This window comes from Phycodurus eques, chromosome 12, assembly GCF_024500275.1.
Source record: "Phycodurus eques isolate BA_2022a chromosome 12, UOR_Pequ_1.1, whole genome shotgun sequence".
Classification (NCBI taxonomy): domain Eukaryota; kingdom Metazoa; phylum Chordata; class Actinopteri; order Syngnathiformes; family Syngnathidae; genus Phycodurus; species Phycodurus eques.
Window position 1 is genome coordinate 3,260,884 of NC_084536.1, and position 72,089 is coordinate 3,332,972.

At 44.3% G+C, this 72,089-nt stretch overlaps 2 protein-coding genes across 6 annotated transcripts; both read right to left on the reverse strand.

The window, feature by feature from the left end:
- Positions 1 to 2,154: 2,154 nt before the first annotated feature.
- Positions 2,155 to 38,891, reverse strand: LOC133411108 (phospholipid-transporting ATPase IH-like). Of its 5 annotated transcripts, XR_009769618.1 has the most exons (32): positions 38,532 to 38,891; positions 29,517 to 29,639; positions 28,406 to 28,495; positions 27,610 to 27,690; positions 27,075 to 27,182; positions 25,129 to 25,257; positions 22,523 to 22,626; positions 22,385 to 22,435; positions 21,891 to 21,955; positions 21,700 to 21,781; positions 21,468 to 21,618; positions 20,398 to 20,595; positions 20,147 to 20,320; positions 19,121 to 19,287; positions 18,243 to 18,314; positions 17,155 to 17,228; positions 16,608 to 16,711; positions 15,437 to 15,618; positions 14,794 to 15,027; positions 14,267 to 14,444; positions 14,083 to 14,185; positions 12,965 to 13,110; positions 12,730 to 12,789; positions 12,374 to 12,501; positions 11,859 to 11,994; positions 10,673 to 10,696; positions 9,725 to 9,790; positions 9,466 to 9,569; positions 9,205 to 9,370; positions 7,833 to 7,950; positions 6,731 to 6,961; positions 5,821 to 5,908 (listed from the first exon to the last, which is right to left on the reverse strand). XR_009769618.1 is itself a non-coding variant. In XM_061693030.1 (31 exons), exons 1-30 carry the CDS (start codon positions 38,568 to 38,570, stop codon positions 7,870 to 7,872), a joined length of 3,420 nt encoding a protein of 1,139 aa, XP_061549014.1. In that variant the 5' UTR covers positions 38,571 to 38,891; the 3' UTR covers positions 5,821 to 5,908; positions 7,833 to 7,869. The 5 variants fall into 5 exon arrangements, 4 of the variants coding, with proteins under 4 accessions (XP_061549013.1, XP_061549014.1, XP_061549015.1 ...); XM_061693030.1 differs by lacking the exon at positions 6,731 to 6,961; XM_061693029.1 differs by lacking the exons at positions 6,731 to 6,961; positions 7,833 to 7,950 and having other exon boundaries at positions 2,155 to 5,908.
- A 27,850-nt stretch (positions 38,892 to 66,741) lies between these two features.
- Positions 66,742 to 67,911, reverse strand: LOC133410456 (transcription factor Sox-1a-like). Its single transcript, XM_061691660.1, has one exon. It carries the CDS (start codon positions 67,897 to 67,899, stop codon positions 66,742 to 66,744), a length of 1,158 nt encoding a protein of 385 aa, XP_061547644.1. The 5' UTR covers positions 67,900 to 67,911.
- Between the last annotated feature and the right edge of the window lie 4,178 nt (positions 67,912 to 72,089).

The window sequence follows — 72,089 nt, forward strand, 5'->3', positions numbered from 1 at the left end:
GTATGTGTGTGTGTGTGTGTGTGTGTGGTTGTGGCCCACCTATACTCCTGCTAACCGTCCTCAGCCGCTCGAGCAGCTCCCCCACGTCCATCTCCTCGGTTTTCATCCACAGGATCATCCTCCAGAGGGGCAGTGGGAGACCAGCGGCCCAGCAGGGAGACACTTTCCTGGGGAGAAGAGACAGCTTGCCTGCTTTTACCGGCCGCTTCCTCTGAGAGAGTGGTGCAGTGGCGTTAACGGGCGTGGAGGACGGATGGCGGCGGTGGGAGGGAGAAGGGGACGCAGGCGAAGCAGAGGGTTCCAACCCGAGAGGTGTATTCCTGGTAGCGGTCTTGTAAGAAACACGGATGCTGAGGGCGTGTGAGTGTATGTGACGGGCGATGACGGATGCCCCCTCGGAGACTTGAGCGATGGGGACGCCGCCTCACACAGCCCGGGCTGCCGGGACACGTCCTCGGCCAGGGGGAGTCGGGAAAGGGAGGATGCTGGAGAAGATGGGGTGGAGCTGGAGCTGGAGCAGGATGATGATGATGGTGATGCAGCTTCTCTCATACACATCACCGACAGGCGTGATGCTGCAAACCAAACAATGGTGGGGCGGAGGAGAACCATATGCCGGCATTTGATACAATAGTGACACCTCGTGTGTAAAACATGCACGTGCATGGTGAGACCAAACCAAGAATGTAGCCTACAATGACAATAACGATAAGACCATAACATCATAGCTTAGTTGAAACGATGACGTTTTAACCATCATAAACTCGCAACAACTTGATAGGATTCATATTCACTCATTAAACACTGCAGAACTTAAAAAAAATAGAAGTAATCCGTCACATTTAATATTTTCACTTTTATTCAATGACTCATTCAAACATGTAGAGCATGTTTGATTGTTGGAACAAACATGGCCGGTTAGCTCAAAATGTTAGCTCTTGCTAACTTCCGGTTAGCCAAAATGTTAGCTCTTGCTAACTTTGTATCGAAACACGGCAGTGAGTTTCGGTGCTCATACACATGCAAACACTCACACAAGCTCCACACAAGGCACGGGCTTTTGCCATCGTTGTTTAACAACTTGAAGTCGTTTGATGTGAAAGAAATATTCACCTTTAAGCAGCAGCTCCTCCCGTCCCCAATAGGCTACAGTCTACCCACCCACCTGCCTGCAGCACATTCGAGAGCTGAATATTACGTCCAGTCAAGGACAGATACAAGTTTTAAAACTTAAAACACATACAAGTTTTTAAAACTTTAAACTACCCCTAACATTACCAATATGCAAAGTTTATTCATTTTTCTTACCAATGTCAACGCAGCTCCTTCCGTACAAGTCCGCAAAGCATGCGTAAATAACATTCAATTCATGAATATCCTTTGCTCAAAATGAAACATTTCTACCAAAAAACATTTACATCACTCGAAACGAGAAAAATAATATTTTTCAACAATTTAGATATTTGTGTATTTTATTCATAACAATTCGTCGTCGTCCCCCCCCCCCAGAGTACCTGATCCCACACACAACATGGCGGCTCTCCAGGAAGTGCTAAAGGCTAGCTTTTGCTAGCTGTAGTGTCAAATGACATTTACTTGGCGGAATACGTGACAACACTTTTTCTACACTTATATTTTTTTTTTTTTTTTTTTTACTTGTTAAGGATGTAATCGAATTCAAAAGGTTCATAAACCCTTGCCAGGTCATATAACAAAGACAGCACTTTAGAAGAAGGCAGTACTACATGTACTTCCACTTTGCCCAACATAAAATATACACTAAAATACTTTAATGCTACTACTAGCCTACATGGGTTACTGATAAAATAACTAAAGTTGTGCAATATACGTGCTTTTAAAAACACATAAACCGCCGCCCCGCACACAATGAAACTAATTTCAAAACACAAATCAAATATGCCCACATTAAGTTAAAAATCTTTTTTGGAATTGTTCTTCCTCTCCTTTGATGTTTTATAAATTAAAATTCCTTCACAAAATCCAGAGAATTCAACCGAAATTCACCAGAATATTAAATTTAAAAGTCTATGTTGTTTTCATCATTTCTTTATTCCAAGCAAAATGACAATAGTGCTTCTCACCCTCATTTGCTACAGGCAGGCTTGTAAATTAGGTAACAAAAGGGGAAAAAAGAACCTTTAATCTTCTTTATTTATTTTCAAGAAAAAAGTCTCAAAACCTGTTATTTATAATAGTGATACAAACGGTGCTGTACGGAAGGGAGCACACACACACTAAGACACACAAACACACACCCCTGGCACCTTTGTCACGCTCGGAGATGTCAGCATTTTCAACGAGCAAGCTGCGCTTGTGCTGATGGACTTCAGAGAAGCGGCGTCGACATTCGAGAAAAAGGCTGCTGAGAGACAACCATTGGAGACAGAGGCCAGTTTGTTCCACGTTCAAGTTATTTGGTCACTTCACCCACTACAGTCTCAGAAAAAAAAACCTGCGAGGAACAGTAGTATAACGGTATAAACCACCCTCAGCAGACCTTCGTTTTTGGGCGAGCACTGATCTCAACAACAAAGTGCACAATCTCTACTGACCCATTTGGTAAACTTTAACCCACATTCAAACCAAGTTAAAATAGAATCATTTCTCCAGGATATACAAAAGTAGCAAAGGAAACGTGCACAAAACATCCTAATGGAAAATACAACAACGCCATAGCGGTGAAAAATAAAGAAAGTAGAAATGTGAATTATTGGAGATGACCACAATGTATCTCACCGGGGATTTGGATTTTTTTTTAAGAATTCCAATGAGAGCACATGACAATTGTAGCTGCAAGTAAAAATGGAACTATTGGTCTTTGAATCAAAAGAAAATAGTAGAAATGCATTGTCGACAACCACAATGTATCCCCCTGGACATTTTTTTTTTCACGCTTTCCAATGGACAAGTGGATGAAATGACAGTTTCAGCTACCCTTTAACAACAAAATGTGATACAGCTGTCAAAATTGAAAAAAACAAAATAATTTTTTTTTGGCACATGTTGAGCTCTCAAAATGCAGTTTTAAACACAAATGACAACTAAAAGTGTGACCTGTGGTGTACGTGCAGTACAACTAAATCCTGCCGGGGTATACAACCATCATGACGAAATGAAGAATTGAAGCAGAGGAGCACGTCAAATTCGCCTCGGTACAATATGGCAACAGCACAGTGAGCGTCACTGAGGTCACGATGTTGAATGCCCAAATCAAAACAAACTTTGCGTGTCTGAGCTCGTATCTAATCTGTACAATAAAAACTGTTTTTTTTTTTGTTTAAAAAAAAAATAATATATATATATATATATATATATATATATATATATATATTATATCTATACCCGTTGGTAGATGGTGATGTGTATAAAAATAAACTGTGTTCTTGAGAGGAAAGAGAGGTTGATCTGGAATGAGCTACAATCGTCAGCTGGAGGACACGACGGACAAATTGGTTTGACATTCTGTTGATTGATTGTGACGTCGCCTATTCAAGTCTTCCTGCCGAGTGCAACGTACGTTACATCCACTCGTCGATAGTGACTGCCACCGAGACAGGGGAACAAGAGGAACACGTACTTGGCCTGATTTCAGACCCGACATTAGTTTTTTGCATAACATACAGAGAGCACAAAATCATCCGGAAGTCAAGCACAGTCCATTTTAGAGCATGTGAAACCATCACAGTGCTACGAAGAAGTATTAGGGCCACACCGGCAGGAAAAAAAGATCATGATAATGAAATTGTAATATTACAAAAATCTTTTTTTTTTTTTTTAAATGCAAACAACTTGTAATAGTGACAACAATAAAAACAGTGTTACAAGAAGGTTGGAAGGGGCAAAAAGTCAATGTTCAAAGAATAAGTATGAGACAAAAGATGGAATGTTACAAGGAACAAAGTCGATTATGTTACAAGAACGAAGCTTTTACATGGAAAAAAGACGTTAATGCATGTCACAAGAATAAAGCTGTAATCTTACGAGAAAAAGTCTGAATCTTTTTATGAGGATAAAGTCAGAATATTACAAGAAGAAAGTCATAATCTTATGTGATGTGTTAAGAAAGTCCTAACGTGAGAACAAAGACATATAACGTTAAACGGAAAAAGTCAAATTACAAGAAGTCGTAATGTCTGGAACAAATCTTAAGAGGAAAATGTCCTCATATCACGAAAATAAAGTTGTTTAATTTTTTGCTGTTATTTAAGAGGGAAGCTATTACGTGTTTATGCTCGTAATATTACTATTTTATGTTGTATAATTTTTTTGGTGACACGTCTTAATTACTACGTATTATTCTATTTACATAACGTTTTGTAAAAAAAATAAAATAATTATTGCCTATTACAAGTTCATTCTCATAAACATATAGATTGTTTTCCTTGTAAAATTGCTACTTAATTCTTGCAGGTTTTCAACCCTTCTGGCAATTTTATTCTTCTGAAATTGCAACTTTTGCTTATACAATTACCACAACATCACTGACAAGCCTTTTAAGATTCTTACAACTATTTATTAATGTTACCTTTCTTTCATAAATTATGTTTACTACTCTAAAGTGAGACCTTTGGATTGTGAAATTATGACCTTCCCGAAATGTTTTTTTGTTGTTGTAAAAGTAAGATTTTTTTTCGTGTAAATTTAAGATATTTTGTCCTTGTAATGTTAAATTTTGCTTGTAAAATTAAGGCTTTATTTCTGCAATATTTTGACTTTGAGCTTGTATTTCTTCATTTGCTTTTGCAATTTAATGACGTTATTCCCGTAACATGATTCTTGTTATTTATTTATTTTGGGGGGGGGGGCGTGGCCCTAATAATCCTCTCCTGCTACGTGGCCACACGGTACAAGAAAATATACATCAAATTCCAGTCCTGGCCACACATCACCATGCAAAGAGTTGAGCCATGCAAGGACACAGAGGTGAGATGGAATAGTGACAACAAGTGTCCCAAACTACTGTAAGCAGGCATGTATGAATTAAGGCAGGGTGGCGACAATACTGCACACCCCTTTCTCTTATTTCTCCCCATTCCAATAGGACGAGGTGGTGTCAGGTGGGGGAGTTGGTCAGTGTGTAAGGCTTTGTAATACACTTCCATTTAAAAAAAAACAAAAAAACCACCTTTGGCTCCTAGCCTGCTGCTGTGTGGTTTACCTGTAAGGCAAAGGTGTGTCAAATACATACAAAACATACAGTGCAGGCATCTTCATGCACGCACACGCACAACTAAAGGGCTGAGCTTGATGGCTGCCCTTACTTGGCCAGACCACATTGTGAACATTTACATATAGTATTTTTTTCTTTTTTTGTAACAAACGCTTGCAAAAGGACATAAACCAGGAGGAACAGGCAATATTTTGACTCAAAGTAATATGAAGATGTTATTGTACAAATAGGCTGTACTGTATCTTCTCAAAAGTTGGAGAGGACGACCGAAAAGCAAAAGAATGACCATGAGGAGTTTGGGCGATGCAACCTATAAAGGGGTGTTCACGAGCCCAGCTTGTGTGTTGGAGAATTTCTCACCCTTGAGACGAAGATGGGCCCGCGCACAGCCCATGATACTCCACTCCGCACACACTCGCACAAAAGTTTGCAGATTCAAGGCCGGGTCGGGCATCAGACTGATGTTTCTGGCCCCGGAGCGTAGTAGGCGATGCCTGCCCCGGAAAGCCGAAGCATGCACGGGCTGAGCGAGCGCAAGTCTTCCCTCCCCCCTTCCGCCAAGCGCGCCAAGAGTTTTTGGGGGAGGGGGTCGGAGGCGCGGAGCGACGACGTCTCCGCGCCGCCGAGCTGCAACTGAGAGGAGTCGGCGCTCGCTCCTTTGTAGGCGCGACGGGGGGACGGCTCGGCCACGTCGTCCCGTGCCAACTCGTCGCCATCCTGCAGAGACAAAACACAACGGCAGCATGAAAAAGATTTTCAGAAAAAAAAAGCACATTAGCTTCGCACTTGCAAAACAGAACTTCAAACAGAATCCCCCTGTGGTTATAAAATGCAGAAAGCAACCAAATAGTCACTAAGCATTATTGGTTTTACGATCGTGACACTTTGACCCTCGACAATTTGGAGTTCAACCAAAATGTCCAAACCATCACGATGCAAGACGTCTCAAAAAAAAAATTAAAAATCAACTCACTGAGCATCTGAAGAATTCAATCCACAAGGGGTTTTCTTTGAATTTTTTTGCGGCTTTGCTTGATGCCAAAATGTAACTCTCTGCAACAACAGCCGCTCTTATTGCTATAAATACAATACACAAATGAATTTCATTTTATCTCCCTTCCAGGTATGCTTATAAAACGCCACTGACAGTATCACAATCATCTTCCTCTTCCCTTTTTATCACATCTGTCAGACCTTCTCAAGTGCTGAGTCGTTTGACTTTATTTCAGATGTATTATACAGTGGTTAACTCTTTCTGCTTGTAAGACAGTTATGAATGTTAAACGGTGGCTTCAAACATTGCCTGTACAGTTAATAAGGGTTTTATGATGGCCACGCTTCAAAATTAAAACAAATGAACTAATTGGTATTATGTTCAATGGGAAAAAATGGCAACAACTGGATTATGTTTATCCGTAGAGGCTTCACTGCGTATGTCGGAAAGCGGGGTAATATCCATAAAGTTCACTTTATGTATAGTTCTCTCACTGAGAAAGTAATGTTACAAATAACAATACAAGGACAAACATATAAAACTACCAAGTTGTCAGGCAGTAGTCATTGTCGACCATCCTCATTTCCCATGCTCATGAAAAGTGGAGTCACACTTGCAATTCCATCTTTCAACACCAGATGACATCACTGTTCCATCCATCCATTTTCCCATCCATCCATCCATCCATTTTCTGTACAGCTTCTCCTCACGCGGGTCGCGGGCGTGCTGGAGCCGTTCCCAGCTGTCATCGGGCAGAAGGCGGGGTACACCCTGAACTGGTCGCCAGCCAATCGCAGGGCACACAGAAACAAACAACCAGTGACACTCACATTCACACCTACGGGCAATTTAGAGACCTCAATCAACCTAGCACGCATGTTTTTGGGAAGTGGGAGGAAACCGGAGTGCCCGGAGGAAACCCCACCCAGGCACGGGGAGAACACGCAAACTCCACACAGGCGGGGCCGGGGATTTGAACCCCGGTCTCCAGAAGTGTGAGGCAGATGCGCTAACCGGTCGGCCCACCGTGCCGGCATCACTGTTCCTTACATTTAAAAAGATTACTTGATTTAGTCTGGCAAATACTTGCTTTATTGTCTTTAAATTAAAACATCATTGTCATATTTCCAACTAATTCATGTCTACAACTTTATTCTTCTCTCTTGTTTTTAGTGCGAACACTTTGATCGTCTCAACATCGGACATATATCATTTTAATATCATGTATCAGCCATTATTAACAACATTGTGTATCCATCTGTTGCCATTCTGACAGTAGGAGAAGTCATGTTTTCCTGCGAGTTTATTAGTTTTGTGTTCAATTAAACAGGCCAATATTTCACACTGAGTAAGCGCATTTGTGTAAATTGAGACGAGAGTATTTTTGTTTGTTTCTTGGCAAAAGGCTTTTCCGGTCACGTCTCTCGTGTTTTTCAACAGTATGTTGATGTTACGGTGATGTATTTCGGGCCTTCAACCCAAAAATGTTTGGGAAACTGCATTAAAAAAAATGACAGGCAGGAAAGGACGAGGAATGAGTTGCATCTATGGCATTGCGGTTAGGTGAAGCGATGCTAGGAGACCGTGTTCAATTGTGTGTGTCTTTTTCTTTCCTTTTTAACATGCATACAGGAGTTGAAGTGTCACCTGCTCTTCCTGCTCCGCCGTCGTCCGTTTGGCTCAATCAGAAACTCATTCTGCTGGACGACTGAGAAAGCATGAAGATGGTGGAGGGCTCCACGGTAAGGCACGGGCGAGGTGTGGACTGTTGGGTTACCGCGGGGGTGCACGGGGTGGGATCACACGGGGCGGAGGAGGACAGTCATGAAATTGGAGTCGAAGGGCGGAATGGGGGGAGAAAAAAAAAAAAAAAAAAAAAAAAAGATGGTGGAGGGGGGGAATGTGATTACGGTGGTTCATTAGAGATGAAAAGAAAAAGCAGAGCAGAAAAAAGAATCTGTCAGTACTTCCATTCAATTTTCACCCCATTCATCATCCAGTGTGCTTCACAGCAGGCTAAAGCAAGGAGAGGAATTAGGAATTGAAAGTCACTGAGTTCGCCCTGTTTCTCATTACACCTTAGGGAAGAAAATATACTCAGTTGAAAGCAGAATGGCATTGTACTCAAGTCGGGGTCGCTCAATGAACAGTTTTAGGAAAGATGAGACAGCGTGGCACTGGGATGAGCTCGCGAGCAGCTACCGGGCTAAGAGCACGCTTTGATAAAAATGCATTTAAACTAGCAGCTGAACTAGCAACTCATCGATCATTATTAAGTGTTACAAAACATTTTTTAAATAAAATAAATGTCCATACGGGAAATGTTAACAAAAGATACCATGACATCGGTAAGCAAGGAATTAGTTTTTTTTTTAATCAAAATGTCTAATAGTTAAAGCTCTAGAAACTGTGGATATTTGCGACATATGGAGAGTGTTGGACGGAAATGTCTACATTGGTCAGTCCCCACATGGGTATGCTATTTTACAAACGATTGACTAATCTAAAGTGTGGAAAATGACTTCCTCTCTTTGACGATGCAATGGCAATGGCTCCACAAACGTGACGTTTTTTGGGTCTCCTAAAAGGCGATCGTTTTGGAGATACAAGGATTCCGCCAGACGGCAGCGATGTGTGACCAAACTGTGGAATGAGGCAAATGTTGAATTTTAAATGGGTACACATGGATTACAGCAGGGCTAGGCAAATGTTTGCGCCTGCTATTTTTTTTTTTTTACAACTGTATCATTTAGAATAATAGAAATAAATAATTGAATGAGATAAATTAATTAAAAATACAATCGAATGAATAGATTTTAATGAATCAATTTGAGGACAAACGGCTCGATGAACGCAAGAAATATTTCAAGACTCTTGCGACTTTTAATACTCAGTGGAGTGGATTAAAGAACGGAGCGGGGGCCGTACTTTGCCCACGCCCGGATTAGAGACGGTTTCCTTTCTGTGCCAAATGATTTTGACGATACGAGAAACAACGATGGGCTCAACATTCGCTCACCTGAGCACGCTCGGTGGGTGTGGGGCACATAGCCCTGCAGAGGACCTTCTTGATGACATCAGGAAGCAGGCTGACCGTGATGAGCAGGATGATGCTAAGCCAGGCTGGCCCGCTGGACAGCATTTGCATGAAGACGTAATACATCCTCTGGTAGTTGAGGAAGGGCCTGCGCGGCGACGAGAGACAGACGAGACATTTCTCCAACGACGCACAGATCGATGTCGCCGTTCTCGGAGCAAGAAAATGCTAATCAGACGCTACCAAATGATGCCTCCCCAGAGAAGAGAGAAGATCACATAGAAGAGTAGCGAGCCCCAGATGACAAAATGATTGATCCAAGTCCAGTGGTGCGTGTCCAAGGCGAGCTAGACAAACAAGCAATACATACACACGCATTGTAATCGCTCGCTCAATTATCTCAACCGATAGCTTTGCCTTCGGGCTCACCCGTCACGTGCGCTCCATCATTCACTTTTCATATGCAGCACATTTAAAGCGGAGCCGTGATGTCATACAATACCTTGAGCGTCACGGTGAACACCAGCACGGTGAAGACGAGAGTCCCGAAGGTCCAGTTGCCGAACATCTGCAAGGGAAAGGACGGAGGAGACCACGGGTTTTACAACTGATCACATACGCCAATCACATTGACGGATTAGTGAAGAATTTGTTTTCTTTCTACACATTAGTGGCGATGATTAAAAGCAGCCTAAAGGCGTTGGGCGAAAACTATTCATGTTAGGGTTACAGTTATTATGCTCTCACTTTGACACCTATAAAATGGAACTCATCCTCCCAAAAAGTGGCTTGATTTCCATTTCAGTCCAAATGTTCTGGAAAATGCCTCAAGAGCGGAACAAAACTTTAAGTTCAAACCATCAACTCGACTAGTGAGCCTTTAACTGTGTTAAAGTTGAGATGTTCCGCTTTTTCTTTGTTTATGTGCGTGTGTTTTGTGATGCTACACAAAAGGGAACCATGAAGGCAAATGGCAAAAGTGTTTTCAACAATAGAAACCAATTTGGGTCTTTTTTTCAAACTAGTAAAAGGTCTGCACAATGTCCAACACGAGAAATAAAATGAATTCGAAAAAGTCAAACCATCACCATGTGTGGCAGACAGACGTGTGGGTCTTCCCTTGCGCATTAGATTCGTTTTTTTCTCTTTAGCTTTGTTCACGTTACATTATTTCTTATTAGTGCCGTCCTCATAGACTAAGCAACGATTATTTCTGCAACTGCGTGGACACAAACAGACAAACACAAAGACACATCAAACAAGCCAATGTCAGATCACAATCCACATCGAAGCACAGGCAGCATGTGAGGAAGCATCCAAGAGTTTCATGGAACGATGGCGCGTTGGGGATCTACACACTGAAATGAAGATGCGAGTGAGTGAGAGCAGCAAAACTAAAAAGGGCGCGTGGCGAGACAGAGAGCGCGGACAGGGAGGAAGGCAGGCTTACCATCTGCGTGTTGGTGGTCATGAGCTGGAGGAGAAGAAGCAAAATAAAGAGAGGAAGCAGAGAGAAAGGGAAAATAATCAGGACAAAAAAGCTCAAATTAATTTCGGGACGTTTCAACTGAAAACAAAGCCAGACCAAAGCAATTAAAGCATTCGTACAAATTAACAACAATAATAATAATGATAATAACACAGGGAATACAAATTCATAATACTGAGTGATAATGATGATGAATGTTGTCTACCTCGAAATCCACCAATAATAACGACGACACGTTTTAGCTTGAATTTGACTATTGTATTTCCTGAAATAGTGGCATTTATTTATTTTGCACAAATGCATTTTATGACAATTTTTAACATTTCTTTTACAGTTTATATTTATTCATGAACAAAATATTTAATGCGTTAATGTTTTTAATTGTATATCAAGTATTATATTGCTGCCATCAGGCAGATTTTATTTGATTTTTCCAGGGAAAAAATACAACAACAACAAATGCGTGTTTTTTGAAGCATTAACATTGCATCATCAAAGAGAGCAAAGTATTTTTAACACTTTAAATGAATCAATAAGTTGTCAAAATAAAACACCAAATAAGGACTGACCAACAGTATTTGTTAAAAAATATGAAACTGACCCCATATGGACAATTACTTTCACAGTACACCGTGAGGTGGTGAGCCTTTGAAGGAATACTCCGCTACTCAGTGTTTTTCATACTCAGGCCAAAGCCATGTCTAATATAAAATATTGCTCTGGTGCCATCTGGTGGTATCTTGGTGCCAACACTTATGTTGACCTGAGGGGAGTAGCTGCATTTAGTCTGGCCTTAGCTTTGTCTAATAGAAGAAAAAAAAAAATGCTTTGCTGTCATCTTGTGGCATCTACCAGCAATTACAAACATTTTTGCGCGGGTGCCAAATTATTGGCGATTTTCCCTCTTCGCAGCAGGACGACGACGGTCCCTATCGCGCACGAAGAACGGGGTTCACAAATGGGGCAGAATGCAGAAGGAATGACATATGGCCACATCAATCATGATAAAGGTAATTTATTTCTTCAAAAGGCACCCGGCGATTAATTCGGGCACGGCGCTTCTTGCATCGGACGCCATTATGTGAGGAGATACGGTATTGGCACTCCCGCCCCTTGCGCAAACACCTTTGCTCTCCAAGAGGCTCACCTGGCCATTGCTGGTGAAGGTGGTGTTGTCGAACAGGAAGTAGGCACCGAAGAAGAAGACAACGGCGTCAAAGACGCCCAGGCATGTCCAGTACAGGAAGACTGGCCAGCAGAGGAGGGAATTCTTGGCGATGTCTCTGAAGGAAAGAAGAGTGTGGCACTTTAATTTAGAGTCTTGGTTTAAGCGAACTTGCGTGTTTTTGGAATGTGGGAGGAAACTGGAGTTGCCGGAGAGAAGCCACACAAGCACTGGGACAAGACGCAAACTCCGCACGGGAATACAAAGCCACGACCTTTGAACTGTGAGGCGCACGTGCGAACCAGTCGCCCACCGCGACGCCAAATCCTTTTTGTAATTCCTCCTTTTCCTTTTATTCCGGCTTCTCATTGGCCAAAATGGCCTTACAGTTAGTAGCTAAAGCGCCAGCAGTTGCTTTGGCAACGATCCAGTCAGCCATCTATTATTTTTTTCTTGTGAGTAAATCTGCACCTATATAATGCATCGATCTCCCGCACCTGTACAAGGAGGGCTCCCGTTTAAGCGTCTCCATGGTGACATGCTTCTCCACCAGGCTGAAGAGGAGGATGGGCAGTGACGTGAAGCTGATGTTGTACAAGGTCAAATAGGCCGTGTCGTACAGAGGCTGGCGTGGGACAAAGCACAACAGTGTTGAGTGTTCGAAAGGCCTTAAATGCACCGAGGAGGTGCCGTTGCCAATAGACGCGAGTCGGGAACCCAAAGCGGTCTCAGCTGAAAGCGTGCGCACATAACATCTGCTCCTTGACATGTTGTGCAAATTGTCGAGGCCATTAAAGGCTAATCTGCGGCAGCGCTTCACGAACAGAGCTGAGTTGCAAAGTTGAAGAGTTACCTGCTGGGAGAAGCCGCAGAAGAACTGGTACAGGAACTGCGGGAAGATGAAGCATACATTCTGGAAAGATGGAAAATAAGGAGCTTAAGTCAACAGGAGGATCTACACATTTCTACGGTGTGCTATAAAGCCGACTGAGTGGGAAGTGGAAATAAAATGGCCTGCCAAAATGACGCACAGCTCGCAACGGAAGACACCCACTCTGACCGTCGCAGCCGTTTTTAAACTCCGCTACCTTGTAGAAGAAATACTGGACGAGCTCCGCGATGCGTATGTAGTAATAATGGCCGTGAACCAGCAGCATTTTCTTCAGATGTTTGAATTTGGGGATGGCGTAGTCGCTGTTTCTGGCGGCCTGGCGACCCTCTTTGCCCATTATCCCTGCAAGACACACACAAACACGCATATTCTGATTCAAATACATTGTTTATTTCCACACTGTTAAAGTCACTCAGCAGGCTGGGACATTAAGTACACCTACTAAAAAGATAGAAATGCTCACTTTTGATTGACACTGACAATTTAACCGTATGTTCATTATTGTAATTGTATTTTGCAATTAAGTACAACTGTACTGCATCTTACTGAGATCTCTTGTGGTGGATCATGTTGGATTGTGCAACTCTAATTTGTGCCCTAAGTGTGTAATTTTAATCAATATTTTAGTACATAATTCTATAAAAAAAAAAATATATATATATATATATAAATATATATATATATATATTATATATATATATATATATATATATATATATATATATATATATATTATATATATATATATATATATATATATACATGAAACATGAATATAGAGTATTGCAATCCCATGTGAATTTTGATTGTAACTATTATGGAAAAATAAATAATATAATATATTAAAAAAAAAAAAAAAAAAGAAAATATATATATATATATATATATATATATATATATATATATAATATATATAAAATAATAATAAATACATTTCAATGCTTTACTGTGGACAAAAGCAACCAATCATAGACAAAAAAAAAAAAACTCAACGTGAAATAATATTGACTATGATGATTATTACTGATGTATTCTACAAAAAAAAAATACCTAAATTTAGTCATGTTAATAAGCGGAAACCTTTTTCTCTCGAAAAATTCATTCGTCCACCATGCATTCATTCAAAATGCATGGTGACGACCACAATGTCACATGGCATTCGCCAGTTTTTTTTATGATGATGTTTTTTGCTTAAACAAGACAGAATGCTGGGAATGTGTAAATACAATGTTTTTATTGGATTTGTTTGTATTGTAAAATATCTTGTACAATAACTGAAGGTCTAATAGTGTTAGAGCAGCAAAACGAGCTCACCAATGCCCACGTGCGCTTCTAAAATCATGCTGACGTCATTGGCTCCATCGCCGACAGCGAGGGTGATCGGGTGCTCCTTGGAGGCCTTGATCAGCTTCACAATCTGATTTGAGGGGGGAAATTCCACCGGTTCAGTAACAGTGGCTGCCCTTTGACCCGGAGAGCGTGTCGGGGTCTCCCTCACCTGCGCCTTCTGCAGCGGCGCCATGCGACAGCACAGCACGGCGCTGCAGTTGCCGCAGATCTCCAGGAAGACCTCGCGGTAGCCGGCGTGGCCGGCGACGTCCCGCTTGGGCTTGAGGACGGCCGACAGCGTGGCGCCGTCGATGATCAGACCGAAATCCAGGCAGTCGACGGACAACCTGCGGGAAGCATTTTTTTTAGCAGTCGACTGAGAGATTTTTGCGCTTCAACATTTATTCCGCCTGAATAAAGACAGCAAGGCGGCGTTCGGATTGACACTGTCAGAAAGGTTTTAATGTCACTATTGCGGTTGGATTATGAAGTCGTTTAGCATTTCCAATCTGATCCCAACTTTTATAATCATGGCCTTTACAGCGTGGGAAAATACCAGTACTTTTTAGCCCTTGAATAAAGCTCCAAATAGTCTGAGGAAAAACGACGGCGCTTCACGGGTTTATATCAGAAAAACAAACCCAGACAGAACAAGACAGAGCCTTATTATGTGTAGGCAGAATTTGCAGCCCTCACCCAGAAATGGATCGCTGCCTGAGAACCGTCCTGTGCAGCTCAAACAAAACGTCGTGCAGACTCTGCTCCTCCGTGCGCTTCTTGGTCAGCTCCAGGATCTGAGTGCTGCGGCGGAACAGCTTGCTGGCGTAGCAGGTGGCCGCCGCCGTCTCCATTTTGTCCCCGGTCAGCACCCAAACTTTGATTCCCGCCTTGTGCAGCGACTCGATGGTGTCGGCCGCCTTTTCCTGGAGCCTGCGCGTCAATAAGTCAATAAACGCTTCAGCCTCGAGCGGGGGGTGGCGCGGCGGACGTGGAGGTTAAAGCGTTCTTCAAGACTCTGATCAATCCATGAGCGAGTGGTGATAAGTTAGAAATAAATGCGCAAGCGCCCACTGTCCCGCACCACCCCCAGTTGATCTATTAGGAGGTCAGACCGCCGATCGATCATCTCGAGCGCCGCCTGATAATCAATAGCCTCCGCCTCCTCGTCCCGGCGTAAAAACAACGAAACTAGGACGGCACTCAGAGAAGGCCAGACCTCCGACAAGGCCAAACAATTTCCATTTTCCCCAAAGCGACAAGGCAGCCGTGCTTTTCCCAGTGAGTCACGGTAACCTTATTAACTTGGTGACTCATTTCCCCTCGCGCTCGTGCAACCAACCTGTCCTCCACCGCCGTGGCGCCCAGGAGCACCAAATCTCTCTCGATGGCGTCGTAGGCCTGAGCCAGCCTCTGCTCCCTGTCCTGCAGGGCCAGCTTGGCGGCCGTCAGGTGCCGGCACGCCTCTTGGTACTCGCGCTCCGACAGCCTCTTGTAGGCCACGCACAGGGTTCGCAGGCCCTCCTGTTACCACGGCGACAAACGGATTAGCCCGTTAGCTGCTCGCTAACTCTTGTCCGTGCTACGCCTGCACAATTACTTACACTGCACATTCACGAATGTTAATAAATGCACCCTTTAGCCAGACTGTGGTACAAAGATTGAAAAACTGATGGGCTGAACCCTTTGTAGGGCACACTCGGAAATGTGTCATTTTAAATACAGTGGCGGACCGTGCATTTGGTACATGGCCCTTCAAAAACCTGATACGACAGCGCGCCACCTTGCCATGTACATCATCTGGAGCGACTCATATCAAGAACTCATACAAGAACTTTATACCAATGCATTAACGTCTACAGATCCCGACAGACGTGTTTTGCTAGTCAAATGTGTTATCTGAGCCACCGATCGGAGGACGGATAAATGCCGATGTCGTATTGGGCCAGCGTCGGCCAGCGCTGCCGATTCCGCAGGCTGTGGGCAGATTAGCACGCAAAGGCTGAAATATGATTGAAAAAACAACAACAACAAAAACATGCAAACGTACATACACGCGCTGGAAGCAGCGCAGCCGAGAGTAAATGCTACAAAATGAAGAATTGGAATTGATTAAGACATTTTCATGGAACAAATATTGGAATTTAGGCTGTACATTTAGGGCAGCAGAGAAGGCCTCGCTGGCCCTGATGGCTCACCACCGCTTAAATAGGTGCTGTGCTGGCAAAATAAACGAGCGGCTTTGCAGTATTATATAGAATAGACGTACGAGTTTGCAGTATAATGCTGGAATAGTCATGAGCACGATATTCTGTGATGCCTTCACAATTATACTTGATACTGACCGCAGTCTTATAATTGCTCTCAAAATGGGCAGTTGCAGAAAAATGCACGTTTGAATTATCACCACCTGCCGATTGGTTGTAAGAAACCGCACGGTTCGACCGCATTATGGCGAGCCGTGCGGGCTCCAATTCGACTTCGCTTGCACAATATCGTTCCTTGCCACTCACCACAGCGTTTTGCTCCACCCGCGCCTTCACCTGCGCCAGCTTGCCAGACACCACCAGGGGGAAAATGGCCGAGTCAGCCCCCTTGCAGAAGAGCAAATATTCTCCTGAAAACACACGAACATGGAGCAAATTACGTATCGGTACAGGAAGGCGCGCTCAATAGATTAACACAGTGATTCCCAACCACATTAGTTTGGCGTAAGAGATCGTCAGGTGTGGCGCGGGAAACGATCCAATTTCACTTCATTGGTGGGAAAAGAATGATTTACTTACTCGAAAAATGATATGGTCTTCCACGAGATGGCAGAAGGTTCACTTAACTTGCGTATTCACCTGTTGCCATTCGAAGGCACATTTGTGAGTTTATTGAGAAAAGAGCATTCTTTCGGAATACAAAGTATACTTTTTTTTTTCCCCTGACATTTGCGCTGTGAGACTTTTCTCAAGTAAAACGTGCACAATGGCTCAATCGAGGTTGGGAAACATTGGCTTCGCATGTTGTTTGTGTCCATGACATAGTTTTCAAAGACGGCGATGACATGCTGACCTGAACTTGCCCTCACGATGACGCTCATTCTCCTCCTGACAGAGTCGAAGTTGAGCACATGAAGCAGCTCAAACCTGAGGGGAAGCAAGTGTCGGCATGAAAGGAACTCTTCATCAATCAAGTGTTTTGCTGATCATTTCATGCTTGGATCGACCGCAACCCGATGACACGAAAGCAAGTTAGCGTGACATCCGAGTGTTTTGTAGCTTTTGTGTGTTGCGTTGGTTAACCCTGCGGGTGTGCGTGCATGCGTGTGCCTCGCTTAAGAATCTTAAAATATTGCTTTGATAATTCAAAAGAGTACGACACCGAGCGTCACCGTGTGCTGTCACATATCACGTATACGGTAAACGCATATACAGTATCGCCAAGAGAGCAGTCTTCCGTTGTTTTTATAGAGGTTAACCTCTTTTAATTATTCTGACACCATTTGAAAGTTCAGAATGTTGCTTAAAACACTTCCAGGCCCGTTAATGAAGGATTTACGATGGCACCGACTGTTTGTGTTTTCATTCTTTCCCGGGGGAAAAGTTGTTGGATATTCGATTCCAATTTAGCTCCCATTTTGGTGTTGGTTATTTACATTGAGGACTCCTTTCCTTGGAAGTCAAAGGAAGAATACAAGTTAAAAGTAGGGCTGCAACTAAGGATTATTTAAATAATCGATTAATCTCTCAATTATTTATTCGATTAAATGATGAATTGGTATACTTTTAAAACATTGAAACATTTTTTGTTTTGTTTAAACTCCTCATTCCCTTATTAAAAACCGGGGCATTATTTCAAAAGGACAGTGCAGAATATGCACAAACATAATCTGATGATGGATCAGTTACTGATTTGGTCCTGAACATGTCACCAAATTGGCAAAAATGCGCATCATTGTTTTCCAAAGTAAAAGCAGATGTTTGCAAACGTCTTATTTTTTTCCTGCCCAATCAAATGGTCACGAGTGATGAACGATACTTGAAAAGAACTATTGAGACGCATTCGATTGAGCTCCCGCGTCATCGCCGCGTCCCCCCGTCTCTAATCAATGGCATCGCCTTCCGAGTGGCGTAACCCAGGCAACCGCTCGGCACACCAACCTTTCGATCTCGTCGTCTTTGTTCAGGATCTCCATGTAGTTGTCTTTCAGCCTCAGGTAGGTGTAGCCCAGCCTGCAGACAGGAATGACGGACAAATCCACGATCGTACACAAGCTGCGCTCGTTATTTTTGAACCGATTCGTGATCACGCGCGTGCACGCGCAACAGTCTATCCGGGAACGCAATCAACAAATCACTACACCTTCCGTCCCCGCTTAACATAGAGCAGCGTCATACGAGCGGCTTGTTTTTAGTGTGCTGACCTCAGCGTGTACACGCTCTGTAATTTCATTTCAGAATTGTGGACAATATCAGGCATACTGCACAGCATCTAGATATTTGAATCCCAGAGGGGGGAAAAGAGCCTAATTAGTGGCTTGCCAACAATCTGGTTAATTGTGTGGAACTGATTGCGTTTGGAAGAAATCTAGGCCAAATTTAGAAGCGCATTGCCCGGCTACGACCAGCAGAGGCGCTGTTGATTGCGAATGTTGTTGTCCGTTTCTAAATGTGCCCCGTGACGGACTGGTGACCGGTCCTGGCTCGGTTTGTGGGGGACTGCCTGCCGTAAAGTTAGACTGCGGAGGAAGCACAGTTACACCATTAAACAGAATGTACCGTAAATATGCTACATTAGAGGCGTTTCCATCATTAAACAAGGAAAATAACAGGCCACGGTGGCCATGGGACACGGGACTGCAGGCAAAAAAATAGCCGATTTAGGCATTAAACTGGAATTGGCCGGCAGTGCAAGTTCAGGCCAATATTTGGAGGATTTATGACAATTCAATAATACGAAGCTACAGCACGTAAGCGCTGTATAGTTATTCCAGGTACAACTATTTGTAAAAATAGACAACGTCATTGAGAACACGAACCTTTTCATTCCCTCGACCAAAGCCACCTCATCCGGGGAAGAGGAGATGTAGAAGGAGGTGGGTCGACCCTGACGGATGCCCTTCTTGATGCCGTCCACCGTCTCCTCCTCCTTCACTTGCACCGTGTGACACAGACACAAGGCCCGGAAAAACAGGTCCTCGTGCTCCTGCAGCCACAGAATTTTAAGAATGAAGTCAAGTGAATGCAAGCGATCGAAAGGTGCACTTCACAGGCGTGATGAACGCTGAGAATCTATGAGGCAATCAAATATTCTATGCATTTGGTCTACTTTTATGCACATTTCCTTGCTTGAGTAGCTTGGCAGGCTTGCGTTATGCGGTGGATACTGCTGACGAACAAGTTTCTCAACGTGAATACAGTTGCCAAAAAGGAAAATTGCGATCACGTTTATGTGCACCGGGGGACCTTTGATTCAAAGCCAACATTGGGGGTTTACAAGGCATATTCCACCATTTATAAATGACAGGATACAGTGCGGACTAATACTTTTTCAAACAGTATACGGGACAGCTGTGCTATTCAGAAAAAATAGCAACGGCATCATTCAACTTGACGTTCATCGCATTAAAGTCGACAAGAGAAAAATCAACTATTCGATTGCAGTGACAGAAACGACGATGTAAACGTTTCAAGAAAGCGATTTCAACAGAATACAGCTGCCACGATATCACAAAGACAGTTGGAATTTGAGTTGCGTAAATTCGTCATTTGAAAGAGAGAACTAGAATGAATGTATTTTTTTTACAATAATTTAGATGTCATAATAGGACAAGAAAGGTCAAAAGTTTAAGAATAAAGACATAATATTACCAAATATTATGTCTGATTTATTTGTATTTTATTAGAGCAGTGGTAATATGCAACACTTATTCTTGTGAAATTATAATATTTTTTTTTTTTTTTCCTCAGCATGGCCCTAATATTTCTTTGCGGGAATCGTGCTTGTCAAATGCAAACAAACGCACCAGCAAGTCACATTTTCTGGTCACTGTTTTTACACTTACTCTGCGATAGCCACCAGGTGAGGAATCGATCATGTCGATGCTGGAGGCAGCGCTGAGGATTTGACCGTTGCAGATGGCGTGCGGAACGTAAACGTTCCCATCAACGCAACATTCGATGAACTCCATGTTGTTCTCCGTCAGAGTGCCCGTCTTATCGGTGAAAACGTACTCCACCTGGAAAAGGAGGGAGATGAATGGCGACACGCGGTAAAGGATCGCGCCTTGACGAGTCGGAAAAGGTTCGCGGGTACCTGACCCAGCTCCTCGTTCAGGTCGGAGGTGTTGACCTGAGCTCCCTCTCCCAACTCCTCGTCGAACATCTCCTCATCCCAGGTGATGAAATAGGAGCCCAGGAATTTCTGCATCTCCGCCGTCACGTACATGGACACGGGGATGATGTAATTGAACAACACGGTGAAGGCCAGGAAGTCGGTGAACGCTCGGATCACCTGAGCGAAAACACCAGACCTCGTCTTAAAGGGATGCCGGGGACATAAGGTGGGTCGGAAAGCGCGTCGTTCCGAGAATATTCCGTAGTGGAATTACGACAATGAGGTTGTAATGTTACAAGAATAACTTGTATTTTTAGGCAAAATTAGGTCTACGTTTTCACGTTTTTACAAAAAAACAGAAATGTGCATTACTTGAGGAAAAATGTAATTTTAGGAGAATTGTTGGAATTTTAAATGTTATAAGTGTGAGTATTACGACAAAAGTCTATTTTTTAATCAGCGTAGTGACAATTTCTTGAAGTTGTAGAATAAAGCCAGTTATTACACAAGAATAAAGTTTTCATCTCATGAGAATGAAGTCATCATTTTGTGTTATTTTGAGAAGAAAATTGGAATACACAAAAATAAAAAATAAAAAGTTGAAAAAAAGGGATGTAACATGAGAAAAAAGTCATACTTATGAGAAAATGTAATTTCATGAGGCGAACGTCATAATGTCATGAGGAAATAGTAACACGAAAGAGAAACCATTCGACAAATAAGATGCGATTAAACGAAAATAAGGCTGTCATTTGATCAGAATAAAGTTGTGACATGACAATGAGAAAAATATTTCTGAGAATAAGTTTTCAAAGGAAAAAGTTGTAATTTGAAAAGAATGAGGTGGTAAATGTCACGATCTTGCATGAAGTGAATACAAATTGAAAAGCCATAAAGTTGTAAGTTGCGACCTTTGAAAATGAGAACAATATCTGAATGTGACAAAAATAACGTCCAAATATTGCAAGAATGACATATGAACAGTCATGAGACAAGAGACAAATGTCGTTAAAGGCTTGTGCTTGTGAAAGAAATATCCCTGAACGCACCACGTGTCGCTGTCGCTCGTTCTCTGTTCTGCGGTTGTACCGGGGCTCGTCGCGGTCCGGAGACCACTGCCAGGCGTACTTCAGAACGGTGTTGATGACCGCTTTACTGATCAGGATGCACAGATAGACGATGAGAAAGGCATTCATGGACCTGTGCGGGAGACAAACAAAGACGCCTGATGAGATCACCCCGAACGTTTCATTCAAACAAATTCCGAAGACAGGATCTCACTTTTCAACGGCGGAGCGCTTCTGCGATTTCGACTGGTAATTGAGCGCCATCTTGGTCTCCATGCCAGTGTAGATGGCAACAGCTGAGGAAAAAGGTGGACAAAAACAACAACAACAACAAAAACAACTGGTTACTATGACAACATAGTAACCAATCAACATGACGAGACACTAATGAGAATAAATGATCACCATAAATATGTTGCGTGTTCTTCAGCGTCGCTCCTCTGAGTAGTAAGTTCTCAGCACCGAGCGGTCTAAAAGACGGAATGAGGTGGACTATTACAACGAGCTCGCGAGCGGACAACAAGGATAATAAAGTCAAAAAATTAGGGGGAAACAAAGTTTCATTTACTACGAGAAGAAAGCCAGACATTATAATAATCAAGTTATATTGTTATAAGACAATGGTAAAAACAGAAAAAGAAAAGTCCTGTTTTTATGAGAACTACTTGTATTATCAAGAACAAGTCAAGAATCATTCATGGAAATAAAGTTGCCATTTTATGAAAGTAAATGTTTAATATTAGAGAAAGATGATGAAGTATGATGGACAAAAACAAATGGTATAATATTTTGAAGAGAAATTATTTTATGAGACAAAAAAACCCATCATCATTATGTGTAAAATCATACATTTGGAAGAGCGGCAAATTGAAGATAGAATTCATCAAATAAAAACCTACCTGGCAACAGGCTCTTCTTTGTCCTTGTAAATATTGATACGTCCCACGAATCTGAGTGAAGCAGAACGACAAGACAAGGCGGCCAATGGAGGAAAGTGAGCTTGAATTTTCACCCGAACGCCAACGTGTCAAACTCACTTGTAGAGGTCAGGCTGCGGTTGTTCACATTCGATGGTGGCATGTAGCGAATCCACCTCCCGGTCCGTCCGAAAGGCCACGGTATCTGGTACGGCGTAGTAGGTCTGAAATGGGGAGGAGGGGGTATTAAGTGGAGCGTTGCTTGGATGTGTGCTCATCAGGGGTCCCGTGCGAGCGGAGGCCGGGTGGGGTCCGGTTCGTGTGTGTACTCGCTCATGCGTGTGGTTGGCGGCAGTGGCATCAGTGCAGCAAAAGGGGCACGGATAGTACAAAAATACAAATGATTATGCGTGAAGGATTAACCGACCACGTTTGAGTTTTTTGTTTTCGTGCAATTAGTGGCATCTAGCGCCACGAACGAACGAGTGGCAATAAGGATGCACTCACGAGTACGCTCGGGGGGGGGAAGAATCGCAAATCACAATTTTTGCATTTCAATGAAAACCATTCAACGTACCTACTTTACTCTCAAAAGAGCTGCAATGACTTGTTTACTTCCGCCGCCATTTTGACTGACTGCGGGTACGCATCTCCCCCCGAGGGATCCTGGTTAACGTAAGCCATTTTAAACTGAAAAGAAGGACTTTGGCAACAGCATTTCCTGGAGGGAAAAGCGGTTGCTCGCGCCAGTCAAAATGAATCATGTGCTTTTATGGTGTTGGCACAAAATCTGCGACCAAAAGAAAACAAACAGGACAACCAGGACTTAACCAGGGGGCTATAGATAAAAAAGAAAAATTGGACATGTCTTTATTTTGGAATAGTACAAGAAGTAACAATTCAATTGTGATTCGCTCGACATTTGTTACTGTTCATGTGAATCGCGATCAGGGATTTAGACGGGAACTTCGAGCTCTATCGGCATCGATCTTAAGACAGGTATGATCATTAGTTTCCCAGGTAAGCTTCCTTACAGGAAATTAGGTTTATTCAGCAAGTCAGTTTTACGTACAATTGAAAATTATTAGAATCAGAATCAAACTGTTCTATTTACTGATGGAATTTGTACTTCTTTGGAGGGTCCAGCTAAATGGAGTTCTGGATGGTTGGTGGATGCCCCAACGTGGTCGCAGCATCAGCCAGGATTTGGTGGAGTGATGTTTTGGGCAGGAAGAACGGAGAGTGAGATGCTAGGCCCCTTCAGGCTACCTGAAGGTGTCATTTGGTGACAATGTCCTTGCTAGGTTTCAAAAGAAGAACAGTGGCTTCCGCACTCAAATAATTCAAGACAACAAGCATCCCATAACATCGAAGTTGTTGCTGCTGTGGCTATAAAGAGACATAAATTCATGGTGTGCCCACCATCATCCCCTGACCTCAACCCTATAGAGAAGACGTGGAGCATCCTTTAAACAAAGTCCTGTGAGGGTGGACGGCAGAAACACTGGGAGGAAATTCTTGGATCCTCAAATGTGATAAAGGCAAAAACTAGCAAGCCATGACTTAAAAGTTCAATGGATGAAAGAGTTGTTCAGGTGACAATGAATGGGGGGGCTCTTATGTAAGGAAGTACATTTTATATGTTAAGCACTTCTAAAAGAGGGGACTCACATAGTGCTTCACATGGTTAATATACAGAATCACCAACATTTTACAGTTACCAGTAAAAGAATACACAGGAACAAAACAAGGAATGTAACCTGTAATTTGATCAGTAATTTTGATCAGTAGGTCAAAAGAAAAAGAAAAAAGAAAAGAAATCTCTGTAATGTCAGGAATATGACGGGTACCGTAATTTCTCGTGTATAATGAGCAGCCATGTATAATACGCATTCCCAAAGTTGACCTCAAAATTCTGGAAAACCCTTGTACCCATGTATAATGCATTTTTACAATGCATGATTTTGTTTCTACCCATATGATCAAAACATGAAGTACAACCCCAATTCCAATGAAGTTGGGACATTGTGTTAAACATAAATAAAAACAGAAAACAATGATTTGCAAATCATGTTCGACCTATATTGAATTGAATACACTGCAAAGACAAGCTATTTAATGTTCAAACTGATCCACTTTGTTGTTTTTAGCAAATAATCATTAACTTAGAATTTGATGGCTGCAACACGTTCCAAAAAAGCTGGGACAGGGTCATGTTTACCACTGTGTTACATCACCTTTTTCGGGGGAGGGGGGTATGTGCATTATACACTACAAATTAGGGTATTTTTCTTTAAAAGCTATTTTTTTTTCATGGTGTGCATAATAATTTAGAACACTAAAGCGGTTTTGTAAAAAAAAAAAAAAAAATTTTCAATAAAATAATCCTTAATATTGGTGAAGCCAATATAGATACATAATGCAGCTAATCGATAGCGGTGGCAGCATTGCAGCGCTTGTCAGAAAGTAAGTTAAAGTAAGTAGTATGATATTCTAAAAATTTAGTCTGAAAGTTCTGATTCGATGATCACTTTTCCACGCCCACACGAGTTCGAGTCACCACCGATTCACGTCCAGCCTTACTGCATATATATTTAAATTGTCATTGATAGAAAATCGCACCGTTGTATTCACCATAAATTGCCTTGACTATTAGGGAGGGGGAAAAACAACAACAGCATAAATAATTTGGAAGTGAATGTATACTGTGCGTCATACTGCGGCACCTTGTGACTGGACTCCCCGTCCAGGCTGGTGGTGGTGACGTAGCAGGTGCCATCTTGTCGGCTTGACGAGAGCAGGATCAGGTCACACGGGAACGTCTCGTCCTCCTTCACCACCACGATGTCGCCCACCTGCCACAGCAACACGACAGACCCATCACGGCGGCCACATCCATAATACATGGCAGACGGGCCTTTTGCTCACATTTGTTTTCATTTTTTTTTTTTTTTATAAAGGGATTGCAAAGTTGCGTAACAGATAATACCAAGCGAGCGGCTTACGTGGCGCAGATAAAATCCCATCGTCATGGCGACCGTACACATGACACATGCTCTGCGAATCTGCGTGATTAATATATTCGTCACTATTGCTGCTGCCGACTCACGCGCTAATCCGCTGCGTTTGATCCACGAAACATGGCCGCAAAATACAAGAGAGACACTCGTGACGAGGGGCGGGGTGCGGTGGGGCGGGGGGTGTCGTCAGGCGGAGAATAGAAAACAAGATGGAAAGAGACACATTGCCCTGCACGTGAATGTCAAATTTATCCTGACGAACACTTTTTTTTCCTGAGCGATTAGAAGCGGTGAAGATTAGACTGGCGGGAATACTTCAAGGAGGAACAGCAAGAGATGAAACAAATCTCACTTTTAACCGACAGGTATTCGGTTATGTATTTTAATTTCAGTGCATAACGACTGCCAGTCGGGGACCTGGCAGTCATAGTAACAAGGGTGGGTTCTCACTTAGTTGCATGGCAGAGCTCCTGAGGCCGGGCACCCCCGGGCTGGATGACTGCTCGGCGTTGGCGCTCCCCTCTCATGGCCCGCGGGTGCCCCTATCCGCCCCCCTTTCCAACCAACAAGGGACACTCTCCTGCCCTGGGGCTGGGCGGGGCCTGGCTGCATCGCGGGTTGGGGGCGGGGGGCGTCTGGCTCTCCGGGTTCACGACCCTTGTCCTGCATGCTTCTTCTCCTGTCCTTGTCCTGTTCTAACTTGTCCTGTCTTTTCCTCACAGGGTGTAGCACTATTTAATATATATATTATATATTTCTTGATATGTATTTAATGTTTCATTGTTGTAGATCATGTCATGATTTACTTCTCTCATCCTGTTTACAATGAGCACTTTGTCTTTTGTCTTTGTTTCCCTCTCCCCTCCCGAAACTTTGTTCTGCCCGAGCGATCGACTCTGATTCTCAATCAACTTCAATTATAATACTAAGAAACCACAGCGGAAGCTTAAAAGCTCCACTGTGACACAGTAAAACGGTTCCGGCATAAAAGGGATGCATATCCTCCATTCTGCTTGAGCGAACAGCCAAACAGGACCAAAAAAAACAAAAAAAGGAATTTTCAGTGCATCATACTGAGAGCTGTTTTTTTTAAAATTATTATTATTATATAATTTGACCCTCTTATGCAGCTAAATAAGGTCACCAAAATGTTAAGGGCGCGAGCAATCTATTAGGAACAGCTCTAAGTATGACGGAGTGCAGTCGGAAACGGAACGCGCCACAAGAAACATCTCGTGGTACCTCGACTTACGGATGAGTTTTTCGACATACAATCGTTTTTTTGTCTTTTAAGTTTAAATTTAAGTCATGAGCGCTAAATGGTGGCAGCGATCGTGACGACAAGCAATTTTTCTTTAGGCTCTTTTTTGCCGTTCCCAGTTGGAGTTGAAACATAAAAACAAACAACTACATATTTTCGATTTAAAGACCCTGTAAAGATGATTTGACTGAGTGTTTTGAGCGATGACTGCGGTCACAGAAGAGATGAAAATCCCGCCTCACGTTCCACAACGTATAGACACGTGATCTTGCAGGCGTTTGATTGGCAGGAGGGCTACAGAGCGTGCGCGCGACAGGAGAAAAAAGTGGACAGAGCGACGTCTGCTCGGCGGCCTCGGGTGCCGTTCGCCTTTTAACGAGCCGCTTCTCACCCGCAGCTTGTGACTCTGCGTCCTGGCCGCCTTCCCCCGCCGCACCACGTCCACGGGACACTCGTTGATGGAGCAGTCGGCTTTGTGTCGCAGCCAGTCCTCGTAGCCCTGAGAGGACGAGATTGTTCGAGATGAAGCAGAGGAGCAAAGGGGGCGGGGTTTGGACAGATGACTGTGCAAGCGTAGAAGCGGGTGTGATAAATTAGCGTTGCGCACATCGAGCCGGGTGACCTGCTTGATTTCGAGCCGACGCGTCACGCGTTAAGATTTATATCCCGCTAAATTTCGCTTCTCTTTAGCCAGCACGGCCCCATCTGTCATGGATAGCAGCGCGAGGGGGGGCTGCATCTCCCCTGGGGCTCCAGTGATGAACAGAGGAGCGCATTCATTACCGTGTTTCTCACATCAGCAGGCATATTCAATGCGGCCAGAGAGGAATGTGTGCATGGAGAGATAATAGAACAGCTGATTGGAGTCCCGGGCTGGAAGTTGCGGGCTGGAAGTGAGCGCGCGTGCGTGCGTGTGCGGCGAATACCTGCTTGATGGCGGTAACCGTGATAACGAAGAAGAGGGGCAGGCCACTGGTGACTGGGCTGGTGGGGGTGTCGATGATGAGCTGGAGGGGAAGAGGCACGACATACGTCAGGTGCGAGGGCCCAAACGTACTCATCTGCCGTTTTTTTGTTGGGTTTTTTTTGCTTCGTGTCGTGAGCCAAATTCGAATGAGCGTGCTTCAGATTAGGGGTGAAACAAGTACGAGGCTTTCGAGTACCTCGATTCCGAATGCCTGAAAACGTTTGTTGTGTCAACAGACTATTCGGCGCGTGCTCAAAATGAACACCGCAAGTCTCATATTCTGCATTTTTCTACTACTACACGGAAGACTGGGGAGTATTCAATTCCAGCGAGGGCTAAGGACCTGCTTTTTTTTGTGCTTTATAGCTGCATATCTTTTCATATATAAAAACAATAGAGAAATGCTGATAATGCTGATAATTCTACTTCTGTTATTGAAAATGTCAATTTCATGCAATGTTTACATGATTTTTTTTTTTATTTTTGTAAATGTGTCGTTTAAACGACAGTTCATACACAAATGTTAAAATAAGACATATTTTGCAACTAGCCCGAAGTTTTGGTTGGGTGAATAGCATTCCAAGTTTCATCTTGTATAACGAGTGTTGATCAGGCAGGCATTTTGTTTACAATTCATTATTGTTTCGCCGTGATTTTACCATTTACCATTTACCATTCCTTAGCATACCACGGCTATACAGTACGAACTAAACTCTACAGCTCGATGGAAACGTGTTAATGATGATGCAACTCACCTGGACAAGAAATATGACCAAGAAGTAGAAGTTGGCAATTCTTCGGAACTGTTCAAACAGGTTCTTGGGGATGAAGTTCCAGAAGGTGTACTGTCAAAGGGAAAAACAAAACCAGCATCACTCACAGATTTTTCTCATTTCTTTTTAGATTCGTATAGATCTAACAGGATATCTCCATTTGAGCTTGAAACAAAATACAGTGAACACCTGTACATTTGCGACATTCGTAGCTTTATTGAGGAAACTATCCTCTGTCATTCACTGAAAAACATCTTTTTGTGCTCAGGCCAAAGCCATGTCTAATATAAGATCCTTGCTTTGGCGCCATCTGGTGGCATCTCAGTGCCAAGCACACATGTTGAACTGAGGGGAGGAGCTTCATTCAGTCAGGCCATTGCTCTGTCTACCAGGGGGGAAAAAGTGCTTTGCTGCCATCTTGTGGCAACTATAGGCAATTACAAACCTTTACGGTGAGCGCTAGTTCCGCGCAAATTTTCGCTACTCGTAGCGGGGGATTTACTGAATGGCTTCTCAAAGTGTGGTACGACTATCACTAGTGGTACGTGCGTTCTCTGGAGCGGTACGTGAAAGAATCACTGCCAAGTACAGCTTAGCTGTATTTAACTTTAATATTTAATACATTCGTATTCAATCTTTGAGATCAGTTTGTTTTATTTAGGTACAATTTCTAATTTAACTTTAAAGTGCTATACATTTTAATTGAATCCTTAAGTGTTCTTTTGTATTTTCACACACACACACACGTGTGTCTTACAATAATTTTAAATATACTTTTTAGCACTTTTTTTTTTTTTTTGGTGGTACTTGTTGTAAAAGGTTTGAGAACCACTGCTCTAGCAGGGGTGGGGAACCTACGGCCCGTGGGCCATATATGGCCAGTGAAAGCATTTGATGTCGTCTGTCATAAAATTCTACCTCAGAGGAATTGGTGCAAAAAGCCCAACAACATTGAACCCACAATTCGTTATTATCTATAATAATCATTCGTTTGTTTAGAAATTTAGTCTGGCCATTAAAAGGGGAACAAAATGGCCCCTGATAGAAAAAAGGTTCCCTTGGCAGTTGTAAATAACAGGTTTGGTCTTCTGACCTTTGAGGAGACGATGCGGTTGTCGGGGTAACGCTGAGGGATGTAGGCCTCAGCTCCCGGAGGAGGTTCTTTATGGCCGATGTAGACCGTCCGACTGTCGACCCAGTTCTCCTCCCCCGCACACTAATGGAGAGAGAGAAAAGCCGATATAAATAGAAACACAGGTGACGACAGAAGAAAATGGGTGCAACCGCACTGCCCATCAAGGATCAACCTATTATTATGTTGCGTGTAAAAATAAATGAATACATCAAAAGAGTTGGATTGGGTCAAGTTTAAGCGCTCTCTGTGGTTCAGCAGAGTGCATTGTGGGAGGCCAGTGTAGCGCATCCACGGTGCGCTTCATGATGCGATGGCCACACCGGACAAGGCTCCGAACACTTTGGCCCCAATGAAAACATCCGCTGGCGGCGCCAGCCGGCTGACGCGGCTCAAACGTGCATTGTTGATCATTCATTGAAAAGTTCTGGAACAAGCACTTTGTTGTTTTAATGAGCCCTCGCAACTTTGGCACACATGCCACCAATAAAAGGATGTTTCTCAAATATTCACGTCACAAAGGCCTTCCTGTCAATTACCACTGATGAATAACATTTGATGTTTTTTCACGAGAACACGTAGAATACATAAGGGTTCGGCAACACACAAATTTGAATCCACCATTAGCATTAGCATCACGCGAAGAAATTGCCGAATGGATGAACTCACTGGAAGGCATTATTGGTATCGACACAGGGCAACGACATCGGACTACTGAATGTTATCATTCAAGTTTGATTAAAAAAACATATTGCATTGGAATTTGCACGACACATACTGTCATATATATATTTGGGGGGATTTTTGTGGATAAATAATAATTATTGTGAGTGCAAGACTGATAATGTTATTCTCCCTGCACACTATCAACTTTAAATTAAAGGTAAAATCAATAAATAAGTAAAATCATCATACTTTAATTGTAAGACATACTTTTTGTTTTTGTTATTGCATTTCTAAAACAGCATGTGGGAGTGCATGATGGTGAGACATATTATAATGTAGAGGCCAGATTGTTTTTTTTTTTGTTTTTTTTTTTTGGTATTTACTTTAGCATGTTGGCCATCTTTGTTGTGTGGGATTTGGGATGCTAACGTGAACTATAGCTCCCTGCCCACTACATGCTTTAACATTATACATTTCCTTTAATAATGGTTTAGAAAAATGTTTTTCATAGCAAAATACAGTTGACATTTTATGTCAGCTATCTTTGTGACTGTTACATAATATAATGTACAATATATCTCGCTATAAGCTGTTTTTTTCCTTTGTTTTTAAATGCTTTTAATCATGCAAAGCACATTGAGTTACCTTGTGTATGAAATGCGCTATAGAAATACATTTGCTTTGCTTCACACTAGGTATTTTTTTAAACAGCTATTATTTGAATAATAACAGATAAATTGCAAATTTAAAATAAATTATTTTTGGAAACATCTTTCATGCTAAAATATAGCAATGGGCATCTTTGTGGCGTGTTTTTTTGGGAAGTTTCCAAAGTTTGTGTACCAAAAAAAAATAAACAAAGAAAGAAATACTAATCATAACAATCTATTAATTTTTTAGGGTCATTTTTGTCATTGTCCAAATTCCACCACGGCGCACAAACTCTTGTCCGCAGTTATTATTAGAAATGCTTTTTGTTGCCGGGGAAAAATAAAGGTATGAACGTAGTGTAAAGACGGACTTTCTTTATGTCGTTCGACTAAATGCTGAGAATGAGGCGATAATTCCTCTTTGTTTTAACTGCTGTTGCAATTGACACCATTTTGCACACAACATATTTACACGCATCAAATACAGAACTTCTAAAAATGGAAGTCAGAAACACGAAAAAGCGTGCGCTTGCTGTTTAAATGTTAACAAGTTGCCCAAGTAACAGGATGGAGGTGCGAGGTACACATCTTGAAGTTATACAGCGCGATCAACAGGCGCCGCCGGGTGGGCGGAGGGGACAAAAATAGACAAGCTGCCAACAGTGTCAGCTGGCTTGAGACCCCATCAAAACATTGAGAGGGGTGGGCGCGACGTGACCCAGAAAGACGGAAGAGAGTGTGAAAGTGAAGAAGGAAAACAAGGCCGTGATACACGAAGGAGAGCCAACACAAGAGCTGGAGCAAACAATTACCTTTACAAACAATTGTCCACTTATGATTGACACTGACAGAGATATTAATACTGCATTGTGGTTTGTATAGAACTGCACAGCATTATACCGAAGGCTGTTTGTAATCGCTAATTGAAGCTCCACGAGGGTCATAATATTAGAAATACGCATCCAGACCGACAGTACGTGAATATTATCATAGAGTTGAGGCCTTCATTTTAAAATCCCAATTTACGCTCAGACTTCATAAATTGGACACATAAAATACATACGCCGTTGATTTATACTACTTGAAGACAAACATTTTTGGGGAAAAAAAAAAAGGAACTACATATTCGCCCAGACGCCCAGTAAGCATCAAATGAACTCGGATTGAAGTTGGGTTGTACTTTTTCTTTGTGACGCTACTACGGGAGCGTAGCCGTGATGGTCGAGAGATGAAGTGTGGCGATAACCACAAAACTGCCGATTGAGCTCATTTGGCTTGAGTGGAGCGGTACATGTGTCTCTGCCCCGGCCGCTCGGTGCAATTATCGAACGATCGTCGGAGGGGCACGTAGATCAATGGGGTCCGTGCAGCGGTTTTTCGCCAGCTCGTTCTGTATTGAATAAGGGTGCCCGCTAACGCTGTATGCTCCAGTCACGCACGGATCGCTGTGTCCTCTTCCGCAGATAAAAACGTCTCCATGAGAGACTATTTGCGCCGCTTTTAAAGGAAATAAAAGAAGCCGCTTCGATTGGACAGGAATGAAGTCAGTTGTGGCGACGCCCACACCAGCAGGGACAGATGACATTGGACCGCCAAGGTTCCACTATATCCCGAAGAGGCCATTTAACCGTCATCTCCTCAAATCCGCATTGTTCCATCCTTCATTTCCATCATATTGACAAGCCTAAAGCGCTCTGCGGTCGTGGTTGTGTGGAAGAAGAGATCAGATTATACTTTGCATTCATCTGATCATGAATCCTCGCTGATCCCACTCGACCTCCGTCCGGTCCGCGGTTCCGTTCCTCTCTCTGCCTCGGCTCCATCGCGCAAAGCGGCCGACACGGAACGCTTTGTCTTGATTAGCTGCAACACAATGGCGGCGGAGTGCTTTTACTGCAGCAAAGCGCGATTGCCTTAACCGTAAAAACGTTCTTGACCACATCTTTATCTTCACACTTTGAGTCAGACGATCTCAGGTAGCGCCAATATGAGCGACCTCCGACCCGAAGCAGTTTCCGCGGTGCAGCTCCCTGTAGAGATGCAATACAAAGCAACAGACCATGAAGCGGTCTGATTAAATGGTCGTGTCTCGTCCCTCCCCCACGTTGCCGCCACGCTGCGTCACACACACAGACGCGCGCCATATCGGGCTGGCATCCCTCATTAAAGCAGCTTTATTTATTTATTTATCATTATTTATTTTTTATGAACTCCTCGTGTTTCAACGGACAAAGGCCGGGGCAGATTCGTACGCTAACAGACGCTCACCGGCCACTTAGGTACGCCTGCACAGTCTATTCATGCATCCATTTTCTATAGCGCTTAACCTCATTAGGATCACAGGGGAGCTCGAGCCTATCCCGGCTGACTTTGGGCGAGAGGCGGGGTACACCCCGGACTGGTTGCCAACAGATCACAGAGTCGTCGGTGAACCTAGCATGCGTGTTTTGGGAACGTGGGAGAATACCCAGAGTAAACTCGCAAACAGGAAGGCCCGAGCTGTGATTCGAACCCGGGACCTCACGAGTCTGAGGCAGGAGGAGTGCTAACCTTTAAGCCGCCGTGTTGCCCTGCTGCATCAACATTTACACAGATAATATTTGCAGTACAGCTCTACACCACTGTGGGAGGTCCAGCTGGCAATATCGTGCGGATCCAGCACACTAATTGACCGAGTGTAATTTTGAAAATCCGTGCAAAATCTTTATGGGCGCTCGCTTTATTCTGGGGGTTGAGAACGTAGGTCAAATAGCCTGTAGTGGTTTTGCGCAAGCATCATTTGTTCGCAGACTGGAGGTGGAAGGGTGAATATCTCGGGGGTTTCTCAAAGTTTTCAGAAATATTTAATAACATCACGAAACGTTTGTTTTTTAAGGGTGCTGTAATTCGTTCTCCTTTTTGTATTTTGACCAAGGGGGGTCAGAAACCTTTTATTAAGATCAATTGGAACTCATAAATTGTGGAAAATGTGTGGCATTATGTTTCTTTGAATGATTGTTCTTTTTTGGTTACACTACATTTAAATATATATATATATATATATATATATACACACACACCAGTGTTAGAGCACAGTATGTTTAAGTATCTCTACAGCCTTAACCTTTTTCTCAACTGTTTCATGATGCAAACATCCTGCAGCACCACAAGATTTAAAAAAACAACAACAACAAAAACCAAAACGTCGGATTAATTCAAAAAAAAAAAAAAAAAAAGACAAAATGTAAATGTTGTTGCTTCATCCCCTGCTCGACTCGCAACCGTGTTGCACCGCTTTCATTTGGCAGCGCTACATCACTCCCCCTTAAACCACCGCCATAATCTGCGGCGTCCATGACCCTCTTCCTCCTTTCATCCCAATTCGACACAGGCGACGCGCTAACAACCTGGTGGGAAGCTGTGAGGAGTCATTCCCAAATGCCAGGAGAGCGACGTACACTATAGCCGTCTACGAGATGAGTGCGAGGGTCTAAGAACAGAAATAGAACTCCCCAAAACGGCAATGTGTCACTTTTATCTTTCCGGCGCAGCCGAAGGGAGTGGAGGAGCTGTGAACCTTTCTCAGGTTCTTCAGCCGTCTGCCACCCACTGGATCAACGGAGGACATATTCTATGACCCACGGTGATGCTCGGTGAACCAAAGCGTTAACATGCTCGCAAACGATGATGATCCGCTCGAACATTTATATCAACCCCGTGTGTTGATATTTTCGACATTACTGTTATCTCTCTTTCAGGTTTATTCCTCGCAAGAAAGACGAGATCATCCACAGAGGACACGCAGAAAATGCGCAACGCAAAGTCTTCTGGCCAACATGCTAGATGTTGTCCCACTCCACGAAACATGAAGGCGCATCGTGACCACAAACCACAAACAATTCTTTTACAATTACTTGGAATAGGGCGAACAAAAACGAGCTCCTTGCTCTTTCACTGAGTGCAAATCCGAATGCAATGCAGTCGTGCCTCGACGTACCGCAGTAACGTGAGTTCGTGTGGAAAAATGATCCCCACGGAGCTTCCGGGGAAGAGAGTTCGCTTCGTTTTTTTTGGGGGAATGAAATTGTTGGAGTTATTTAATTCATCGTTGCAGCCTTAGCTCAAACTACAACTGGAGCTTCGTTTTCTTTCGGGGCCGAGTCTGCAACGCCGAACAACTTGAATGACTATTTGCTGTATTATATATCAGCTGCCATGTTAGAAAAGTCCACGGGCGTCCTTGTTAAGTTCGTTTGTTTGAGCCATTTGATCGACAGGTCACGGTACATAAGGTGTTACAGTTGGGGAGTCATCATCGTTTCCGGACGACGGGCACATTAAAAAGGCCATTTATGATTTATCCACATTCAAGAACTTATAGCCGTCTTTAAGTTTGGACAAAGCCCTCCACCTACACGCATAAGCGTGCCTCTAATAGAGATCATGACCCGCTCGTGCGGCCTTCGCAGGCGGTGGCCCGCCGAGGCATCACGCCACCGCTATTATTACCATATGACAAAAGGGCACGCATGAGACAAATATAACACGTGCGCTAACACGCCAGCGTGCACAGGAGGTCACTATAACGATAAATCTCATGAGAGACAACATCGCCACCCGACCTCGGCGCTGCACACGTACGCATTTCAGGCATGGAGGCCAATTAGAATGAAAGAGGATCAGTTAAATTCAAATTCAAGCTGGTGAGGAAGTGCATTGCAGTCATAGTTAATAAAACAATAAGAAGGGCGGTCAGGAAGACGATGTGATGAGGCAAAAGTGAGCATTTTGTAAACGCTCGCGTGTACTGGATGGCACCTAATGAGCCATCCAAAGTGTGACTTTTGTGCGTTTGACAAGGGATGAGAATTACAGAGCATCTCCTATCATCACAACAACAAAGCAATACAACCAGTCGCCAATAATCAATAGTTGATGCCGGCTTATTGATTTTGTACCGTGAGAGGGTTAGGACGGCCCTATCGTGATTTGACCTCAGACTAATTCAATTGTTTTCTGATTGACACGCAATGTGTCAATCAAGCCTTTTTCTTTGAACACCTCGTGCCACTCTGCTGCTACGATAACCCCTTTCGCACTTGGAAAAGAAAAAAAAAAAAAAAAAAAAGAAAAATATTTGACACGCTACACAATACGCTGGCACCGGTGTAATCTAATTATCTGATTGTGGGAAGCGGCGTCGTTGGGTGAAAGCGCAAAATGTTGCGGCGATATCCCGCGTTAGCTGGGTTGTGTGTAGAAGATAAATGTCGGATCTTCTAGCACGGCTCCGGCGATGCCATTTTGCGGGAGCTCGATGTAAAAGAGGCTTACGACTGATGCCGCCATGTGCTGCACGGTAGACATCTTGACCACAAGCTACAGTATGCTGCCCGCACGGCAGATGTGGCAACTGTCAAGCCGACATCGAACTCGTGCATTTCAAGTAGGGGCTGAACCGATGCGTCACTTAGTCGTCTTTACGACCGCGTCGACGTTGAACTCGACGAGCTGCTAATCGCAATTTTGGCATCTTGTTCTCCAGCTTGCAAATTTACACACAGCGGGACTTACGACTTGCCCGCTCTGTACTGTAACGTTGGTTCTTCCGCGCTGCCTCGTTAAAGAAGCGCCCGCTAGAAAAAATGCCGTGTTAATGGTTAACGTTAGTGGGCCAAACACGATAAACAGTATCATCCCTCTCGCTCGCTCCTCGCCGTCAATATGTGCATATTCGAATGCGTGATTCATTGGCCGTCTACTGCGTAGTGTCGCAGCCGGGATGCGTTCGATGAGGTGAGGTGGGGGGAGGTGCGTCCGATGACCCAAACCAATAACCGCGCTCCCCATCTCGCCGCAGTGCTGCGCCTGCGGTTGTGACACTACCGCTGCTGGAGGACGAGCAAATTGCGGGCGTGCCGGAGTCCAAACGATAAATAAACCGAACAGCGATCCTCAGAGCACCTGAGACACTTTTAAGGTCAGGTTCAAAGGTCGTGGGTCACACGGAGAGTCTGACAAGCGGCTGCACCCTTGATCAACACTAACAAGGAACCTTTGCTGCCCTTCTCTTGACGTCATCGTGTTGTTTTGCTGTTGTTGACTTCAAACCATTTCTGAGTAGGAAATAAGGGAAAATGAATTATCGATCCATTCCAGAGTCAAAAGGCGGCCATCGTGAAAACCATGATGAACTGTACAGGCCATGTCTTGAGTACTTAAGGTATACATCTCTATTGCCACTGCCCGAGATGTCCCGATCGCATTTTTTGCCCCAAAGTCCGAGTCCCTTGTTTCCGAGTGTCTGCCGATACCGAGTCCCGGTCAGATACTTCGGCGACACGAAATCCAAATTAAACACAGACACACACAAAAACAAACCAAAACAAAAAAAACTGTCACACCAGTGTAAAAAGAAGTTCACCATTATCAGTCAAACAAGAAACAAAACAGCCTTCACTGTAAGGACAAAGGATAAAGGTGTTGCTTACGGAGTCGCATACATTTTCGACGGTTCTTAACTGTCAGTTAGTTAAACGCAAAAAACAAGAAAACTTATCTGTGAGGTGTCTAACTTGCTTTGCTAACTTTATGATTATTGTTATTATTGAATACGTTGTTTCTGGCTTTCTTACGTGTACAGGCAACGTTTTATGTTAACATTGTTAAAGGTCATTAAGTAGAAGTGTAAAAAAAAACAAAAAAAACGACCACTGCTAAACACGTATTAGTGAAATGAAATCATGAGTGAAATCTATTTTCTTTTTTTTTTTTACATTAACTGTCACAAAAAGTGTAAAAAGAGAAGCAGAAATGGTAAAAACAACAAAAGAGTCTAGGCTAACTTTAATAACCTCCTGTGTACATTTGCCTTATCGAGACGCCATTCGCGGGCGCAGGCGTCGCTAACGTGGACTTTTTTTATTTCCGCGCAGGCCGTGGGCTTCTCCTCGTTAGCGACCTCAAAAGTGGGCCAGCCAAGTTGATTTCCATTCAGCGCGCTAGCATGTTCCCCACGGAGACAAAGTTACGTGGGGGCAAACATTCGGGCTTTGCGTTTAGCAGCCTGCGGCTAATGAAGCTAAAGCACACGACGATGCGTTCGGGCAAGGGTGGGCGTGGCTCGTTCCTTTGAAATAAGATCCATACATCCATTTTCTCACAACGATGATGATTTTTTAAATGTTTTTTTAATAGCAAATAACAGAGGATCGGTTCCCCTCAGAAAAGCCGTGAATATGTGAAATTTGCTCATTCGGAACCGCAAATACGCGGGGATTCATCGTCCAGTTCCCTGTGCAATCTTGCGATTCATCGTTTATGAAAGGTGAGCAAAGGCATTTGTACTCAAGCAAATAAAATTCAAGTCAGAAAGTAAGTCAAATAATTTCCATGCCAATTTGGTGACATTTGACATTTCCTGTGGCGCACGGACAAACAAGCCTTCCCAGTCACAAAAAGCGCTTGGACCCGCAGAACGTGTTTGCCACGGGTTTACGATGCAACAAATGCTTTTGATGCACTTTTTTTTTTTTTTTTTATTAATAACAACAGTCATCTGGGTTGTTCGGCGGGCCCGATCAGAAGCTCCCGCGGGCTGTACATGGCCCACGGGCCGTAGGTTGTTAATCCACAGCTGCGTGTTGGCGTGTTTGTGTGTGTGCGTTGCGGGGTCTCTTACGTATCTGCTGATGATGTTCCTGAGGCGGCTGAAATCCATCGTCCACGCCGAAGCGACGACGAGCCGCTACCTTCCTCGGATCGCCCCGCACGGGTCCATCCTCGTCTTCCTCAGTGGGCTGTCTCGATTTTCACGGCATCGCTCCCCCCCCCCGCCCGCCCGCCCCCCCCTCTTCCTCTCCCACGCTGTGATCTCCCACGCGCTGCCGGACTGCTACATGTCGGGGGGGGGCAAATATGGCACCTCGTGCAAAAGCGGCGCTCCGGTGCGCTCCTTGTCTCTCGTTCGGAGTGCGACGACGCGCCGGTTCTGCGACCGTGGGCCTCTCGGTGGCGACGGAGTCCACCCCAACGCTTCAACCGTCAGATGACGACGACGACGCGCATGCGCACTGGGGCTCGCCGGTTACATGCGCACGGATGAAGTCAAAACCTAAACATTGGCAAAAAAAAAACAACAACATGCTTTTACATGCTTTACATGAACTGCATTATTTTAGATATATACATCAAATAATACTGCTGTACATATAAACGAAATATACATGCAAATAATCAACACATCTGTAAATACCAAATATAAAATACAGCGTAAACAGACCTAAATGGCGATTTGAAAAAGGACCGTGTACATATCCCACCCAATATTTACACAATACACAACGATTTAGATTTTATGGCAGTATTACATTGGTCAATGTTCAATTGTGTGCTTCTTTATCCCGTTATTTTGAAACAATGGATTTACAACTCATATTTACTGTAGAAATCTGGAAAGCAAATGATTTGTTAACGGTACAGTCAAATATTCCAATACATGCTGATAAACAGTGATGTCGCCAACGCGTCACTCCCCAAACGTGGACCGGTGACGTCATACATCATCTCACGCGTGACTTTGGATAGTAGAGTAGTCATATTACAGTTATTTTGAGTTTTGCATACTGTCCGTGTTGCACGTCACGTGACGTCAATGGACGCGGACGACTCCGGCGAGGGGGATTGGCATACTTCAACTGGAAATGCAGTCGCTACGGAGTTTCTCAAAAGACGACAATACTGAGGTTCACACGCGCACACGCACACACACACGCGCGCGCGCACTGGCCCCCACACATTGATCGGCAGGGTTGCTACAGTCTGTCTATCTATCTATCAGTTAAGAGTCTTTAAAGAAGTGTTTATATTTAGGTGGCTATTTGGTATGTCAAGTCTGCGCTAAGTTGCTCATTTCATGACATTAAGTTGTTTCTTCATGTTGATGACATCATTGTGTAACTTGTGTGGCGTACATTACCAAGCAATGGATACGGTCATGCTTTATTGACTTTTTTTTTTTTTTTTTTTTGGTACGATGGATAAGTGTTTGTTTTAGATTATGATACAATGCACCAACCGGTATGTATATTTAAGGATAAAAAGAATTATATTAACAAGACCCTAAATTTAGCATGATGCCGTACAGCTGCAAACTACACCCACAATAATAAACATTGTTAAAATAAATACCTTTCTTACAGCGTCAGTCAAAAGGGAGCATTATTATCTTATTATCCATGAAGGCATATATATATATATATATATATATATTTGGGTGGTTTGGATACATACATATGTATAGAATACGTTACATTGGTCTCAGATGATGTAACAGCGCTCATTGCGTTGTGTGCATTGTTTATCAGAATCAGAATCATCTTTATTTGCCAAGTATATCCAAAACACACAAGGAATTTGTCTCCGGTCAGTCAATTTACAGAACACTTTGGAGACAAAATAAATAAATAAATAAAATGGAATAAAGCAATGTTTGCAACTCCATGTGAAAGTAATCTACAGTATGTTGTGTCACTGAGTCATGTGACATGTTGGACATACAGGACCTTGGAAAACCGGGCCCACCTCCGTCGGCGGGTCCGAGGTGAGTCAGGTGGCCGGGCGGGATGTCTGCACCAGTCATTTCATTTCCAGACGGAACATCTTTCAATTAGCGTGATCAATAATGCATCGCGTAGCACACCGCGACCCACTAAGGTACTGCACGATAATGCCGTTGCTTTGCTTCGCGCAGGCCTTCGGGCACATTATAACGACGACTAAGTCGTCCTGCATGCACAGATGGGGCTGTGAGAATGAAGTGCTTGATGTCATCTTTTGTAGTAATGCCAAGTGATGCATGTTCGCCACTCACACACCATAGCTAATACTGCTTTGAGTGCAGTACTTCTTTGCGCAACTGACAGCTATGATGTAAGGCATTTATTAGGAGCGTTGCATTTGACACATTTTGACCGAGATGATTCACCAAAATGGTCAATAAAAGTGGACCGAACACAGAGGCCTGCGGCACACCCTCGTGAACAGAATATGTGAGCATACACGTCTTAGCATTTTCATTTATTGCACTGGGGAAGGATGATTTGAGATATAGCGTTTATTGTGGATGGAGGTTTTTATTTGTGCAAAAGCATTTAAAAAATGTATTTGAAATGATTTCTTTCACAAATAATGATTAAAATGCCGGATATTACAATGAAAAGATATCGAATACAAATACAGTATTATTCTTTGTTGTACTGTAATACGGCTACAGCATTTCCACAGGAAGCGGCTGGGTGTATTTATTTACTCAACTGCAGAGAGTATTAGGCATTGTTAGTAACGGCATTTATTAGGGATGGAGGTATTTATTTGTACAAATGCATTTTTCAAAATTCAATATATTTTCTTTTTTTTAACACAAAATGTTAATGATACTTAAAATATGATCGCAATCCAATATTATGTACTTTAACGTATTATATATTGTCTATAGCACTGCAGCACAGCCTCAGTATGCCCGGAGAAAACATGCAAACTTCACACAGGCGGGGGCGGGATTCGAACCCCGGTCCTCAGAACTGTGAGGCAGACGCTCGAACCAGTCGCCCACCGTGCCACCAAGATGGCGCTCATGCTGCATATAATATTTCTTAATATAAGTGCATTTATAATATCTGCAAGCTAACTGATGGAAAAAGTGACTGAGGCTAAACAGTACAAGAGTGGATGCAGAGTGGTTTGCGTCAAGCGATGAAGATATTTCAGGCTCCTTTGCACTGCATTTTGCTGACTCTGCACTGCACTGTCAGCACTATATGGGGAACCTAATAGGCTCCTTATGTATAGTGCGAGCAGCTTCAAAATAGGAATAGAAGAATACAGCGGCGCCTCGAGATAAGAGTTTCATCTGTCCCGTGACCAAGCTCGGAACTGAATGCAAAGGCCACACAAGACAAAAAACATTGTGTATATTAATGAGGAAGAATATCACTCCATAATACTGTATTTCATGAAAAAAAAAATACAGTCATGACAATAGAATCAAAACAAATTGAAGATTTTTTTTTTTGTCACACTGAATCAACCGAATGGCCGTCGTGCTGCTCCTTCGAGTGTGACCGACTTGGCCACGTGGGGGCAGTATAAGACAGGCAGCTATATGTTCACTGAGAGGTTCGACTCTTTTCCCAGCTCGTCGGGACAGCGCTATTATTAGCTGTTCTACGCAGAGGATAAAGAATGTATGCCATAGTGTCACACTGCCCTTCGCTGTGGTACTCGAGTGGCTCAAACTACCAGAGACAAATTCCTTGTGTGTTTTTAACCTACTTGGCCAATCAAATGGCAGGATGGCGAATAGTATAGGTCGCAGGTCTGCGTCACAGTGGTGAGGGTCAGGGTTCAAACCTCACGATCGAGGGGTTCGGTCTCCTTCCTGTGTGGGGTTTGCATGTTCTGCCTTGTGCGTGCACGGTTTTTCTTTTCAAGTGCTACAGAAAACGGATGGAAGGATAAGTTACTTTTTCTATTCATTTTCTTGCAACTGCTGTTAAGTGTTTCATGTATACAGTTGTATTCATATGATTATTATATTTTTTTTAAACTGTCAAATTTGCATTACGTTTAAATTAATTGATTGACTGAAAGTTGATTCCAAAAACGAGCAAATAAAAATGTATACATTTCATCCCATTACTGAAACACTTGAGTACAGCTGGTCTGAACAGTAGTCAGTGCTGAAAATTACATCATTGCACCGCATTATAATCAGTATTAGCACCTTTTTTTTTTCAGTGTAGGAAGAAGCACTGTAAACCTTTACCAAAGACGAATAATCCATATTCATAACATTCTCCATGTGACGGTCACGTATGATAAAGAGAACGATTGGCAACTGCTTGACGATAATTGATGTGACGAGCGCGTCAAGATTGCAACGCTCCGGCGCGGTCATCTCAGTCTAACAGCGCCATCTTGTGGCCGCGATGGCGAAACGCAGCCCGGTGGGCGCCAGCGTGCGACTGGTGGAGTGTCTTCAGGTGATTTGGCACTTCATGAATTGCTTTGATCGTGTGTAATTGGAGGAGCATTAATGCGCGAGTTAGGGCAGCTAAATGAGGCGCGTCCTATGATTATTCATGAAAACGACAACAGCGACACGAGACTGATGATGATTGGGAGCTTGCTCGACTGATGTAACAGGCAGGCCCGCACCAGAGTGTGCGTGTGTGCGTGTGCGCGCGCGCGTGTGTTACTGTGCAAGTGAGGAGCTTGCATTCATGCAAACAGGCTCCGGGCGTGACCTCATGTCAAACGTCACCGACCGTGGCGGTGACATCTTCAGGGACTTTTGGGCCAGTAATGTGGGTGAGTGCGTGGATGCCAGGTTTAGAGATTCGGCGGTGGGGGGGATGGGGGACGTGCGTCACATGCCTCCACCTCTGCGGGTGCCAGGAGAGGCTTAAAACCTGCGTCTGGAGATGGGAGCCGAGGAGATCCCAGGGAGCGCGTACTTGGCACCGTGAAATAGGATTTGGGGAGGACCAAAGCAATGAAGCGAGAGGAGGAAAAAGAGGAGCCGCTGCCAAGCCCTCTCTGCAGATTTAGTGCCCCCCCCCCCCCCCCCCACATCCTCGTCCTCATCCAGTCACCCCTTGTACACACACACACACACAGGGAAAGGAAGGCGAAAAGATGCACGCCAAAGAAGAGGTGTTTAGACAACAGTGTTGTCACAGAGCTGACCCGAACATGTGTAACCAACTCATACAAGTTCCTAATCCTGCAAGCACTTTACCAGGTGCCCCCCACTTACGCAAATGTGCGCGCGCGTGCGTTCAACAGCGCAACCTCTCAATGTGAAGGCCCACAATTGTACGATCGAGAATTGAGTCAATATTGCAACAATTGCAGCGTCGTGCACGGACGGCGTCACCCGAGAACGTCGGTTCAAGCGCGCACGGGAGGCGTCAAGCGAGGCGAGGAGAAGAAGGCGAGATGACACACAGGCAACGTGCACGGACTCACTTTCGCAGATTGCAGCGTCGCAATAGGCCTCGCCGCTGGTTGACGGAATGTTCTTTCTTTCTTTTCTACGGTTTTTACGGTGGTTAACGTTGCTTCTCTGCTCAAATTGACATATCACAAATTCATATTTGTTCAGGGTACGAGATTCATCGCGCTCGTCGTGGCACGTCTGATCCGCAACTACCGCAAATGCTTGGTCGAGGTTATTGCTGCCAAAGGGTCAAGGGTCAACCCGTGATTAAATCCAAGGGTTCACTGACTTTTTCCTCCCTGTCCTGTGAATGTTCACGTTATTTTTAATTCCAAAAAAATATGAAAACATAATCGTTTGCGTGGTATTAGTTGTTGACCCGACCCCCCCGGGCAAGCAGAAACAAAATGGAGGGATGGTTTTAGTTTAAGTTTGTTTATTCTATTGATTTAGATGACGCTCCGACTACATTTTATGACCAATTTATGCAGAAATGTAAACTATTCCAAAGGGTTCACATACTTCCTCCAACTGTATATCCATCCATCCATCTTTAAAAGGTGGAGTTGGTGTCAGCTGACTTTGGACGAGACGCGTGGTACACCCTTGACTGCTCTCCAGCCAATCACTGCGGATTCAATCCATTTTCAAACTTCCCCTTGAGAAGATCAGACACACTGGAGGTTGACCGGCATCTCGGAACGGATCGCCTTCGACCTTCGAGGTTCCACTCGGTGCCTCGGAGAGAGAGAGAGAGTGACAGGAAATAAAGAGGCGGGGCCACTCGTAAGGCTGTCAAAGGAGGTGATTGATTTTACGGCGCTTGTTATCGAGGCCGGCAGCCCCGAAGAGGCCCCCGAACTCCCCCCCAGGTCCTCCCGCTCCACGCACGCGCGCACAAACACGCGTTCCTCGCAAGGCATATATGTTCTGGACCCACCTGCAATAGGTGAAAATCCACAATACAGAGACACGATATACACACACGCTTAAACGCACGAAATATTTTCACCGCATGGTTTAATTTGTTCTCGCAATCCCGTTTGCACAGTTCTCCAAATAAGAGGCGATGCGTGCTTGCTTCAAGCTGCTTGTCACTCCCAGGTGAGGTTTACTGACAAACTGAATACATAAATAAAAGACAAGTAAACACCGACACGTTCAAGCAAACCCTAACATTTCATTTAAAAAATGTCCGCTAGCTTAATGCTAACATAAAAGGCGAAGCGCCATAGACGGGCTAAGGAGCATTAGCACAGATGGTTCTGTCATTATAGACCTTTAAACAGCTGTTACTTCAACACACACAGAGAGCAGCAAAGCATACAAACAGAACCCACAACAATAATGGCAGGAATGTACAGTCAAACCCCGCCTACTTGCAATTAGGCACTGGCAAAGTTGATTTGCTGATTTCTTTCGGGGGAGCCGATCTTCCATTATTTGCTGAGAGATTTGCCTATTGTGTTTTTGTGCTCAGGCCGAAGTCATGTCTCACATGAAAAGATTGTTTTGGCGTCATCCTGTGGCATCTTGGCGCCGCGCACCCACGTCGAATTTAGGGGAGCTTCATTTAGTCAGTCCATAGCTGTGTCTAATAGAGAAGAAAAAAAACGCTCTTTGCTGCCATCCGGTGACATCTATAGGCAATTACAAACCTTTTCGGGTCCCTATCTCCTACTAATAGCGGGCGCTTCCTGTATTTGTTCCGCTCTGACGTCGGACGTCGATAGATGCCGCACCGATTCGCCGGATCATACGTCAGGGTTGTCCGCCGTTTTGTGGCACTCGGTCAGCGCTTCAGCAACGATGCCGCGTCACTGTTTCATGTGAGCGCGAAGGGTTTTTGGCAGAAAACAGACCGACTTGTGCTGCTTGACAGGAGGGTAATGGCCGGCGCAATATGGCGTTTTTGACTTTTGATTTTTCAAGTGCATTTGAATAAAAATCTATTGTCAGGTCGTATGGGCAGTTTGAAGCTTTATGACAAAAGAAAAGAAAAAAAAAGTGTTTTAACCGCAAACTTGAAAGAAAACAGTAGAATCAGTACTTTTACCAGAGTATTTATTTCTTTTTGTCACAAATATCCGTACTTTTACTTTTGCACAGAGTGTGACAACCTCCGGGAAGCGCGCAAACTGTCCGCCATGATTGTGGTCACGCGTGAGGTGATGCAGGGTGAGCAAGAGGCGGTTATACAAATCACGGTGGCTTAAAAGGCGCCGTCAGAACTGTTGAACGGCAAAAGTGACGTGAAGTCAAGCTGAAGAGGAAAAGTCGGCGGCCCGGTGAGAGGACGACAGATATTTCAAGGCTAATTAAGCGAGACCTTTTCATTGTTCTCCCCTTCACTTTTCGCCTCGCAACCCCCCCCCCCCCCCCCTCGACATTTCTTACGGCTCTCCATCTTCCTCTCCTCAATTTTCTTCAATAGACTGCTGCAATTTTGCCATTATTCACATTATTGCCGGTGAAGCCTCGGTGCCAGCTCCTCGGCGGGTAATTGCAAGCTGCAGGTGTGAGAGGGCGCATTAGCATAAAACCGACTCTCACCCGACTCACCGTTCGGGCCCTAATGGCGGCGTGAAAAATATATCCGTCTCGCTAATGCCAAAGAGACGGATGTGCGCCGCAGTTAACGCCACGCAGACGCGTCGTTAGGAACACGCGATATCCTGCCGCGGGAGTGCTTTGCACTCGTTCCCCCGATAGAAAGTGCACACGCCTGGAACACAGAAAATGGCTTGGTTGGAATTGGGAAATGTCTGCAAATATAAAAGATGGAATACATACAGAGACAGAATTGCATTATCGGCGCCGTTGGGCGTAATTTTCACATTTCCAAACTCATTATTCTTAAATCCTCTTTCCTTATTGAAATGAATGGAAATGCCATTCATCTATAACAGCCCCTCAAAAAAAAAGTCAACTCAAAATTCTGTAATGTGTTTTACAATCAGAAAAGCAGCACTCTACCATATTGTAATTATTAACAACAAAGTAAGATAAAGAATATGTAAAGAGTAAAACTGCTTGTGAGTCAGGACTTCATGGAATTAGTACTATAGATTGTGCTCCTCCTCCTTTTGGTGTGTGCCTTGGCCACCAGGGGGCAGTGTAACATATACAACCATATATACGCGCGCACACAAAGAACACGGTCACAACTGCTCAGTCAGCTGCAGTCATATTAGTATTTAAGAATATATCGTAGTCGTCGGGCGGAATCTTGGTATTGTCAAAACGTATCGTTCAAGTTGGGTTCGTACCTTCAATTGCTGTCAACTTGCGTTGTCAACACGCAACACCTCCCCACGATCGTGTTCACTGGCGAATTGAAGATGCTAATATTAGTAGACTGTCACAGATAAAAAAAAAAAAAAAAACAACCCAAAAAAACGGTCGAGACAAGTGCACGTCAAAGTCTCACGCCGACCCCCTGACCAGACAACAAGATTTGAATATTTCCCAAACCTTTTTGAAGGGTCTTCGAGCCAGGAGTGATGCAATACAGAAAATGTTGTGGTTCAGCAGTGTAATAAGTGGAAATTCATCTGCGCACAAACTCCCCTTTGTGACGAACGCGTTTCCGGTGGCGTCGCACAGTCGGCCTCGTTTGTGCGGGATAGGGACAGACTTGACTTGACTTGACTCGACTCGACTCGACTCGACTCGACTCGACTCGACTCGACTCCCCTCCCCTCCCCTCCCCTCCCCTCCCCTCCCCTCCCCTCCCCTCCCCTCCCCCCTAACCCTCCCCTCCCCTCCCTTCAACACTTTCTCCGTCACAAGTTTAAACAAGACGGTGGCAACGCAATGTTTTTATGTTACACACGGTTGTAAACTCGAAGTGGGTCAGCCACAATTGGAAAGGCGGAGTTGTGCCGGGGGCACTGCTGCGTGCCTTGCCCACCGATGCAAAATGGCCGCCGCTTGAATTGAAATCATATATGTGGAGCCCCTGCAGCCTTCGTGGCTGCCTCCAGATGGTCCCCGCGGAGTGTTTATCGGGCGCATCTGAGCTCGGGAACCCGAGAGCGTTGATCTCGGGCGGGCAGCGCGGTGCCGCGCCAAGCCGCCTGTCCCCGGGAGCCCGAATACGATCCTCCGCCTTTACCCGCCCCCCTCGTCTCCGAGCCTCCTCCTCCCTCCTCTTGCACCTCACCGCCGGCTAGACTTACTCCCACCTCTGCCCTGGGATAGACTTTCTTCCACCTGACAAGGCTTGGCCTGGATTACTGGAATACCTGGACAGGTGGGTGGACCGGGCGGAGAAGCTGTCAAGTTTGGCTACAACGAGCCGGCCCAGTCGGTCGCTGGGAACTCGGCATATCGTTCAGTTTCCAAAGTCCTCTCTAATTATCCCATCGATAAATAAGCTGGGTTGAAGCCATGCTCATAAAGTTTGGATTTTCAGCCTCCCCCGCGTGGTTCGCGTCCCGTCGGCTAATTAGGCCGTATCTTGGGTTTCTCTGTCAGGTGCGATACGAGTGTATCGGAGCCGCCCGTCAGACTCGCGGGGGTCACGGGACGTCGCGCTCGGGCGATCCGCGCGAAGCCCGAGAGGGAGAGCCGCAAAAGCGGCAAATGTTCCAAAATTCACCGAGATGTGGCACGAACGGGCGTAACGATCCAAATACAGCAATGGAACGCTTCATTGCGCAGGAGGCAATAATGCTGAATGTTATGAATTGCTATGTTGTGATTATCACCAGCATAAATTTGTTTTTTTGCAATTTTCCTCCTAATCAGGAAATATTACAGAGACTCTATACTTCAATTTCCTGTTTGATGTAACAGCATGTTTATGATTGTGGTTGTACAAAGATACACATTTTACAAGAGAAAAGTAGAAAATAATTTAACGTAACATTTCTGCTTTTTTCCCCCCATGAATAAAATGTGAGTTTACTCCCCCCCAAAAAAACTTTTGTCGTAAAATACCAGCTTTTTACCCCCCCAAAAAAGGATGCATTTTCTTGTCTCATGTTTACCTTTTTTTTTCTCCTTTCTTCTCCAGAAATTTGACTATCATCCTCCAATTTCGTCCTCTAAAAGAAAATATCATGTATTTCTTTTTTTTGGTGCTTTTTTCTGATAATCTTATTCAGACGGCGTCCGTTTTGCTCCTTCTCATGTTACCTGAATATTAGCGAGCCGCTTCGGTACGATGCAGTTTCTGTTCTGCTCCGCCTTCGTTTGCAATAAATAATACCTCTCTGACCGCGTCAATCAAAACTGACAACATACAGCGCCCGGATAGGATCTCATGAGATTGCGCATGCATACATAATGTTGATTGAATGTGTATTTAATCAGCTGCAACCCTTGTGCATTATTAATGGTTACGTATTGGTACACGGAGGAAGCTTGCTGTGCAATAGTGGATACTGGTTTGGTTCACATGGTTTTCTCAATTGGCAGACAAACTGCGTATATTTGTATTTATACATAGACACACACACACACAAACACACATTTTACATAGTTATAGTATGTACGGCTGTACACATACTGAAATGTTTGTTCACATTTGTGCACATCCACTTATGTATTCATACACTTTTGTGTGAATAGCATATTTAGGGATATATACCGTATACGCACACATATACGCACACATCCGCAAAGACACAATACATAATCCTATATTCATACCTATACAGCCAACAGAGGCGCTGTCGATTCGCAGACGTGCGGCACGACGTCGACTTTGGCAAGTCGAGCTTCGCGTGAAAACAGGAGTGCAGAACATTTAGGGAGCGAGTCTCACATTCCATTCGGAAATACCTAACCGAATCACGATGAACAATTACCCAATCGTAGTGAGATGTTCATCTGCGGTGTGCCATAAACATTTCCTTCAACCAGGGGTATCGTTCCAAAACAAAACTTTCAGGTAGAAAGTTCGATCGGTGGAGAAAAACAAAACAAGTGTAATTTCTCGTGGTCAATGTGAGACTAACAGCTCACCCGCTCATGGTCGAAAGACCCGCCGACCCCCCGCCATGCGGATCGGCACATGGCTCAACGACACGCGAGGAAATTGCTCGCATTATTGTTTGAGGCTCGCTTGTCGGGCCCTGGGTGGCATCATTAGCACAGTCTGGAGGAAGGCATTTAAATCAGGTGGCATTGTTATACGCCTGACCACGACTGGTCGCGCATGTCATTAATATCCAGTCGGCTGATTAATTTCACACAATTGACCGAACACTACAGCCGAAAGAGAAGCCATGAACGCTTTGAATTTACCTGACTTTCCGCATAAAATATGGCCTGTTCTTCATCTAAGTCGCAAAAATAGACAAATCGCAGTTTTCTGCAACAAATACCGCACAAACAATTTCACTGTCATGTTTTTACTGAAGACAACAACTCAATATCACAGCGCACGATTTTGTATCTAATAACCGGCCGGGCCTTTCTTTGGTGCAATAACCTCAAACAAATGTTTCCTGCAGTTGCGGACAAGGACCAGGAATACAGCGCCACATACACGTCCCTTAGCTCCACCCTTGGTTGCCACGGTAATGGAATCCTTCCTTGCCATTGGCCTAGCAGTGTAGCCATGTATGGAGGGGGTGTGAAACATTTCCGTCCCTCCCCAAATGGGCTACTTTCAACAAGTCAAGAAATACGGTATTACATGTCAAGTGCGCTATAGTTTTTGATTCTTGGAGCATTTTGATGCAAGCAAGTTTCCCCGCTAAATCCCAGTTCATCGCACGCATCCAATTTCCTTTCAGCAAAATAGCGAACGAGCTTTCAAATATACTCCCTGAAATGCCCTCGCATGTGGGAAAGGGGAGCCACAGCCACCATGCACTTTTCCTCCCGTTGATTGAACACCAGGAGAACGGTGAAACCCAAACAAAATTAGCACACGCATGAAGGCGCTGCTGTCGGCCGCAGCTCACGCCCAGACACTCACGTCATCAGGCGCCAACCCGCCGGGGCTCACTCCTTAACGGCACACACACACACACGCATGTTGGCCCACACAGACACCAATACACACACTACTTTCTGTCCATTTAATGCTTGCAATTTGTGTGTTTTCAAATACGTTTACATTGTGTTTAAAACGTGTTTTTTTTTTCAAACAAATTTCAATGTTTTTCAAGCAGTGTAAAACAAAAAGGTTCAATGGATCAAAATTCCCGAGTGCAACGTAACACTGCCAGGAAAGTGTCAGACCTGAGCTCTGTTACTTGCTGTGCTGTGATTGGCCAGTCTATGTTTGGGGGGGGGTGGCTTTGTTAGCTTTTGTAGCCTTCATAATCACTGCTGATGTCACTATTCTTTGTCCTACTGAGGCTTCTTCTCTCACGCTGATATCGTCCGTCGGCGGTGAAAGACGCGACAGAAGCCTGTAATTAGCTGCCCGGCCCCCGGGGGGGGTCGGCTCGTATGACCCGGGCGGCCGCCCGATCAGATGAGTAATTCTAAGCACAGGCGGGTGAAAGACATCCGCCGCTGCACTTTGTCACCAGCGCTCCCTTGAGTCAGGGCGGACCGGACGGGGACTCGCAATCCACGCGAAGACCTCAGAACACACCGGCGGCCATAACTCAAGGAAAACGTGCGAAGGTGGAGGGTAACCTGAGCCGGGTCGGGAGGGGGAGCGCCGCCGGGCCCTCGGTCAAGTGCCTCGAAGCCCGCGAACGCCTCGTATCTGGTTGCACTCCACCCGAGGAGAGATTTCAAAGAGAAGCGCTGGGGACCTCCTCCTCTTTTCCGTCCTTCTCCTATCTTCGCTTCATGGAGATTTCAGATCCGCCAAGGATTCATTCCAACTCTGAGCGGCCGTCCAGGTGTGATTGCGCTTCGTGTTGTTAAAAGCGTTCCCGGGCGGGTCAATAACTGCTTAAATGTGCGGCAGGCGGGCCTTTATCATTTTCGCCGCGGCTAATTAAAAAGACGAGAGAAAAGGGTGTCGTCAAGGACACGCTGGGAGACGCACACCTGAGAGAGCGCAGCCGCTAACGCTTCGGGCGCCTCGGCGTGACCCCGACGCCGGCGCCGTTTGAAGTTGCGACCGAGCTTGGAAAAAAGAGAAAAAGAAAAAAAGGAGACAAAAGCGGCTGGATGTGAAACCGGTGTTGCCCTCGAGGGAGGGAATCGAGTCAAAGGCGAGAAATGGAGACGTGGCAAAGGCAATAAGGAAAACATCTCACGGGCACCGAGAGTTGATGCCGCCTCCTTGCGATACGCACGACACGGATTTAGTTCGAGTGTGGCTTTATAGTATTATTATAAGCAGAAAGCCTTTATTAAGCGTACCGGCAATGTTTTAAATCGGTGTTTCCCATATTCACTTTGATTGAACCAACGCACCTATTTTACGTTCGAACAAAAAAAATCTCACAGCGCACCATCAAACAAATCGGTGAATTATGAACCATCTGCCCTCTGTCATTGTTCTACCTGCCACTGTACATTGCTGGCATAGATAGATAAACACAGAAACAGTTCATCGGTTGTAGTCAATGAATAATTTGCGTATTTCCCGCAGTACACCCGATTATCTCTCCCGGCACATTAGTGGTTGGGAATAACTGATTTAAGTAACGTTCGAATATGATGAACTGTCACGTGAGAAATGTTGGCCAAGTTACTTCCAAAGTGTCGTTTGGAAAATCTATTTTTACATTGCAGTCAATATTACAGTCCCTGAATTGTAAAGTCTTACAATACTGTCTGTCCTCAAATGATGTACAGTATGAGTCAGTTACAAAGACAAAAAAAACAAATCAAAAATAAATGTTCACTTTCAATCCCCTTCGCATGCACTTTCAGAATATGGCAGAATTTCTTTTTTTTTTTCGATAGTGCCGGTCTGAGTAAGGGTCACGTGTGAGCTGGAGCCTATGGGCGAGAGGCATGGCACCTGGGCTGGTCGCCAGCCAATCATAGGGCAAATACAGACAAAGAATAATTCACACTCACTTCGACTTCTAAAGGAACTAACAGACTTTGTCACCGACTGTATAAAGGGACGTTTGGAGTTCCAACTGCACATCCGAAGTCCAGAAATGAACTTGGGATGTTGTGTTAAACATAAATAAAAACAGAAAACAATGATGTGCAAATCACGTTCGACCTATATTTCATTAAATACGCTACAAAGATGAGATATTTCATGTTCAAACTGATAAACTTGATTGTTTTTAGCAAATAATCATGAACGTAGAATTTTATGGCTGCAACACGTTCCAAAAAAGATGGGGCAGGGTCATGTTTAGCGCTGTGTGACATCACCTTCTCTTTTAACATATAACAAACGTTTGGGAACTGAGGACACTAACTGTTGAAGGTGGAATTCTTTCCCATTCTCGCTCGATGTACAGCTTCAGCCGTTCAACAGTCCGGGGTCTCCGTTGTCGTATTTTACGCTTCATAATGCGCCACGCATTTTCAATGGGAGACGGGACTGGACTGCAGGCAGGCCGGTCTAGTACCCGCACTCTTTTACGACGAAGCCACGCTGTTGCAACACGTGCAGAATGCGGTTTGGCATTGTCTTGCTGAAATAAGCAGGGGCGTCCGTGAAAAAGACGTTGCTTGGATGGCAGCATATGTTTCTCCAAAACCTGATTTTACCTTTCAGCATTAATGGTGCCCTCACAGATGTGTAAGTTCCCCATGCCATTGGCACTAACACTGCCCCATACGATCACAGAGGCTGGCTTTTGACCTTTGCGTCCATAACAGTCCGGATGGTTCTTTTCCTCTTTGGCCCGGAGGACACGACGTCCACAATTTCAAAGACAATTTGAAATGTGGACTCGTTGGACCACAGAACACTTTTCCACTCTTGCGTCAGTCCATCTGAGATGAGCTCGGGCCCAGAGTAGCCGGCGGCGTTTCTGGGTGTTGTCGATAAATGGCTTTTGCTTTGCATAGTAGAGTTTCAAGTTGCTCTTACGGATGTAGCGCCGAACTGTATTTACTGACATTGGTTTTCTGAAGTGTTCCTGGGCCCGTGTGGTGATATCCTTTACACATTGATTTCGGTTTTTAATGCAGTGCCGCCTGAGGGATCGAAGGTCACAGGCATTCCATGTTGGTTTTGGGCCTTGGCGCTTACATGCAGTGATTTCTCCACATTCTCTGAACCTTTTGATGACATTACGGACCGTAGATAATGAAATCCCTAAATTCCTTGCAATTGTATGTTGAGGAACATTTATTTGTCCTTAAACTGTTCGACTATTTTCTCACGCACTTGTTCACAAAGAGGTGAACCTCGCCCCATCTTTGCTTGTGAATGACTGAGCAGCTTCTTTTGGAACGTATTGCAGCCATAAAATTCCAAGTTAATGATTATTTGCTGAAAACAATCAAGCTTATCAGTTTGAACATGAAATATCTTGTCCTTGTAGTGTATTCAATTAAATATAGGTTGAACAGGATTTGCAAATCATTGTATTCTGTTTTTAATTGTGTTTAACACAACGTCCCAACTTCATTGAAATTGGGTTTGTATCTCGTGTAATGTGCGGAGAGTTGACACTTCTTCTTTAGGAAACCTGTATAGACCATCTTTACCTCTCTCAAGTCTTCATGTTTACACAAGCTCTTCGCATTATTTTCCTGCCTGCTCTATCTCCTCCTTTTCTTATGCCGTCTTTCTTTGTCCTTCCTCCCGCTGCTCGGAAATCTGCAAGTCTTGCTCATCGGCGCCAGCCTCTGTTAATCCCCTCCCAAAGCACCTTAGCAACGCTCGGAATTTAGAGATGCTAAAAAAAAAAGAAAAAAATCACACCACGACGACAACTGTTCTTAACGCTGGGCCCGTATTGGCACCAGTGGCCACATCTTGAGATGTGTGTGTTTTCCATAAGTAGTTGAGAACAATCTGGAAGGCTGTGATAACCAAGGATCTCTCAAGTGTATGTGTGTGTGCAAAGTGGGAACGTATGTTTGTGCCATACGATGCCAACAATCTGGTAATCCCTGCGTGTAGTCACCTGAGATGCTTCATTATCTAGTCCCCCAAGACTGGTTGAGGACGCACCCCGACCGGACTCGCATCTTTTGGACAGTCACACACATGAGCGAGTCACCAGAGCGCCAGCGTAAAACATCGTCAGGAGTAATTCAGTGTATTCATCGTGAAACATGTACCGTAAATTTTTTTTTTAAAACAATTCAAAATGGGAGCAAAGTTGACAAAAGATACGAAACAGTAGTGCCTTGTCTTACGAGTTCAATTCATTCATCATCTTTCCCCATTGGAATGAATGGAAATGTCAATCTATTACAGCCCTCCATGCAACAGCACCCAGAGAAATTGGAATGTCTTGTATAGTAAGCAAAATGGCACTCTATCATATTATAATTGATCAAAAAAATATATATAACAGTAATTACGTATTTAAATGGAATGTAAAGAGTTAAACTGCTTGTGCATCAGGACTTCATGCAATGAATACAATCGCGCTCGTCCTGGTGTGCGCCTTGGACACCAGGGGGCAGTCTAATATTTACAGTGCATGCGTACAGAAACACAAAGAAGATGGCTATGACTGCTCAGCGAGCTGCAGTAATATTAATCATTTTTCTCAGAGGATAAAGTATGCATCATCGTTGCAGGACAGAGCCCTCGCGTCTCAAAAATCACGACTTGTCAGGAAATAAACAAAACAGAACACTACATTGTTCGAGTACTCTAATATTGCTTTCATGTACCGTCGAGCGCAGACATCAACACAGCACCGCCCAAAATCCTGTTCAATCGCCAGGGGCGGAGCTACAGTGGTGGCCAGAGGTGAAAATAATTTGGGGTCGAAGTTCATTCAGCAATCTCCTAATTCCAATTTTGAGCTCAACTCAAGACAAAACAACATTTAAAAGACGACTGTGCGACGGTCACTCGTAAGTCGAGGTACCACTGCATTATTTACAAAAACATTTTTAAAAACACACCAAAAGATGAAATGTGGGATCTTCGCATTTTGACGCAATTTGACCCCAAAAAATGATTCCACACAAATTAAGTTAACATGACAAAAAAAAGCAATATTTTGTCAAGAAACTGAATGTTACAGCTACGTGGTGGCTACGTTCCACAATAAGTAAAATCTGCAATATAGAAATACCTTATTTAAATAGCCCCGAAGCATGTTTACTTCGAAGCACGTAAACGCACATCTACTAAATGTTTTCGACAACAAACCAGGCCGTCATTTCATCAATGTAAATAAACATCTTAATGTTACAGCAAGTTGATATTTTGTAATTAAACTATTTGTGTGAAAGCTAACGTTACTTCAATGTAATATTTTGCTTTGTTTTAGAAACCTGTACGTCGGTTAACGTGACATCAACGTAAAATGTTTTAAATCAACATTGTTGCAGGTAAGGTACAGTAAATGTTGACGTAAACGTTTTGGAAGAGAATTGTCTTAGAAATGAACATTAACTTCATATTTTTGTAGCTATGTAAGTAAACAATACATCAAAAAGCTTTTTCCTGTTACCAAAAGAGTCCGCTGCCGGTGCATTCCTATCGTATGAAATCCTAGCAAATTCGCATAAGAACGTGCACCGCTGTGTGCATAATTTTAATCCAAGCTAAATGCTGTATAAAGCAAGGTTAAATTGCTCGTGCCAATTATTTCGTCAGCTCTTCCATTTGTTGGCTTTTCACATTATTAGCGGCCCCACTCCATCCTCCCTCTTCGTTCTCTACTCACAAAAATCAATTACTTAGGGGCTACAGTAAATAATTGAGGGCACACTCAGGGCCTTGGAATTTAAATAGTGGAAAATACAAAAAGAAAACAAAAAAAAACCTTCTCTTTTTAAATACAAATAGGCAACGTGCCAAACCAAGAGTATCATCGTGCTCGAATGAGATTCACATGGAAATGTAGAACAGAATTACCAAACTTCAAATTCACACAAAAGTCCAAAATGATTCATATCTTGGCCAAATTTGGAATCAAGCTGAATTTCTATTTGATGAGTTGATATCTGTAAGGAATTGACACAAAACCGGTAAAAGACGTTCAGAAATAGTAAATAAATATATTTGTGCTTAAATGATACAAATAATTGATAACGACCTGGTGGATAATATATGTTTCACTATTGTTTGGACATTGCACAAGACCATTTAATTATTCATGTGCTACTTTATTAAAAAAAAAAAAAAAATCAGTCAATAACAATTACTGCACTTGATATGGTGAAAGGTTTTGGTTGTATGGGTTGACCGAAAAAGCGCATGCGCGAGCAAGGCGGCCCACAAACTTGGCTCAGTTTCACCAGTTCCGTCAGGAGGACGAAGGGCCAAAATTCCTGTTGTGAGAAGCTTGTGGGAAAAACATCCAAAACGGTTGACTCAAGTTTTTCAAAGCAATGGTACAATACTACCAGTACTTATACTACTGTAATAAATGTATGTAAACTTCCGAGTTGAAAAAAAGGAATGTAAAATTGTCAAAAAAATAAATCCTTTCATTATGCTGGCATTTAGCAAATAGAAGTAATTTTGGGAATCCTACTTGACCAAAAACAGGAAAACTTTAGTCTGATTTCATGTCAGACAGTGAGAATTTGTATATATTTGTTTAATATTGTGTATGTAAACTTCTGGTTTCCACTGTATTTGTAGCTAGGAACGAAAGTGTCGATTTATGTGTAGCTTTGCCATTTGATTTGATTTTTTTTTTTTAAACTAATAACCAATATTCATTCAACACACTTCAAATTATGTTTAAATAAATATGCAACTGGAATAAAATGTCCCAAGTGGCAGGAAAGCTCACCCCGGCCGTCATTAAAATGTCGGTCAGCGGTCAGAATCCACGACAAGGAATTTCCGACAAAGCAGTCGCGTGAACGTGAATAACAACAGCGTCTTATTTGGAGGAGAAGGTCAAATTTGCAGCGACGATTGTACGGCGCATGTAAACATTGGCCGCCGCAGCAGATGAGTTCGACCTCTGACAAAAGCGAGCGGCGCACGGCTGCTTCGGCGCGGGTCAAACGGCTCATGAAATACACTCGGGGCGGCGCCAATATTCATTACAGGCATTTTGATGGCGTTTACAAACGTGGAAATACAGCCAGTTCTTGGAAAACATGCCAAGAGAGGGACTAAGAGCATTAAGAGCGAGAAGCTGGCTCCACTCAAATGGAATGATGGAGGAGGAGGGAGGAGGAGGGGGGGGGGGGGGGGGATTTTGTTACTTATCGTTCGTATTGCAGTACGATGATGCTTTTTTGCTGAGATGAGTGGGAATGAGGATTGTTCGCACCGTCAGGTGAGCCAAATTAAATACATCCAAGAAAGGAAAGATGATCCCCAGAGCTGACATCTTCCCACATCACCTCACCGCTGAACCATCAAGGCCACGGTGGACACTTTACTCAAAAACACGGAGAAAGAGGCAGCATCGCTTGCTTTTTACAGGGTCACAAATTGGGTACTTCGATACTTGGTAAATACTATCCTCAGCTCCTTAGATATTTTGGCGGTCTTCCTGGCGGCACGGTGAATGACCGGTTAGCGCATCTGCTAGACAGTTCTGAGGTCGTGGGTTCAAGTCTGGGCTGCGGCCTTCCTGCGCGGGATTTTCTGCGGAGACTCGAGTTTCCTCCCACATTCCAAAAACGTGCTTGGTACGTTAAATGAACACAATAAAATGTCCGTCGGTGTAAATGTTTGTCTCTACGTGCCCTGCGATTGGCTAGGGCGTTTTACAGTGGTTATCTTGCTTTTTACACTTGTATGACAATTAAGAATATTAAAAACTGACATTCATTACGTACGTCTGTAATGTGACGCAGCTTTCTTTGCATTATGTCAATCCATCCATTCATCCATCCATCCATCCATCCATTTTGTGAGCCGCTTACCCTCACAAGGGAGCGCCGGAGCCCTGGAGCCTATCCCAGCTATCGTCGGGCACCCTGAACCGGTTGCCAGCCAATCGCGGGGCACACATAAATAAACAACTATTCGCACTCACTTTCACACCTACGGGCAATTTAGAGTTTCTTCAGTTAACCTACCACGCCTGTTTTTGGGATGTGGGAGGAAACCGGAGTGCCCGGAGAAAATCCCCGCAGGCACGGTGAGAACATGCAAACTCCACACAGGCGTGGCCGGGATTTGAACCCCGGTCCCCAGAACAGTGAGGCAGATCATTCAATTGATTTGTTTTTCATTTTTTAACGATATTAGCAGTCTTAGTTTGTAGGATATTAAGGTTAAAACATGCCCCCACAAAGTTGCTCTTCATATTATTCAGCTGTTATTCAACGTCTGACTTGCATGGTTTTGACACTTCACTATTCACAACTTCTTTTTACGCTTGTATGATAATTAAAAATGGTTTAAACTGCGCCGTGAATCCTTTGTATGAGGTTTTTGTCGTTCAAGTCGAAGAGCATTTCGCTAATAGCAATGCTTACGTTATTTTTACACCTTTTTTTTTTTTTTTTTTTTTTTTTTTACAAATTGCCAAGACAGTTAATAAAGGTTTTGACGATGGCAACAGCTGAGGAATTGAATAGCGTCTCGAGGTTTGCACTCACGCACGCACGCACGCACGCACGCCGCCACTGAACAAATAAATTCACAGTGTAATAACATTTATCTCATCATTAGAGGGGAACAACACAGGGTGCATCCAGCTCAATAGCTAATAGTGGGCGGGTTATCAATGGAATTATAAATGGATCAAATGTAAACAGTCTGATCGGCGACAAGCATCCAAAAACAGCAGCGGGAGCAAATTGAATCGGCTTCTCGCCATTAGGGGCCATTGACTCGCTGCTCACGCATCTTTCGGCTCGCTTCCGATCTCACCTCAGCCCTCTGGGTTCAGAGGTCGGCCGGCTCAAAGCGCTATCGGCGCGTGGCAGGTTGCAGGCGGCGTCGGAAAGACAAAAAAAAAAAAAAAAAAAAAAAAAAAAGCGGGGGAACGCTGTTTCTTATCCGAACTTTTTGACCCCTCATTAACCTCTGCGCTGTGTCTTTGAGAGTGATTGCCTGTCAGGTGGGAGGAGAAATCCTTTACAGCATCCGGTGGCTTCCTTACATGCGCACCGGCGAAACGCTCTCATTGGATGATCTACATTTGATTATCCCAGTTAGCATATCGTTCACACGCACGTTGATATCGACGCGGTGTCAAGGGGGGTATTTGGTGTTTGCGCAGATATCCGTACACGACGTACACACTGTGTAGTGTATGAAGTGCTGCTTTCATTGTCTTTGTCACACTCTGCGAGAGCAGCAAATGGCTTACTTGACGGTGTCAGTTATTTTTCTAAAAGAACGTTTTAGAAAATATATCAATATAAACACCAAGGATCATCAAACGATCGTACGAGCCGCCTTCAGGTGCCGTAGGAAAAAGGCAAGCCCGTGGACGGTGTGCGCATTGTGTTTCTATAAGCCGGCGTCAATAAAGATGAGCATTTAATTGGGTTTCATTTCAATTCTTAGCACACTTGAGATGCATTTCATGTATCTGCGGGGGCCCGTTCCCCTTGGAAAATTTGTTGTTGACCTTGTTGACAAATTTCCACACCGCGGGAAAGTCGACCCTTATTTACGTATGTTCCTGCTCGCTAGATTTCAACTGCGCTGCATTTCAGACGCCATTATCCTCGTTCACGGGACACACCTGCTCTCGAGGATTCACACTTCAAGCGAGCTCTTCCATTGCAATGATGGCGCTTAAAAGTCGTAGCTTGTTGCGTGACCAAGCTCCGAACTGAATCCGCTAAGTTGTATACCAAATCAATTTTCCCCATTGAAATAAATTAAAATGCCGTGAACCCCTTTAAGCCCCCCCCCCCCCCATAAAAAAAAAACAAAACAAAACATTTTTTGGGCACAAGTTGGCATCAAATATAAAAGAAAAGGTAAATTAACTAGTTTTATAATGTGTAGTCAAGCTGAACGTTACACACACACTGTAGTATTTGCGTGTTGATGTGTGCCTTTAGGGGGCGTGCCCTAAAAGAGGGCCTAAAAGATCTAACCGGTGGACTTTGAGGGCAACCGTGCAGACTGAAAAGGGCCGAAAGGTTTCTGAATACTGAGGACGGAACGGAAAAGGAGGCTAAGCCAGTTCAGTTCATTAAGGACCCAAACCCGGTTACCAAAACTTAGAATCAATTTGAACTCCCTGCTAAAGCTGTGGAAGGGCCCGAACAACTGTCTGAAACTTTGCTCCATGTTGAACTTGCATGACAGCAGTGTGCTACACCCAAGCCCGGAAAACGAAGCATCGAATGAGAGGCGTGGACACTATTATAGAAGAAGAGTGAAATAAGCAGTTCGCCGACTAACGTGGTCGTGAGCGTCATCGCTCACCGTCTCATTTCTTTACGGTCTCACCTCGTAGGGCCGACCGTGACGACAATGTCGACGATAACCACATCGGGCTTTCACGGGAAATCCGTGAAGAGCGGAAATAACACAACGTTGAAGCAGCTCCCAAAAATGGTTCCCGAGTCACTTCTTATTGCCAGCATGAAATGTTGAATGCTATCTTACTGATCCTAAAAAGCATGCCAGCCCACATTTTTCAGTCAAAGGGCCTTTCAATTCATGTTGCTCGTCGTCACAAAAGGGTGCAGGAAAGATTCAAATGGCAAGTATGTTTGGTAGAAGAAAAACTTCTTCCTTCAGGTTTCATAAACTGCGGCTATGACCTTGCCGTTCGAAATATATATTTTTTTTAAATTCTAATTGGTGGCTGGGATCAAGGACACGGGTCGGAACCACGCATCCTTCATTTTTTAATAACCAATGACCTCCTGCCAAGTTGACAGTTAGCAGGATTACATAAAAAAACAAAAAACAACATAACCTGCACGAAACTTTGACGGGGTCGTACAGGGGCCAAAGAAGAAGCCGCGAAATTGCACTTGCGGGAGGTGGGCATCTCATCAAATTTCCACTGCACCTCAACTTTTGGAGGATCATTGTGTGATTGGACTGTGGGAACTATCGCCTCAATTTCTTTCTAGGGTGATTTACTGGCGGCCAAATGAAGACCCTGGGAAGTGGACAGCACGTTAAAGCGAGGGAGAATTCAAAGTTCTTGGCGCTTGAGATAGAAATGGGGTTTTACCTATTTTCTCTACTTTTGAACAGTTAGAAATGCTAAAGTATTACGTGTAAAACATTGCCTGTAGGTTGTATGAAGCCTACCGCTTGAGCCTCTACAATGGACTATTCCTGTGGGAGTCCTGCTAAGGTGGGACTACTTTGAAGAGGTCCAGGAAGCTCTGGGGCGGAAGCTCTGAACATGTATCGAAAACTACGACTTGCTCGATCTTGTGGCAAAAAAAAAACAAAACGCCTCTACACTTAATATATATAATGTATTCATTTATTTATAAAAGCAACAGTTGGACCCTGGAACAGACAACAGACTCTGCTGTATTTAATCAACCTTTTGGAGTCTTGGTCAAGGAGGGAATTATGAACGGTTCCAAATAGCAGTCAGTGTTAGCAACAACAAAACAACTTCAGGATTCTAGGAGAAAGCAAAAAATGAAGTCAGGAGAAGCCTACTAGAACATCCGAACTTAATTTGGGGTTAATCAGTGAGACCTCAAATGGTGGCAGGTGTGTGATGATTCCATTTAATAAGTTTGAACGTGATTGGTTAATTCTGAACACAGCCACATCCCAGTTAAGAGGGTGTGCGCACTTGTGCAACCACATTACCTCCGTTGTTTATTTTTACTTAGCCTTTCGAAAAGATGTTTTTTTTTTCTTCAATTTAGTTGTACATGATATAGGTCATATAAATGGTGGAAAAAGTTTTGGAAATAATTGTCTGGGTCTCAATTTGTTTAAATGACAAAAACAAAGCAGTTGAACAGGGGTGTGTGGACTTTTTATATGCGCTGTGCAGCCGCAGGAACTTCATTGTAAACTTTTGTCCAAATGAAATCCAAACATAGAAGATTATTTTCTAATCATTTCTCAAAACTGGACTACCAATCAAAACAGGATGTAATCTTGCAATGGGCAACTGGTGGCCCGCGGGCCACATGTGTTCCACTCTCACACTCTGAGTGGCCCCTCAATTGACCCCCCCATCTTCCTCCACAAAAAAAAAATAATAATAATAATTCATAAATACAAATTTTTGAAATGACAAAATGAGTTGTTGCACTTAATGTTGGTTTGTTGTTCAACTGTTTTGTGCCATCTGTGAATGGTCATTTTGATGTAAGAGACCCCTTCGCACTGGGGGGGGGGAATACAAAAATCAGTATGCGCTTATTTTCCGATTGCTTCAAACCCTTTGTTGTTGAAGAGTGCATCTTGCATGCATTTCAGCATTGAAAAATATTAAGATACTGTCGTGTTTATTGTTTCAGTAAAATAAAACAGGCGTGTCCATATTTTGTCCATATTTAAAATGACATGTCAATATCTGGTTAGGAAGTGCGCGGTGCTCGGTCGTGTTGTTGAAAAACGGTGGCCTTCTCCGACATTGAAGTCGCCCCTGATTCTGATTCTGATTCTGAAGAGTGTATTTTGCGTCTTTCCGTTTTGCGCGGCGCCCCCCGTCACCGGGCGAGCCGGAGTTGATGTCAGCTGACGAGAGGCGGCTGGGGCACTTTTGGACGAGCGGACTTTTCTCACCAGCCTTTCGAAAAGCAAAAGCATTTCCTCCAAACGTGGCTTTCTCTTCCTCCCGCCTGCGGAGGTTTTGTGTGGTCCGAGCACTTTATGTGAGAGGGGGGGGGGGGGGGGGGGGGGGGGGGGGGTGATGGTGGGGGCGGTCACCCCGGTGCCTCTCCCACACCTGCACTGCTTACGACCCTTATACGCCCCTTTCAAGGAATCTTCTGGGGCTTGTAATCGCTATTGTGGGAGACGCTGAGTAGAAAAAAAAACTTCCCAACCTCACACTGGCCTGAAAAAAGAAGAAAAAAGAAAAAAAAGATGGTGAGGAGTGGGGTGGGGTGGGGGTCTCAGTGTGGGGTGCCAAATTCCAACAGTGGAATCGCTCCCAAGCAGGAGGGATGCTGGGATGTAGTGACCAATGCGAAGTCTGCCGGCTGACAACATTTATCTTTGTTTGCCTGGGACTCCCCCATCATTGTCATTATAGATGCTGCGTTCACTGACTCGTCACTTTTTGATTGCCAGATATGGCGGCATATTCAGTGTCAAGAAATTGCAAGCGACAATACACCAAAAAGGAAACCAAAAACAAAACAAAACAAAAAAAAACATTGTTTAAGGGCAAAAGTTTGAAAATAAAGCAATTTCCCCTCTAACTTGTATTTATTATTCGTCTCTTCCATCCACGCCGGTGCTGCGTTTGGGTGCTGTAGCCGCGCGCAGATAGCGCAGCAGCACGGCAGGATTAAGAGGCAGCAAGATTGTTCAACATGTCAACGTGTAATTGCACGATAAGGCCCCTTCGGAGGCATTCACTGGCCCACTTGCATTCTCTATTCCGCGCTAATCTCGCCCGCCACATTCGCTCTGTGCAATCTGTCTCCATAATCTTCTGTGGCAGAGCAGTGCAGGCTGCTGGCAGATTTTATTTTATTTTATTTTTTTGGGGGGGGTGAGGGCGGAGACGCGTGGAAAATATGCAGAGGCGTGATAAAGTGACGCTAATTATCCCCATTTAGGACATGGCAGTGCAAGGGATCGGGGCTTTAAGCGAGTCGGAGCTGGAGCAGGGAAAATATCAGCGGCCTGCATGCATACAAGATAAGAGCGGCGCACATTTGCACAGATTTATTGGGAACGGTCAAAATTAAAAACATGCAACCTTACATACCCCCCCCACACACACACCGATTGCGGTGTCATTTACGCAATTTAAACGTGCTTGCATCTCGCCACCTCTGACACGCGAAGACGCAAAGCGGCTGGAAATGTTTGTTTGTTTTGTGTTTTTGCAATTTGCACCACATTCAACGCCATTTGCCACGCACACACGTGAGGCCTTGCAGCTTGAGCCGACGCGACACGTCAGTCTTCGTCAAGTGAGAAACAACCGAGCCCCTCTTCAACGATGGATTTCACATTCATTGATTGTTTTGTTTTTTGTTCCCCCCCTCCCAAAATGCTTAAGTAGGCATGAAGTTACCTTCATTTGCATGTGTATGCTGATATTCGTCTTCAGGCAATTCAAAAATATATATATACAAAATAAAAAAAATAGCACGTAAATGTCAAAACCAACTGCGGGCCTGTCAAAAATAATGACGTCATGCACCCAGTTCTCATGATGAAAAACAGAACAATATAAAAGGATTATTCATGTAATTGGTACGAGCGTCTATTCATTTTTTTTTTTTGGAGGGGAAAAAGTGAAATTGAGATTGAGGGGAAAAAGTGAAATTAGAGAAGCCCGTTTGTCATCCGCGATGTGTGGAATTGGCAGCCAATTACCCAGCATGCAACTTGCCGCCAGCCGTTTCCCGCCTTTTCAACTTGTGCCAGTTGAAAATAAATCAGATCCGAGATCATTATTACACGTCACTTGCATGTTGAGACCATAATTACAATCAACGTGCTTCGATCATATTATAATACACTCAATGTGCAGCTGTAAAAAATGCTTTTAAGATTGACAGTCACGTTTTTTATTTTTTTTAATTCATCTATTTTAGAGCATTATTCGTTGAACTTTAAATAAAATGAAACATTAGCAGTCACATTTTAGATAAATATAAAAACACATTTGTCCAAAAGGTTAGAACCTTACTACTATTATTATTATTATTGCGTTTTAATAGTGGGGAGCAATTTGTGACACAAAAAAAATAAAATAAAATAAATTTTTTACAGACCAGTTTCAAACCATTTCCAGAAAGAAGATGAAAATAAGTGCCTGATTCCCCTAAAGTCAAAGATTGACAGCAACTTAAATATGATCGATTAGCGTCATAACAGTAACAGGTTTGTTATACGAGGCCTTCAAATGTATTTAAGACCCCGCAAGGGGAAAAAAATGATTCATAAATCGTTTGGGCCTGTTTGCACTGACGAGGAAGAAAGATAGAAGTGGTAGTAATAAAATAAAAAGTTATGATAATTTAAATCCTGCCCAATGAACGTTGGTAATCACGAAAAAAAAAAGATAATTTTGTTTGAAGGAGCGCCAATCAGGTTTTTGCCCCCCCCCCCCCGGAGAATTACGCGCGAGCAATTAAAGCCGTTTAAAATTTCGTGGCAGCCATGGCTTTAAATTGAAAAACATTTTTGTATCCAAACAGTCATTTGTCGTAATAATTCAAAGCAACATCTTGTGAAATTTATTTCATTCCTTTTGTGTGTGTGTGTGTGTGTATCATTGCAGTAAAGTATCAGGGCTTTTCACTTGCAGAAAAGCACATTAATTACAACAGCACGTTGCAAAGTCATCCTTCTTTCGAAAATTAAAATTATTCACAATTGTACAATGATACGAGTGGAGAGTGTTACAACAATAAAACGCGGGTTGGAACACAAACGCTTTAAAGATTAAAAAGGGGATCTTTTTTTTTTTTTTTTTTTTTTTTACCCATTTCTTTGAAAGCACTTTCTGTAATATTGTATTGACATTTTAAATAACTTACAGGGGAAGAAAGAGAAGAAATAATAATTAAAAAAAAAAAAAAAAATGATTGTGAAAAGCCCAAAAGTGCGCCGGGCGTAATTTAGACTAGAAAATATGATTTAATAGCACGATAACCCAAATATCAGCAGTTTTGTGCCCCCCTCCTCAACAACGACAAAAACAACAAAAAGACAGCCTTGATTTACACGCGATACACATTCTGTACAAAAGAAAAGAAACAAACAAAACAGGTAGTTCTTGCAGAAAAGAGGTCAAGGTTTGGTTCCGCGTTCCTTTGCAATTCCACCGATTGTGTCGTAAGCGGATCAGATGTGCGTGAGCGGGACCGTCCCGTTGACGCCGGCCGCGGCGCTCTGGTAGTGCGCCGGCAAGGCGTGCAGGCGGCCCTGCATGGCGGGGTCGGCCGGCTCCCCGGTGGGTAAGTACATGCTGATCATCTCCCGCAAGTCCCCGGGGCAGGGGCCCCGCGCGTGGGGCCCTGCGCTCACCGGCGGGCTGACGCTGGGTTCCGACTTGACCAGCGAGCCCAGCGCGCCCATGGAGGCGGCGGCCGCGGCGGCGGCGGCGGCGGCGGCGGCGGCGGAGGACGACGACGACGACGAAGAGGAGGACGAAGAGGACACGCCGGAGCCTTGGTGTTGCGCGTAGCCGAGGGCGCCGTAGCCGGACGGGGACGCGCTCATGTAGCTCTGCGAGTTCGAGATGGGGCTGTACTGGAGCGCGCTCATGTCGTAGCGGTGCACCGGCGGCGGGTTGTGCGCGTGGTGGTGCGCGTGGTGGTGCGCGTGGTGGGCATGCGGGTGCGGGTGCGCGTGGTGGTGGTGGTGGTGGTTAAGGTGGTGCGCGCCTCCGCCCGGGTGCTGGCCGAAGGCGAGGTGCGCCTCCTGCATCATGGCGGCGGCCGCCGCGGCCGCCGCCACTTGGCCCGGGTAGGCGCCGTTGGCCCAGCCGTTCACGTGCGCGTAGCCGGGGCCCGCCGAGCCTCCGTGGGGCGCCCCCGGGCTCTCCAGCCGCTGGCCCGCCGAGGAGGACGCCACGCCGACCCCCAAGCCCACTCCGCCGCAGCCGCCGGCTCCGGAGAGCAGCCCGCCGGCCAGCGAGTACTTGTCCTTCTTCAGCAGCGTCTTGGTCTTCCGCCTGGGACGGTACTTGTAATCCGGGTGCTCCTTCATGTGCATGGCCCGCAGCCTCTTGGCCTCGTCGATGAAGGGCCGCTTCTCCGCCTCGGACATCACCTTCCACTCGGCCCCCAGCCTCTTGCTGATCTCGGAGTTGTGCATTTTGGGGTTCTCCTGCGCCATCTTCCTGCGCTGGCCGCGCGACCACACCATGAAGGCGTTCATGGGTCTCTTCACCCGCTCCTGGCTCGCCTTGGAGCCCGCGTTGGGCCCCGTTTGCCCCGCGGCCGCGTTGGTTTGGGGGCCGGGGGGGTGGAGGTCGGTCTCCATCATCATGCTGTACATCGGAGCGGCTCGTTCGGGGGAAGTTCACCGGCGAGAAAAGGCAACTTGAAAAGGGAGTTGCGGGCGAGCGATATTCCCACGAGGGCTTCCGATCCGCCGCCCGGCTGCATGTGACACAACGCACACTGGAGCCCGCACTCGCACTCGCACTCGACAAGTGGCTTGCGGCGGCGGCGGCGGCCATGTGACGCGCGCACTGACAGCGCTTAAATCAGGCGCGGGCGGCCAATCGGCAGCCGGCTCGCGGCCTCATTTGCATACGCGGGGTCAGCTGACTCCGCTTGGCAACACGTCGCAAGACCGACAGCGGGAACGAAGCGCGGGGGTGTCACTCGCGCCATTCGACATTAACCAACGCCGCGCGTCAGATGGGCGCTCGAGAGAACAGCAACGAACCAGCATTTTTTTGGGCTGGTTTGTTCGAATCGGGATTTGACTTACATTACGCACTAAGTCAAAAGTCGAACTTAGGGCCGTCTTTTTTCTCACCATCACATTGATCGATGATCGGTCATTGGTAAATGAATAATGACTGCGGCGGAGCGACACGACATCGCGTTAAGGCGCCAAGTGCAATACAGAATATAATTTTGGCCTTCCAAAACTACAACGGCAAGGAAAACAAAGTGCAAGAACAAACACACACACGGAAAAAGGTGCAAAAACAGCATTGCATGTTTTTAAAAAAAAACATAAAATGTCAAGCAAACACTTGAAGAATGATCTAACTGAAAAGGGGTCGTCCCCGAAACACGTGACAAGAATACCTTCATCCGAACATGTTACTTCTGCAGTTATATATATATATAAAATAACATTTTTTTAAATTCCAGACTTTGCTGGTGGTCAACATGCAGTGCCCCAATACACATGCAGCCCACCCCCCCCCCCCCAAAAAAATAAATAAAAAAATAATAAATAATAATAATAAATGGGTTGCTTGAATCAAAAAAGGGCATCCGGAATAAAAACTCTGCCAAACCAGTCGTGCCAGTCTCTCGTTGTGGCACAACAACAACAACAACAACAACAACTGCAAGCTCTGGTCCCTTAATTGCTCTTGGGAGCCCCTAGTGGTCGTGGGGCCACAAGCAGGTGCTTCGTTCCCTTCCAGTCTCGTCTCGTAGCTTTTCACCAAAAACAAGCCATTTACTATTTTGGAAGACACTTTTTTCTTTTTCTTTTTTGACGTGCACGTCCACTTTCAGAGACTCCGAGTGATGTTATTGTAAATATGATCATCAGTTTAGGATGAAGCTCATGTCTGAATGGGTCTGAAGTATTTTTCAACAACGCGCCAAACTGTTGCTTTTACTTACAGATTGATGTTTTCATTTTTTAAACTCTAATGGTGGCCTTCTAGGCTATCATTGGATGGATAGCTGGATGGATGGATGGATAGATAGATAGATCAAAATATCTTTTTTTGTTTAAAGTAACCAACTTTTGTGAGCAAACTGTCCAAATAGTTTTGTGCCTCCGGAAATTGAATGACTCTGCATTAAAAAAAAAAAAAAAAAATCCCCCGTACAATTCCTAAATTATAGATGCCATATTTTTGTGCAACATCTTAAATTAAAACAGACAGCCTAGACATGTTGATAGTTTTACTTGAAATCAAAAATCAAAAGGCAAATCCATTTTTTTTTTTTTTTAAAGTCACGGTCCGAATAGTAAAAAAAAATATTAGGAGTAAACGTCATCATTGAGGGACAGGAATGAAGCAATGAAGTCATAAAATTGCATCATTAGCAACAGGTGGGCAGAAACGAAAGGCACGCTGACGAAAGTGGCACTCCCCATTGCATTGTGGGTCATGTAGTTTCACGTCTCTAGCTTTTGACACGAATGTCTTAATGAGGTCCACGTTCGATTATGCCAAATCGGATCTTGATAAATCATAACACTGCACATAATTAAAAAAACAAAAAAATACATTCATAGATATGGACCGATCTATACAAGCCTTTTATTAATTGTATAGAAAATAAATGCCTTTCGATTTCAATGTCCCATCATGAATCTTTGGATGGCTCCACAAACAAACAAACAAACAAACAACACTGAAGCGGCGTAATTATCATCCAAATGATCTCGAACCTGCGCCAAGTGAGTGTGAAGAATTGGGATTGAACGTTTCATGACGACATGAGCGCCGTGCCCGCCTGCACGGTGACACCGTTTTCCACGTGCTGCCAACACCCTCAGCAAAAGTCGCGCAAACGTGACACAAACTTTCCACGTCACCGCCTGCGGCAAGAAGAGTCGTCAACATAAACGCGAATGATATTCATAACACAATCACGCACGCGGTCGCCGCAAAAGAGTTGACTCTCCTGCACGCGCGGCAAATAGACGGAAATAAAGCAGAAACGCAACGAGGACGTCATCATCTTCCAATTAACCTCGCTCGTGTCTGCGCGCCAAATCCACGTGGCGTGCGCGTAAAAGTCATTTGGAAGCGCAAAAACCCCAACACCAGGACCGACTCCCCTTTTTTTCCCCCTACTTACGCGTCTATCTGCGCGTCCACTCCACTCCGCTGCGGACAAAGCCGGAAGATTTCCTCAAATCTAAAATACAGACCATGGCGCCCCCCACCCCCCCCAAAAAAAAAAAAAAAAAAAAAATCAATAAAAATCAATAAATAAAGCTGCACAAGGCGCGCACGCACAAGCTCGAGCGGTGCCAGGGGGCATCGGAGCAGCCGGTGCCCGCCCGTCTGAGCGCCAACAGCAGCACACCAGATTGACACTTTTACAAGCACACGCACACGCGCGCGCGCGCGCGCATCTTCGCGTGCATACACACACCAAAAAAAAAAGACTATTCCAAGTTATTGCTGCTTTCGGGGAGAAAGGGTGCTCGCTGCTGACATAACGGGGACGAAGGGGGTGGGGGTGGGTGGGTGGGTGGGTTGGTGTCTTTATTTGTGTGAGAGGCAGAGAACAATAGAAAACGCGTGTTCTAATAAATGAAGCGTTTGTGGCTCTCCAGCATGATTGGGATGGAGCGGCACTGCTGTGAAAGACAGCTGTGCCGCATTTGAGGAGGAGGGCCCGGCCAAGACTTGCTGACCCCCCCCCCCCCCCCAAATAACGACCTCCATTAAGCTACTCGTGGCGGTGAGTGAAAGATAGCGAGGGTGGGGACCTTGGATGGGTTCTTACTGGTGGTGACGTGTTTTTATTATTATTATTATTATTTTATTTTTTTTTACTGAAAATTGCACTCGTGCTAGCAATGAAATGCTCAACATTATCCTTAGCTCAGGAGGGAGCGGGGGTGGGGGTGGGTGACAGCTCGCAAACATGTGCTTGTGACAGCCTCGCGTGCACGCGCGCCGACGCGCACGCGCTGCCGAGTGCTTCGCGACCATCTGCATGTGGAGACAAGGCGATGGACACAAAGAATCCACGTCATCACAAATTGCCGGAGAGAGCCATGAATGGATCTATTGAATACAATTTCAAATCAGTCAACACATAAACTAATATGTATTTTTAAAGTCTGGCTGCTGTAAGAAATTACAAGGGGACTCAAATCAAACAATCTTTTCGCCCTCTGAGTACTTTGGAGAAAATATTTTTCAAGGCAAATGATGCAAATATCATTCATCGCTTCCAGGCTCAAAACTCTTTTCAGGAACATTTTAACATCCTGAATTGTCGTACAAGTACAAAGAGAGGTTGAGCGTATAATAAAAGCAAAATAAGGCCAATTTATTCACCCTGTGATGAGAAGGGGAACGGAAGGCGTTTGCAGGATGACGTGAGGGACATTGCTGGAATTGAGGTTTGAGGTTAATAGCCTGTTAGCAACATATTGGGGGGGGGGAACATACGATGAACTCGTCCATCTTTGGACCGGTGAACTTAGTTCAACATTTTCAATTATGCATTGAACTATGAACTAAACGTTTAACGAGTTCGTTTCGAAAATGAACTTTCCCAACACTGAGCCTGTATTATTTCACTTGCGATATACATCGCAGGTTTAAAAAGAAAAACAAAAGAAAAAAAACGCAATGTCATTGTTTTCCAATATTGCGCACCCCTATCTTTGATAGCGTCAATAAAAAAGTAAGAATGATTAGTTTCGTAAAGTCTAGCTAATATTGCGCCTTTTGCTGTCACGCAACCAAAATAGGTTTTCTGCACAAGGAGACGCGCAATCACGCAGGCATGTTT

Excerpts from the sequence above, each read along its gene's own strand:
- LOC133411108 (XM_061693029.1), bottom strand. The coding sequence starts at position 38,570 with ATGGATTTCAGCCGCCTCAGGAACATCATCAGCAGATAC. Across the intron at positions 25,258-27,074 it reads CGCAGAGTCACAAGCTGCGG|GTGGGCGACATCGTGGTGGT; the intron begins GTGAGAAGCGGC and ends TTGCTGTGGCAG. Across the intron at positions 22,627-25,128 it reads ACGGGGAGTCCAGTCACAAG|ACCTACTACGCCGTACCAGA; the intron begins GTGCCGCAGTAT and ends TCCCCATTTCAG.
- LOC133410456 (XM_061691660.1), bottom strand. The coding sequence starts at position 67,899 with ATGTACAGCATGATGATGGAGACCGACCTCCACCCCCCCGGCCCCCAA.